Genomic DNA, 58,841 nt, shown 5'->3' on the forward strand with positions numbered 1-58,841 from the left:
TGGAAGACTGAAAATGACTTGTTAGAACAAAGGTTTTTAAGTTTGATGATGTTCCTGAGCATCCTGTGAAAAATGTTTTTTGAATCCTGAACCTTGCTGTGCCAGTCTCTCCAAAAGTGTTCACTTGCTTCTGAGTGGTGCCACGGATTGTATTGCCTGTGCAGCTGGAAAATATGGATGTGAATATACTGTTCCCAAAAGGATTGTGTGAGGGGAAAAGTCTAAATACTCTGTGACTTTACCAAAAAGAGCTGCCAGATGTGGCAGCTCCTTCCCAGCCTGTGCCTCTTGGTTTCAGCTGTGCAAGCAACCCAAACTTGTCCTCTGGGCATTGCAAAGTGTTAAAAGCAAAACCAGTGAGAGGAAGAGGCACTGGAAAGCCTGGGAGGAAGGTGCTCAAATGGAGCCCAGCACTTGCTGGACTTGTCTGCTGTCCCCCATTCTGGAAGGTGGAGGTGCTGGGGAGAGCTGGGATCCATCCACTGCCTGTGTCTCCACCAGCTCTGTGATGCCTGAAGGGGAAAGACCCTCCTGGAGGATTTATGTGTAGGAGTGGTGCCCTGGACATCTGAAGATCCTGACAAAAGTGGGACCCCCAGTTGGGGTGAAGCATTTCACTTCTCTTGAGCTTGGTGCAGCAGTGCCCTCCATATGGGTGTCCTTTGCTCCAAGGCCAGCTGTGGTGCTTCCCACCCAGCTCTGACTGCCTGTGCCCTGCAAATGCCTCTTCCTCCTCACTATCCCAAGCATTTCTCTTCTTAATCTCCCTCCTCATCTGCTCCTCTCACCCCCTTTGCTTTCCTTTGACTCACCACTGTTGCATTTGCACAGGCTGTGTCCTGCTCACACCTTGTGTGATTCTTCACCAGGTAAGCCTTAAAGTTCCTCTGTGTGAAACTCCAATCCACACACAAAGCTGTTCTGAAGCTTCATTAGCAAGGGGGGGGGGGGTAACCATCCTCTTGGGCAGATTGTGCTCACTCTGCCTGACAGGACACCGTCCTGTTTGTTTAAACTTGTTAAAGGGAATTGGAGGCTTCCTGTGCTTTCCGTGTGAAGTATTGGAAGAGTGTCCTTTCTCTGCAATGGTGTTTTCATACTCTATTGTGTCTGAGTGAATATTCCTTAACTTATATCCCAGGTCACTGCTCCTGCTCCAGCAGGAGCAGCTACTCAGCCAAAGATGTTTTGGGGAATTGTATCTTCACTTTACAAAAAATCAAAAATTGGATTTCAATTCCTACTTAATTGTTTTCTTCTTCCAACTACCCTTGGTGTCTGCTTTGGGGAGGGTTTCTTGGCAATTCTCTTTAGGACACAAGTAGGTGAATCCACCAGGAGTTCTGATAATGAGATGAGATCTGCATGCCCAACTTTATTCAGTCTGAAAAAAGCTGATGAAGTGCATTATTTCTGGGAAGATGAAGAGCTGTTCAGATCCTGTACTCTGCCAGAGGTAACAAGACACTGGTGGGAGAACCCAGGAGAGATTTGTGAACATGAACATGTTTTAATGCCAAGGTGAAGGCAATGTCCAAGCTGGGCAGGTCAGACTAGCCCTTCTGGAAGGTTACATGATACTTCAATATGTGGTCTGTTCAGATGGATTTGTACTTTATGTTCATTTTGGGGTTGTTACCAGCAGCAGATTCACATCAGTTTTCATACAACAAGTAAATATATTAATGTATGTAATGTGTAAGTACAGTTCCTCATGTATTGGATTTTCTTGGATTCTGGCTGATAAATAACTTCCTGATTCATTAACAGAGGGAAATGCAGAAGCTGTTAACATGCCTGGCTCACCCTGTATTTAATTGAAGCAGCACTTAGCCTTTTAGAAAAGTTGCTTGAACTGAATTGAACTAAAAGCAATTCTGAAAATATGTTATTATGGTATTAGTGTGGTTAGTTTAGCCCTGGCTTGGTGGGATACGTTTCCTGTAATTTGGTTTGCTGTAGATGTTCGGGTTCACACACTGGAGGTACATGTGTGTACCCAAACACCTAAATCGAAGTGCTGTTATGTGTAACATGTTACAGCTAAAACATTCTAATTTATTGTTTCTGCAGTTTAAGTCTCTGCACCATGTTAACCATGCCTTGCCTTTTTTTTTTCAATTGCAGCACCATCCAAGTTTCAAAAAGGAACATGTGGAAATTAAACACTCAGCTGCTTATTCATCCATCTGCACTTGCATGAAGCTCCAGTGTTTAAGATGCTTTTTTTTGGCCTTGACATTTCACATGTGTTGAAAACAAGGGCTTTCTGGAGCTTGGTAAAAGACAATAAACACAGATTTTGCTTAGAATTTATATGCTATTTTCCAGACTAACAGTTCAGAAATGTCAGATTTAGTCTGACTCCTGACCTTGCTGACAGCAGTTGCACACTCAGCGCTTTGATATGAAGACACTGGGATGGGTGCCAAAGGAAGGATTTAGAATCTTGGCTTTGGCTTGCAGTGCTGTAGATCAAAGTCTTACTTCATGCAAGAGAAATGGGGGGAGGGGGGAAGTTTAATTAACTACATCACAGATTTTTTTCTAAGTACATTTCACTCTTACCCTTTTGTGGTTCAACAGAGCTGAGACTGGAGCAGTTTCCTGCTCCGAGGGCACAGCACATGTCAGCAAAAGAATTTCTCTAGCAGGGTGTTCCTTCAAGGGAACACTGTCAGGAGAGCAGAAGTGCTTGGAAAGGAGGAAGGAATTTGCTGACATGAGTGAGGGTGGGGTGTCCAAGATACGGGATGCATGAAACCTTTTTCCAGCAATCATTTGTAATCAAAGGGGCAGTGAGTGATGCCCAATTTCCTCACAGCTCAGAGTGCTACTTCACTGATGTTAAGAACACAATCCAAGAGCAGCTGGAGAAAGAAGTAGTTGAATGTGGACAAGCAAAATATGACACCTGCTCCAGACCTGGTGCTAGTCTTAATTCATTACCTTATTTTGTAACTCACAAGGTTTTTTGGCCTTTTTCTTGATAAAGCTCCTTGCTTTGTGCTGGAGAAGTGCCCTTGATTCCCTGGCAACCTCTTCAGATCTCTGGAAAGCAGCCAAAGGGCTCTGTAAGTTCCTCCTCCAGCTCTGCTCATCACCATTCCCACCTCCCAGCTGTCAAAATTTGTTTCCTCCACGTGCCTTGGTATCTTCCCGTGCAAATCCACCCAGATAGGACAAACTTGTGCCAGCAGCTCTTCAGGTGTCCATAACTGAATTGCAAGAATAGGAGGGCATTGTTTAGAGAATTACAGAGTGGTTTGGGTTGGAAGGGACCTTAAAGATCTTCTACTTTCAACCCCCTGTCATGGAAAGGGACACCTTCTGCTAGACCAGGTTGTTCTGAGCCCCATCCAATGTGGCCTTGAACACTTCAGGGAAGTACCAGTCTGTGGTGCCATCTCTGTACACATCAATCCAATGAGCCTTTTGGTTTATGACAACTGGGGTTTTGTGTGTTGGAATTTTTATCTTTCAATTAGTGTTGTCTGTACTGTGCAAGAATAAAGAATTAATCTTTAAAGTGACCTCTGAAGACCAGGATAGAAAACGTGTCTGAGCATCAAATTCTGAGGAGCCAGATTTATGTATTTTCTGCCCTCTGTGTAAGAAACTTGCCCAAATGCTTCATTACATAAGTATTTTATGCTCATACAAAATAATTGCAGTGAGAGTGTTCCGAGAACACCTGACCTACAAAACCAGATTGCTGCAGTTCGTTTAGATAATCAAAGAAAAATTATGATGAGAGTTGTGCATTACTTCTTGATTATTTTTTCTAGTCTCTTTCTTGATATGCTTTTTGGCTGATGTTCTATTAATGCAAAGTTATTAACAATCTCAATATACTTATTAATAGAGGAAATTAATATTAGTATAAAAATAAATGCATGGTCACGTTTTTAAGGTTTGACATCCTTTTTCCATGCAAAATAAACCAGTGAATTAGAGCTCACATGGGAAGTCATTGGTATAGCTGATGAAGACGTGGATTTTATTTTTATTTTTGAAATAAAGATTAAATTAGAGTAAAACCATGTTTGCTTTTGCATTGTGTTACTTCTACAGTTCGGAAATTCCACTGGTGAGTGTGTGGCTGAATAACTGAAGTAAACCCTGCAGAGGTTGGAGTTTGGTCTAAGGAACATCAGGGTGCTACAGCTGCAAGTCACCTAAAAATCCAGTAATTGCCTGTGTCCTGCCTGTCCTGCAGGACGTTTGGGCAACTGGGGACAGGGCAGGGCAGCTGAGAGCAATCCCAGTGCTCCCACTGCTGAGCCCTCCCTCCCACTGTGGTTTGATGGACTGGGGAGCAGTTTCAGGAATGGCTTTTTGGCTTTCCAGGAAATCCTGCTGCAGTTCAGCTCAATGCTGTAGGATGCTGGGGTGTAGTTTTGGTGTGCAGGGCTGGACACACTCTCCAAACTGTGGGAGTTTGCCTTTTCAATCATTATCTTCTCCAAAAATAATTAGGATGTGTTATTGAGTCACTGGAGCCGATAGGTGCTTCCTTGGCACCGTATCACAGTGCAGTTACCATGGTTTTGGCTAACAGTAACATCAATCTCCTTGGGACCTAAGGCTATTTTTTCTACTTTTAAATCCTAGCAGACATTTCATGACTCTATTACAGCCTTTGCTCACAGACATGGCAATGCCAAACCTGTTTTTGCTTTGGGCAAACCACCTGCCAGTCTCTCTTCTCTGTGACCATCCTGATCCCAGCCCTTGTCTGGCTTCCACCCTGTTAGAGCCAGGTGCTCAGGAAACAGGGTAGTGGTGCAATCTCTGGCACAAGAGAAGTATGTCAAAAAGTAGTGAGGCATCTAAAATCCAAGCCATCAGTCTCTCCCACTCCTTGTTTACTGCTGGGCTTTAAGCAAAGCAATGGGGCTTGGTTTCTTCACTCTGTTTTTGCACACAAGCATGAATTCAGTACCGCTTTCACTCCCACATACCTTTCCTACATATCCCAGTCCAGGGGGCATTTATGAAGACAAAGCATTACCTCTTTCTCAGAGAAATGACACCATACAGACCCAGGGAGTGTTTTATTGTACACTCCATTTATTCTGAAGACTCCATAGGGGAAGATACCAAGGAATGTCACAGTCACATATTAGTCACCTACCAGTGACACCCCACCCATCAAACGGTACCAACACAAAATGAATAAAACAGGCCAAGTTGCCCAGTAAAAGCACCAGTAAGAGATGGGGGCTGCAGAATGCTGAGGTAAATCTGTCCAGTTGCTTCAAATGAAGTAACTTCTCTTTCAGCCCCTGTGCAAGCAAACAAGTGAATTGACAAGGCCCCTGGGACCTGTGAGACCGTTTGATCAAATCACTGAGGTTTTAGTGGTTTTAGGCAGTTAGAAATATCCTGTGATCCTACTGGGCATGAGCTAAGGGCAGTAGAAAGCTCCAGTCCAGGAAAAGCTGGTCAAATACCCCAAGCATGCCTAGACAGACATGCTTTCAGAAAAACACCTGTATGGAGACAGCCCTTCTCAGAAGCCACCTCTTGGGGGGAGATCTCATCCTGCTTGGTGTGAGATAGCCAGAAAAACAGTTAAAAGCTTTTAAATGTAATCACTCAGCTCTTTAAAACCACTCAAAAATTGGTGCCACATTCTTTAAAATGCTTTTCAAAGTGGGAGTTGTAGCCATAGAAGTGCTGTGCTGTAGTGTGGATGGTGCTGGGAACATGACATGGACTGTGTGGCACGGAGCTCCTGAGTCTGCAGAGTAAACACTGGCTTGTAATGCCAAAGCCATGGAAGAGTTTTGTAACACATAAGCCAAGTTAAAACTCGGGAGCTGTTTCTGGTCCTAAGGATTCAAAGTGAGTAATTTTGAAGCCAATGGGGAATGGTCTGTGCCTACAATCCTCTCAAACCCATTTTTTGGCCCAGACCTGAAAAACCTGACAGGTTGGCATTTACTATTAATTGCATCAGATCACAGGATTAATTTCACAAGTGCTTAAAGAATCTACAGTCCTTCCAGTTCATGATGATTTTTCACTTAAAAGTCTGGTGAGGTCACTCCTGTGTTGTTAGTTGGAAAGAGCAGGCATGAAGGTGCATTCCACATGCAGCCTTTATTCAGTCAACTTAATAAAGATCAAAGCTCAATATCCATGCAGTGGCCTGGTGGACACCTTGCAGATGTCCTCTTCATCAAGAATTGATTCCCCTGCTCATTCATCCCTAACACCTGAAACCTCTTGGCAGTTCAGTATAAATGAGTGTTTCAGACACAAAACCCCATCCTCATGTTGTGGAAAAAAAATCAGCTCCAGGTCACTTAAGACTATTGAGAAATTTTGGTTGTTCCTCTCCTCTTGGTAAAAGTGTTTCTCCACCAATCTTCGGGCCTTTTTTTTCCTGGAAAAATGAGCCATGGAGAAAAGAAGTTAAGCATGTGGTAGATGTCTCCCAAACACCTCTCTGACAGAAGCTGTGGTAGGGCTAAATAGTCTGATTAAATATTGACAGACACTCCAGGGACCTTGACATTCTGAATTCTTACAACTTTGTTCAAAAGCAAATTTCCTGGTTAAATGAAACAAAGCTTTGAGAACAGAAAGCAAGAGGAAGTCCACTAAAACATAGCCTGCAGGTATCTGTGTGTACCTGACAAAATGTAGAGCTACTTGGCCTTGCTGGGAGTGCATAAGGGCATGGAAGCAAAGCAGGGAACAAAAATACCAAGGGAAGCAGCCAGAGTGCTGAGGTGCCCAGAAAATGCTGTTCACACTTACCTTTAGCATCCCATCTCGCTCCCACTTGTACAGGCCACAGGTACTGAAAGAGGAAGATGGCAGGTGAGGACCACTGTGGTGTGTGTTTGTTGCACAGCACGAGGGGGTGCAAAACTAGCCCCACATTCTGGCCACACTACACATGATGAGGGGGTAACAAAAGTAGCCCCACACCCGGCCCATGCTGCCTAGCACAAGAGCTACTGTTCCTGGTTTAGGACATGGTTATGTGCCTCACAACACAGTACTTGTGAAGAGACAGTACAAAAGTCCCAGTCACTATTTCAAGAGGCTTATTTCTTACCTGCAGTGCTTTTTTGGGAGCCTGTCAAGGGAAATAGCTCTGCTTCCACAAGGACATTTGAAAAATCGTTTGATGGCATCATGCCAGTGGTAGTCATGCTTATCCTGCACACATGTCTCCAGAGGCTTGAAATAGGTGTAATTACACTGTCAGAGAAGAGAGAGAGAGCTGTGAGTGCTTCACCAGTGTGTGAGACCTGTTCTGTGGGCTGGCAACAGCTGAATGTTTAGAGGAAAGCACCCCTATCTTCTCCTATCCTGAGAAGCCCACCAGTCAGACCTTTCACAGGATTACAGAATGTGCTGAGTTGGAAAGGACCCACAAAGTTCATCCAGTCCAACTCCCAGCCCTGCACAGAACCATCCCCAAGAGTCACACCATGTGCCTGGCAGTATCATCCAAATGCCCCTTGAACTGTCAGGCTGTGACCAGCAACTTGGGGAGCCTTTTCGGTGCCCAACTACCCTCTGGGTGAAGAATCTTTTTCTAATATCCATCCTAAACCTCCCCTGACACAACTTCATGCCATTCCCTTGGGTCCTGTCACTGCTCACCATCCCAGGCTTTGTCACTGCTCCTTCTAATGCCATCCTCCCTTTGCCACCACCCTGTGGCCCTGCTCCCAGCACCTCATGGGGCACGCAGTGACCCTCTGTGCACTCCCAAAACAGGTAAGAAAGGTAGCAAAAGGGAAAGTTCAGCAGGGGCTGAAACTGGGAATGGGAGGTAATGCTTCCCTTCCTCTCAGCACATTTGGGACAGTCACAAAGATTCGCTCCTCTTCCTGATGGCAAAATCCCTGGAAATGCAGAGAGAGGATTCTCACCCAGTGTTAATATTTTCAAGGCACTTTGCTTATTGAGTTGTGTAATATGGGGAACTGAGTGTCCTGGTACAAAGCACTTCATGGAAGAAACAGAGAAATATTTTCAGTACACAAATGCCCAAGGAACCCACTGGCATAAACATCAAGTTGAGATGCTCAGCACAGCACTAAAACTTGCCTTGCCATGTCTCAGTCAGTGCTGCTCTCAGCAACAGGCATAAGGAACAAAACTGTCTCCATCCGATCCCTGTGCTGGACCACAGCCAAGAGAGTGACAGATGGGAGTCTGCAGGATATCCAGCATCATTTTGTACAATCCATGTTCCACTCCACTGCTGTTACCCTGGCTCCCCTTCACTCACCGTTTTACACGTCACAACTCGACATTTCACTGCTTTAATGTTCCTCATCTTCTCTTCCAGTTCTTCCTTTTTCACCAGTGGCTGAAAGTATTGCTCCTGCAGTTCAGCCTCAGCCTGGAGGGCACACAAAGAGGGTTATGGGGAGACAAAGAGGGGAGAAGTCACTCTGTAAATGGCATTAAGGCAAATTATTACCAGGCCTGCTTGACACAGACTGCAGTCTGGAAGCAGAGAAACACCAAATCTGTCTTGCTTCACATAATCCACATTGTACACATGCTTCACCAACACTGGAATGAGCTGCCTCTGAGATGTACTAGTGGGAGCTTAAAGTACAGAAACAAGCAGCTACCCATGAGGACAGTGCAGAGAGGATGGATGAAACTGCTTCTTAATGAATGGAACTGCTTCTTAGCCAAAATATTACTCCTCAGAAGACCTTAAATTGACTATGACTTCATACCGATACATGTCCAACACAAGAGTCTGTGCCACTGGAGGTGCTGTATCCCTGGGAACAGGCTCAGCAAAGACTCCCACAGGAGATTCCCAGCCTCAGAGATCTTCAGGGCAACTGCTGGGATTTTCCAGCTTCCACTACTGACCAGAGTCACAAATGAAGGTGGCAGCTGGCAGCTGGCTTTATGTGGCCAAGATAACAAGAAATGAGGGACAAAATAAGCATGTGACTAACTTAGTTTTAAACCAGAAGGATTTCTTTGATCCTCCACCAATCAGGAAACTTCCCTGATTTTTTCAAACACAGTAAAAAGAATCCCTGATGGCAACTTGACCATGGCTATAGGAATAGTACTTGTAGGCACTGTGCCCTGTGTGCTCAGAGACACCTAACTCTACTCATCGGGCCACTGATGCCTATGACATGTTTGGGTGTCTATTTCTCGCTGAAATCATTATAAGGAGATCAATCAGCTCCCTCATTCTGAGCCCCCAGTCACAGCTAGATTGAGGTCATACCTCTTTTAGGACATCTGTGTGCTTGGACTTGGCACTCAGGATTTTCTGGAACTCTTCTGATTCCAGATAGACCAGCTGCTCACGCCGCTTCTTTTGGGCAGGCTCCAGCTCATCCACATCTAGGGATACAAAAAGGCTTAGTCCTACAAAACAAGGTTCTGATCTCCATGCATGATCACTGCAGGAGATTTTAGAAGTCTTAGGTCTCTCAGGCAGATGTTCAGGTCAAACAGCAGCCTTTTACAGTTCAGGAACATGAAGCCAAGATCAAATATGGCTTCAGAAAAAAATAAAAGCATTTTTATTAACACTGTTGCATCTCCTCTCAAAGCACTGTACTAGGAATTTTCACATTACTCCCAGAGGAGCAATCAGTGTTGCCTCACTACTGATGGAGAAGCCTTAAAGGGAATTAAGCAATTCATCCAAGATCACACATTAAATCACCAGCAGGCGAACTCAAGTTCCCACAGAAAATTCAGATACCTTCCTGGATGGGATTTTTTCTTAGTTTTCCTTGGTACTGTCAGCCATCCATTACAGATGCTCAAGTGACAGAAGGGAACAGAGATGAGGATGGGGAGCATCAGAGACTACATCTCACACTCTCTCCACAGGGTTAGGAATTATTTAATCTTTATAACAAAGTCTTGAAGCTCTAATCAGACCTAACTTGGCCCCTCTTTAGCACAGCAATTAAGTCTTTAACCCAACAACCACTGCTCTGTTCAGGAGCACATTTTTCTATTCTCAAAGGTAACATTACATACCATTCTCTGCTTCTGCACCTTGTGGCTGAGCAACATTTTTCTCAACTCTTTCAATAATTTCCAGGACATCATCAACATCAGTCCGTTTCCTCTTGACACTGTTTGGGTCTGTTTTGGCAAGAATCTGTCCTTTTGCTCGCAGTCGGCGGATCGCAGCCAGCTGGAAAACAGTAAAGAGCAAGGAGAGTGTTGGTGACCTGTCAGGCTACCCTCTTCCTACTTCCAGGAGTAGCAGAGGAAGGCTGTGAGAATAGAGGAGACAAAATCTACTGGCCTGAGCATGGAGCTGGTTGGAGAGAGGCCCAACAAAATGCCCAGCTCTGCTGTACATCTAATTCATCACATCACCCAACCTCTCGTGACTTCCCAAACAATAAAATCACACCTCCAGGGGTGTTATCAGGCCTGGCATCTCTGTAGCTGTGCTTTACCTGCTTCACAAATCAGTAAGTTTTCCAGAGAAATCAAGTAACTTGAGATTTCTACATAAATTGATAATAATTTGGAATTAATAGAAAACCACATACAACTATTCCTTTTCATACTCCCAGAATGCTAAGATTTCTTCCACCTTGCTGGAAAAGTTTCTTTGACGAATATGTGAGCAGATTTTTGCCAAGGAAAGATGCAGTGTGTTCTAGTTAGAAAACAAAATTATCCAAACTCATGGCACAACATAGCTAAACCAGTTTAGTTCACTGTTGCTTACCTGGAAAACACCCACAATACACAGCACTAGCAATGCCAAAGAACAAACAGAGTTTAGCACTCCAGGGATTTTCAGCACAGATCCCTTCCCTAAGGGATTGACTAAAAGCCAGATGGTAACATGGACTTTGGCACTAATAGCTATCAGGAACCACAAGTTTTCTGCATGCTGGAATATAGGCCAGTGTGATCCCAAGTCTTCACTATCATCATATCTGACCAAAGACTCCTCTACTACCACAAACCAAATTTCCCTTAACCTCTCCTTCTTAAATACTAAGAGGATCCAAAGAGCTGGTACCTTTTTGGCTTCTGCCGTCTTGTCCAGCTTTGGTCCTGGAGGTGGAGACCTGTCGAAGAAGAGGATATCTTCTCCTTCTGAGAAGCCGGTGCCCAGCCTGGGCCTTTGAGGAGTTGACATTTTGGCAGCTTTGGGAAATTCTGCCCCAGGTACTGGGGAAGGGAGTGAAGTCTGACTGGAGGAGGATGGGAGAGCAGGACTGCTGGCTTTACTTGTGCTCTGGAGAAACCTTGTAAGACAAGAACAATTCATTCAATTAGGAACACAAGTCAAAGAGACAGAAAGGTTTAAGAAAAAATAGGAGGGGATACAGACTATTACTTTTCACTAATTGGCCTTTTATTGCTAAAAGAAACATACAGCAATTTAGGTGTTCAGAAGAGGAAATCAAGACTGGTAAAGAACTTGCTGGGTCACTGAAACAAGTCATCAGAAGGAGTGAATGACTAATTGCTTCCCAGAAAAAAATCAGAGAGGTATCACACCAAGCTGGAAAGTGGGAAGTGAAAGCACTTGGAAAAATGGGCTTCTTTGCAGAACAGGTAGTTTAGCAGGATGTTCTGTGCCACATAAGTGTTTAAGTTTACACAGGTTACAATGGAGGTTGAACAGCTCCATGGGGGAAAAAAATTCCTTCAGAACTATGGCAACAGACACATTTAGCTTGGAAAGCCCCTGAAATACTCACTGCTATAGGCTGGAAGAATATTTGGGGGAAATATCATCATGATTGTGCCTATTCTTCTTTGGGTTGTGTTTTAGCTCCTGTTGAGCCTTTTGAGGCCAATTGGCCACATCAATCTCAGCCTCATCCAGGGTGGCTCTTCTGAGGTTCCTCTTAGGTTTGTTAATAAGATATGCACAAAACACTTGGCAAATCTTAAGGTTCAGAAGACTCTTGCAAGGCAGCAATGACCAGAACCAGGTCTCCTGATTCCAGTTTCTTACTCTAATCAGCCTCTTCTCCCATCATGCTTTCCAGCTGCCATGTACTGTGCTGGAACATTTGGTTCTCCACTGAATACTGGGGTATTTATATTTAATGAAATTTCTATTAAATACAGTCATACTTAGGGTTACAATCACAGAATCCTTCCTATGAAAGCCTTACCGCCTCTGAATCTCTTCAGATCGCTTCTTTCTGGCCTCGAGCAATTTCTGTTTCTGTTGCTTGAGCAGTGCTGAAGCAGAGATAGATTGGAAATTGGCCCCTTTCTTCTTTTCAGCATCTGGGGAAAAATAAAATAAAAAGCCACTACTGTTTGTTCAGAGGGTGCAGAGTGATTGCAGAAGTGGTTTTCCTTTAGGCTAAAGGACAATACCTGCTTTAGTCCAGTGTTTGCAGAGGTTTCGTGCTCCAAAAGTTGGCTGTGCCAGCAGTTCCCTGAATTCCTCAGAACATTGCATGGTTCTCTTTGCTGCACCTGGAGTGGAAAGGGCAAAAATACAACAGATTTGGAGCCAGGAAGGGAAGCAGCCTTAGCTTTAGAGATGTAGTCATCTATGTTGAAAGAAACCCCTGTGGGCCAACCTGAGTGAGCACTTCCCAAAGCAAGGCCAACCTCTACATTGTATTTGGGTCCCTAAGGCCTTGTCTTCACAAAGCACATCACAAAAACATTTCTACCCCTTTCAGCAATTCTATCAATCAGTTCCTCATCAGCCTTGGTTGTCTGTGTTACTCCCACTGTTCCCATTTTTAGAATGCTTTAAAGTCCTGAAGCCTCCACACCTTACCCATAGAGAATTAAAAGCAGTTGAGAGCTGCTATGGACATACACTATGTTGTCTGAAATGGAGGCAACTGATGAAACTGCAAGATGTAAATAAGGCAGATCTAAGTGGCATCTAGAATCTTGAATAATCTGTCACCTGCTCTCCAATAAGCATAAAAAAGGTATAATATTAAGTGCTTTACAGAAACAAAACGCAGGTAAAGACTGATAACATCCCAAAGGCTATGGAAGGAACATGTTTTGAAGATCACAGAAGAAAAGGACTAGAAAGGGGGTGGGTTTTTCCCTGCATTGCAGACCTGACTGATTTATCCTCAGTATTCCTTGGATGCTTTCAAGGTTGACAGAAGTCATTTATTTTAATCAAATAAAATAAATCCTCTAGTTCAAAGTTCTTAAAACTTCCAATTCCCATTAATCTGGCAAAGATCTTCTGTCACTGTCCAAAGAGAGAACAGGGGACTTAATACATGGGCACTGATGAAAAAAGATGCATGGAGCTACACAGTTGCTTAGTTACATTTGCCTTGCAGCTGTGATCTCAGGAGGGAAGAGGGGTTTTGATCAACTGAGAAAGCAGCCAGCAAAGGGCTGTCTCTGCAGCAAAGTGACTGCCAGGTTCATTCAGTGCCTAGCAGGTCCTGGGACACAACAAGCTGGAAGTATCTAAAGGGTAAAGAGGCTACATGGCTAATTGGGTACCAATTTTCTGCCTGGTTTCCTGGACAATTTTATCAGCTCCTCTCACGACCAGGTTGGAGAGAGTGGTTTGAATCTTCCTTTTTGGCACTGCAGCTGCTGCACTAGAAAGAGAAAAGAAAACCAGAACATGAAGTGTTTTTCCATGCTTAGAGCAAGGACAGGAGCCTGAATTCTAGCCCAGTGCTCCAACAAAACTCCAGCTACCCTGAAGCGTCATCTGTCTGTCTTTGGGAAGGATGTGGACGTAAATCCAAATTACAGCACAATATTTAGGATCTCCCATTTCTCCCTGGGTTGAGATATGTATTTCCCACACACTGAGACAAAACTAATCATAGATCATAGCCAAGCTTTGCTCACAGTTAGTTCCAGGGATAGGAAAGGAGGTTGGAATTGCTTTATTTCTGTAGAGTCACATCAGGTATCAGTAGGCAGTGATAAGGGAATAAAAGCTGTGTTCAAGCACAGGGCTTGATCCAGCTGTGACTCATCTTTCCACAGCTGTCTGCAGGGGATTTGGATAAAGAACCTGGCCCCTCCATGCCAGTTATGAGATGCATACTGGTCTTGGTCACTCCTGCCTCTTCATTAACACATGGTGACACTCTATTATTTCAGCTAAGGAAGAAAGGAGGAAACACAGAATACACTGTGTCTGGGATTAAATGCAGTGAACTGTAACAAAATAGTTACACTGAAAAATACTTATCTAGGAGACTCAAATGCTTGAGATCTCACGATAAAATTAATTTCATCTACTGAAACCCAGCACTGCCTGGCTGCATATCACAGGATTAATTTAGGGGTAGAACACTCCTTACCACATCTTAGCAATTACTTACAATTTTCCTATCAAACAGCAGCTCTGTTACCCCATGGGGCCAAGAGGATTATGCCAAATGGAGGACAGTTATTTCTATTTGGTGCAGGTAGGTAAGGCAAAGGGTTCTCTAACTAAACAGAGCCCTAGAGATAGCTTCAGGCTCCCTTGTACACGGGAGGGGAATTCTGTTCAAAAACAAAGGGAAAAAAAGTGGTTTATCTTACACTGAGGCTGCATATGCTGCTGAAGAGACTCCTCCATAGTAAAACCCATCCTGACACAGCCTCTCCTTCAAAGTGGTATTTTTCCGACCAACTCTCCTGGGAATCCGACCCCCAGAGAAGGTGGACTGCAGATCTGCCCGCTTCGAGCTGAGCTTCTTGTACTGGGATTGCACATGATACTGACAATATTCACAGTCATTCTGAAAAGATATGGGAGAAACCTGTTACAGAACACCAGCATTTAGGGAACAACCCTGCTGCTGCTCAGCACCAGCACAGAATCAGCTCCTCTGGTTTTCATTTCTCACTTTCTCCACCACTTTAGTCAGTTACAAGTCAAAATCCAGAAACAAATCAAGAAGTCAGAGCATCAGTACAAAATCAGCAGCCAGATTTTCACCAAAAGCTTAAGGATGTTCTGACTACTGAGATACAGACCAGGTTCACAATCTGGGCACAAGGATCACCATTCTTCTTCCTGGCTTTGCAGGTGCCCATGTCCAGAGCTTCCCCCATGAGGAGGATCTTCTGGGGATGATCCACAGACAAACACACCTAAAAAGAAATCAGAACATGCCTTGAGGACAACTGGAAGAGCTTCTTTCTCCATAGGACAAGGGGGAATGGCTTAAGACTGAAAGAGAGTAGGTTTAGATTGGATATTAGAAGAAAGTTCTTTACTGTGATGGTGGGGAGACACTGGCACAGGTTATCCAGAGAAGCTGTAGATGCCCCATCCCTGGAAGTGTTCAAGACCAGGCTGGTGGCTCTGAGCAACTTGGTCTTGTGGAAGGTTCCTTCTCCATGGCAGAGGAGCTGAAACTAGATGATCTTTAAGGGCCCTTTCAAACCAGGCCATTCTCTGATTCTAGATGTCCCTGGTTTGGCTCTGGTCCAATTTGGTACCTCTGGTATTAACAATGCAGTTTTAAAATGCAAGTCTACTTTAAGAAAGCCATGTGTCCTATTCAGACAGAAAAGGCTTCATTAAAAAGAAAAAAAGCTAATTTCTTTCTCACAAAGAGATGAAAGACATTGGATTTCTATGTTCAGTGCCTTAGGAAACCAAGGACCAGCAAAGGCAGATCTAGTTGTGCTGTAAATGGTCTTGTACAGCCACTTGGCTGATGTCTCTGTGGCACCCACATTGGGCAGTGGATGGGAGGAAGAGCCGTACTAGAGCTCTCTGTCCCTCTCCACATGTCTAGATCCAATCAAAACTGACTCCTGTGCAAAAAAGAGTCCCTACTTTCCACAATCAAAGATACCAGGAATTGTGTCTGTAGCCAAGAAACACTTGAGAACTTAGTTTTAATGTAGCTCTAAATGTGAATGTTTTAGCTAAGAGACATTCTTGTCACTTAAACAGCCCTTCCATTAAATCTAGTGCCTTTCTGCTCACCAACAGGACTTTCTATTGCTTATTCATGCTAATTTAGGCAATTACACAGCTTAGTAGACAATTAATGAGATCCTTAATTTTTCTATTTGGAGAATTTAAAATGCAAAACACTACATGATCAGCTACTAGACTGAAATTCCCCTTGAATTTCAGTGGAAGCAGTTTCCATTTCAGTGCAATCAATACAGTATTAAAAATATATTAATTTATTAGCAAAATGAAGCCACCTGAAACATTTTGATACATAAAGAAAAGTAATTCGTCATGTTCTGCATTTATAAATAATTGATTAACAAGCAACCTACTATGTATCAGTGGACATACACTTACATAATACATAATTTATTTCATAAATCAAATATTACTTCTTCTCAGTCAGGATTTTGGCACCAGGAAACATTTTGCAATCATTTCTTATGCTCGAATTAGATGAGAGATGTAAGCTTCTCCACCTTTTTCAGCTTTGAGAGACCTCTAGGCTGAAGTAGGTGTTGCATTGAAGTAGCTAAATAAATTGAAATTAAATGAACATAGACTCCCTACATTTGTGGAAGAGCCAACTGCTACAGAGAGCAGAAAACTAGCTCCTAGTTTAGATGCTTAATAGGACTTCTTGAAGTTCAGTCTTCCAGGAGGCCAGGAGCAAATACACACCATGCAACTACCTGAATGCAATTCAAACTGTTGGGCAGACTGCTGCAATTTCAACCTTGAGGTATTATAAAGCTACTTCTGAGCCAGATATGAAAACGTTCAGCTATGGGGAAGTGAAAAATCCTCTCACCTCATCCGAGCCTTCTTTAGACTTCATAGGGTTGGCATTGAGCAGCCCAATGACTGTGCCTTGGTCTGTCTTCCAGTGCTCTTTGTGGACCTCACCAAACAGGAAGAGCGAGACACACTGACTGAGATCCCGTAGGTCGTTCAGCCGCCAGATACTGAAGGTTCTGCCCTGGAACAGACATTCTCTTTCCTTTGAGCTCTTGGTACAGGGACACTAACTGCATCTCTTCTTGCTGTTACTTTCAAAGAGTTATTCTAATTTCCCACCCTCCAAGGTTTGCCTTATTTGGCAACTCACAGTTTATAACCTCAGCAACTCCAGCTATGCCATGCTGCCAGCTCTGGGATTCTTCAAGGCCAAACCAGCACAATAATACTGCTACCACCAATCTTACTGATAAGCTGGACAGCACACTTGCTTGCTGAATAAAGAGGTTTTTACCCCACTGAACAGACAAAACCAAGGCATATCCAGATCTGTTTCACCAGTGACTTTCTACAGGACATGTACAGTCCATAGGGTACTGATGGAAACAGAAATGTGTTGGCACATTTAAAAAAAGTGGCTCTCTAGAAAGCCTGAGAATCACAGTACTTTTTTTCCACACTGGAATTTAACATAGAGCAAAGGATGAACATATTTAAGATGGATTTATGTTACGGTTACATAAGCCAATGCTACTGTCTGGGGCAGCTGAACCAGAAAAGTTAAGAACTTACCCTTAGGACTAAAAGCAGCATTACTGCATGAAACCAGACGAGCCATGATATTCAATACAGAAGCTTTTCATTAACTACATGGAGTTGGCTGATTAAGTTGAACACCTCATTAGTTCCCCACAAAAGACCACCAGCATTTCACTTGGACTGGGCAAGGGATACAACAAAGTTACTTACATTATTTGCACTTTGAGGAGTGACCTTTTTCACTATGACTCCAAACGTTACCCAGTCTATTTCCTCCAGATTTTCTACGGCAAGTTTGCTCTTCAGCTGGGACAGTCGGATGAGCTTCCTGTTGGCCATTTTCCTGTCCATTTCAGCCGAAGACACACGGGGTTTCCTAGATCAGGAGAAAGCAGGTAAAAGAGAACACATCCATTGGCATAAATGGACAATGGAAACCATCCAGCATTCTCCTGAGGAAAGTACATCTTGCTGCGAAATGCCTCTTTATTTCACCCTGAGGTCACTTGAAACAAAAGCCCTTCTTCAGAACACTATACAAATATCAGAAAACTACTCATTATGCTAGGTTTTGTCCAAATAGCTGCACTGCAACTCAGCCCCGAGCCTGCATTAGCTCTGCTCATTTCAGGAATGACCAAGTATGGCTGACTGAGCTGGGAATCCAGCATGTGTTGTGATGAGGGCAATGTGAGGATTCAGAGTCCTCTTGTGGCCACACTGAGTATGGGGTTGGCAAGCAGCTCCCGAGGCTTCTCCATGTGGAGCAACAACCTGCTCAACTGGAGCACAGCTGGGCTTTGCATATGCCCACTGCTCCTCTTCTCCACCACTGAGGATACCCCAGGGAAGACAGAGCTAATAAAATTATGGCTTTTTGGTTAGCAAAGAGCAAAGGTGAAAACAGAAACATGGTACTAAGCCAAAAGTCAATTCTGGTTAATTACTGATCAACCAGCCAGTGCTGAGGCTTTGTGTTATATCCCCTAGTGACAAGTGTCTAATCTGACATGGTTAAACCATGCACATTGTTTTTCTCTCCTATTGCTGCAAGGCTTGTCCCCAGTCAGCTCAGAGCTGGGGTGCTGACCTTAATCTCAGTCCCGAGAAGGTTTCCACAGACACTGGCTGAGTTGCTGCACTGGAGCTTGTAGGCATGGGAGAAGTCTTCTCTTTGGTCTTCTTACTGGGTGCGTTCCCTGCAGCAGACTTGAGAGGCTGGAAGGCCAGACTGAGGACTTGCTGTGGAGGAGGTGTCTTATTCTCTTCAGCAGAACAAAAAGAAAGGCATAACACACATTACAAAGAGCACAATAATTAACTGTAATAAGCTCTGTGCTGCTGTGAACAGACCACTACTGGTGTGCTGAATAATGTAAAACTATCCTGGATGTGTTCACACCACTGCTGGGAACTATAAGCTTTCAACAAAAGCCTGGTGTGTTCCAGTGAAAGGCAGACTGAGAATGGTACCTGCTGAGGATGCTTTTGATTTCTGGAGTCCTCGCCTGGCTGGTGGCAAAGGATTGCCCAGCTGGGCTGAGAAACATGGTGACTCTTGCAACTTCTGAACTTTCCTTTCCTTTAAGGGTACAGAGGGAGATTTACCTGGCCAAGAAAACAAAAAAAAAAGATAAGATCTCAGGAACTGGACTTAGACTCTAAAAATTGCTCCAAACTCTGAAATTCCTGAATAACAAGTCCCAGTCAGGGTCCTACATGGAAACCCTTCAGTTAGGTTGTCAGCATCTGAAACACAACAAATGGAAAAGTCTCAATGACTCTTCCCCATAATGACTTAAAATTTCAGATGTCACTGCAACCGCAAAGCTGGGGAAAGTAGAAACATCCCCCTGCTTTGCAATTTTCAAATGTAGTTTCATTACTACACCCAAAATGCTTCAGCAACAAACACAGCTGGATTTACCAAGTGTACCAACACCCACCAATAAGAAGAGACACTTCCAGAAGAGCCTGGAGCACTTAGTCATGAATACTGTCCAATGCAGAATTAATCCATGCTGCAGAGACCAAAACTGATTCAGTCTGTAGCTGCAGGAAACAACCCGTGTGGTAATACACCAGACCAACATTCCTCCTTGCTACTGAGTGCCCACTTCAGGATTATTTGGAGTCCTGCCTGTAAACTGCATGTTGGTAAGCCAACAAATCATAAATCCATTTAATTAGTCTCATTACCTAAGGTTTTCTTCTCAGGGCCTGAACTGGATTGCTGCCCAATTGCAGTCTTCTGCAACTGCTCCTGTAATGTCTTCATCTGTTCTTGCAATTTTCTCAGCTCAGCTAGGAAAGAAAGGAGGGAAAAAGGAGTAATGAAGACAGCAAGAAGCCATTGCAAATGGGAATTTATGAGATCCCTGCAATCTTGGCAGTTTTACTACATCAAGGGAACTTAGAAAACAAAGACTTAAGTCACAATACAGATTTACTTGATTCTACAGAGCTGACAGTGAAGGGAAACTTTTCCTTACAGCCTGGGGCTGGCTTCTCATATAAATATTTTACTTGATTGTGGTATGTTCCTTGCCATGTTGCATAAAGCTTTTCTATCAAGCATAAGACAATTTAATGGCTGATTATTGCACTCCTTACCACAAAAAAATGCTCTGATATAATCAAATATGTGGTCTGGGCATAGAAAAGCTCGGAGGCCAGCTCTGCTTCCGTAGGGAATGGTATGGCAGAACCTCCTGCCAATAGGCCCTGAGGGGGAAGGGACTGCTGTGCCCCGTCAAAGATGCCAGGATGACAGCCCTGAAGGCTGAAGCAATACTGCTTTTCATCAGACAAGGCAAAGGTACACAGGCAACCTTCCCCATCCTGCTCACCAGAGCTAGGTTAATCTCCCAGGCTTACTTAAATCCTCTGTCTTTCTTTTGAGAAAACAGGTTTGGTGAGTTTAATGATTGAGCACTGAAAATTGGACTTATCAGCTTTCTCAAAAACTTTCTGTACTCCTCCTCTGGGCATCATCCTAATCTAAGATGCAGCAGGCCCTACCTTCTGCCCATTAGCCCTCTAGAGACAAAGTGCATCCAACAAAACAGATCAAAGATGCTGTTACAGAAACCTTGCAGTTCTTCATTAGTTTTCTCCTTTGCCTGATTGGGAGCTGAACTGGGAACAGCTTTCTCTGCCTCCTCCTCTTCCAGCAGGTCATCTACATCTCCAAACAGCACAGCCAGGTTCTCCTTCTGCTCATCAGTCATGCTGTCCTCAGCACTGACCTCCTCAGTGTAGGACGCATCATCTTCTGCATCAAACAGCTCATCATACTCATCTGGTTCTCCTCCCTCATCCTCTGGAGCATCCTCCTCCTCAGGAAAATTCCTTTCCTCAGCTGCTTCACTTTCTTCCAGGAGGGAAGCCAACAGATCCAAGTCATCATCAGCTAAGGTAGAAATTAAACTCAGAGTTATTCCTGTCCAGTTAGAGGAAAGCTGCCAAGGAATAAAACATGCAAGACACTCCAATTATAAGCTAGTGACAACCAACACTAAAATGGAGCAGCAAGCTCAGAGTTGCATTTTTAAAAACCACTTCAGCTTTGGCTAAAGGAAGATAGAGCAGCTTCCTCCTGTCAGGTCAGGTGGAAATGTGTTTGTGGACACTCATCCTGTGCTACAGACTGGCCAGTCAGCAGAAAACTTGCCAGATACTCAGCACTGGCTTTTCTTCCTATGCAGCTCCTTGTACAGTAGCTGTTTCAAAGAAAAGCCTGGAACCTGTAAAGGTGTAGCCAAGAGACACCCACAAGGCTTTTGCCAATGGAACGGGGGAGAGGAAAGGCAGGCAGCAAAGTATATTCTCAGATTTACAGAGAGAGTAATCAGGCATTGAAATGGCCTGCCCAGAGAGGTGGTGGATTCACCATCCCTGGAGGTTTTTAAACTGAGATTGGCCGTGGCACTGAGTGCCATGATCTGGCAAAGGGACTGGAGTTGGACCAAGGGTTGGACTTGATGATCTCAGAGGTCTTTTCCAACCCAGTCGATTCTATGATTCTATGATATAACTTGCTCATGGAAGAACATGGAGAACAAAGAAATATGGACCAAAAGGGCAAATAATGGAAAAATGACCATCAAGTACAGAGAAATGGGACAGATAAGAGCAGAACTGAAATTCTAGGCAAACAAAGAAATTGATTCAGCCTTTGGTGCTGAGGAAAACACCAAACCAGGGAATGTCCTTTGCTAAAAGGCTGACCAAGTTTTCTGAACACTTGAACTTATTTCCTACTGATAAAAAGTACTTTTCTCCTTACCATCCATCATTTCACTAGTGTTTCTTCAGGAGACCCCCAAGGAAAAATATTCTGTTACAGGGAGAACAAAAGTGATACTGTTAAAGTACATACAGCTTATCTAGAAACATATATTGTGTTCAGGCTCCTTTTTTGATGATTTGCAAACCATCGGCTTGGTTTTGTTTACAGCTGCAGATGAGAACTCCACTACATTTAGAACCCTCACGTACACTTTGTACATCTGAAGTCTGACCCGTGCTGAATTCGCTGCAGCATAAGGGTACTGCTTTTAGAAAAAAGCCCGTAAGAGACACAAATTTTGAGAAATGCCAACCGTGGCCTCATAGGAATAACCATTTCCACCGCACCAGTCTTGCACTGTAATGCAATTAGCATTTAACTGCTCATTAAAATATTTAACACTTATTTTCTTAAAGTGTTATGTTCTACATTTCTTACAGCCCCTCCACTTCATGGACAAGTGCCCACAAAAAATAATCAGCACAGGAGGACATAAATGCCGAGGGAGGTTTAGATGAGAGAGATGGGAAACCCACTGAGGTTGGACGACTCACAAACCCAGATTCTAACTGTGCTTACAGATCCTCCCGCTGCAGAGACTTCTGCCGTGCCCGTAAACTCCACTTTTGACAGACATTCATGTCCAGTAAGGAACAAAGCTCCAGAGCTCGCACGAACACGGCCACTGATGCCCCCGGATCCCGCGCCTTTTCCCTCACAGTTCCTCGCCCCGCTCGGCCACCTCCCGCGCCCAGCGGAACCCAGACCTCCCCCCGGGGACCCCGATCCCCCTCGGCAGGGTCGATCCATGTCCCCAGGCCGGCTCTCTGTCCCTCTGTCCCCCCCGGACCGCTCACACAACCCCGCTCACCGCCGCGCGCGCTCCTCGGCACCCGCCAAAATTCCGAACAGACCACGCCCTCTCCTTTCCGCGCATGCGCACCGCACAGCCGCTAGTACTGGCAGAGGCCACGCCGCCCGGCGCCATCTTGGTTGTGGGCGAGGGGCGGGCAGGGTGAGGGTGCCCCGCGGCGTGCAGGATGACGTAGCGAGTGTGACGTCATACAACGCGTGACGTCAGCGTTGGGCGAACCCATTTAGCTGCAAAGAGCTGCCCGTGTGCGATAGGTTGAGCTGGCAAAATGACAACTGCCCAACACAGAGAGAGAGAAACCACCACCCCACAAAGGAAAGAGGAGGGAGTTAAAAAAAAAAGGAGAAAATAACCAAACTCTAAAATAGCAAACTTCTTATATTATACAAAAGAGATACACTTAAAAACAGGCTATGATATAACACATATTTATACAAATGTGAGAAAAAACAAACCAACAACAACCACTGAGTCGCCCACCCAAACAACACAGACCTCCACCACTCCAGCTCAAAAAACACTCCAACAAACTCTCCCCCAAGGATCCCCGGCAAGAAAGGAGAAAACCAACATCAAAGAAAAAAGGGTACTTCCCAAACCAAACAGCTGTGAAGTGGTGAATGAGGCCCAGCACACCCAGCAAGGGTGATAGCAGGTCTGTTCAGCACACAGCCATCAAGAGACTGACTAGGCACTAAATACCCTTTCTTTTATATTTGATTTTGATGTCAAAATGATATGAAATATCTCTTTGGTTGCTTAAGTGAGGTGATGTTTGTCCCTTCTAATCTATGTAGACTCTCTGGGCCTGCTGAAACTAAAGGCCTAGCTGAGGCCTAGCTCAAACTAAAGCCCAAACTACCACACTGTGGCTGGGCAGAGCAGCCTCGGGGAGTTGCCTGAACAAGTCACCTGAACTACCTAAATGTGTTAAACCGGCAGATTCAATCCTGGTTATTGTCACGTGCAGTGAACAGGATTGTGCAGTCTGGTTCCATATTCCTTTGGGACAACTGTAATTCTGTGAAAAATAATACTTCTGAGGATGTAGGAGCTCATCGCACTCGTCCATCTCCCCTTGCATCACTTGGGTGCAGAAAATGCAGGAAGAATTTCTTCACTTTGGGAAGAATTTCTTTACTGAAAGGGTGGCCAGACTTTGGAATGGGCTGCCCAGGGAAGCGCTGGAGTCACGCGCCCCAGAAATAAAACTTTCCTTTCTCTTAGTATCTCCTTTGTTTCACAGGTTATTGCCATCTTCTAAATTTAGGAAAAAGAGAACTTTCTCATAGAAGTGTATGTAACACTTAGTGCTATGGTTTAGTCAACAAGGTGGTTTCAGGCAAAGATTGAACTCAGCGGTCTTGGAGGACTTTTCCAACCTCAATGATTCTATGAAATTGTACCCAAATTGCCCCCAATCCATATGGATTTGAGCTCGGATCCCAAGGCTCTTGCACTAAATCCACCCTGGAGGATGATGTACAAAGAGAGCATGTCATTGGTATTCAAAGGCCTGCAGTACCTGTACCAGGTTAGGAAAAAGGAATTAAGCACAGTAATTCTGTGGTAGCTGAAGGAATCAGGAAGTTCTAGCAGACAAGAAAAAACTCAGAGAGATCCTGCACTGAGTAGCTGAAATGCTCTGCTGAATAGTTGTTTAGATTGGATGTTAGGGAGAAATTCTTTACTATGTGGGTGGGAAGGCACTGAACAGGTTGCCCGAGCAGCTCTGGGTGCCTTGTCCCTGGAAGTGTTCAAGGTCAGGTTGGATGGGGCTTTGATCATCCTGGTTCAGTGGAAGGTGTCCCTGCCCATGGAGCAAGATGATCTTTAAAGTCCCTTCCAGCCAAAGGCTATGATTCTTTAACTATTTAGTATTTAGTCACAAAGGGGATGGACTCTTAAACCTGTGCTAATGAGCATCTGCTGGCTGTGGTCACTTGTCAAGGTGGCTCATCTGCCCTCTGGACTGCAGGTAGTGATGACAACAGGAAAATAATCCTCCCTGTTGCAGAACAGGTCTCAGTGTATTGTGGTTTTATTCTTTGTAGTTCCTCCTGATTTGTATTATTAGACCCACTATATTATCTTTCTATGAAGACCTACTTCACTTAAAGCCCACGTTTTCCTGTTAGTATTCTTGTGCTGAGGTACTGTCTCTTTCTGGAACCTCTTAAAATGATTAACTGTGATTTGATGAATGCATAAGTAATTCCTCCTTTGGCCTTTCACATGGATTTTCTGTGTTTTCATTAAGGTGAATGCTCCTCAGATGAAATCAGCTCTATTACCATTCTATTAGTTTGCTTTTGGCCTAGTAGCATTTCCATCAGGTTTTGATCATTGCAGAATCCATAATTGTCACAAAGCTTGCAAAATAAAATTGGATTCAGGGTAAAAAAGCCCATAAATCCTGCTGTCACAAGGAACCAATTAAAAGCCAACAAGATACTTCATCTACTGGGAGCACTTGGAATTGATAAAGAAGGTTGCAAGGAGGCTGATGAATACCTTTTCCAAAAGGTTTCAGTCAGCTCTTGCTTTACCTGAAATTATGGATGAAGTTATATATGAGCTATAACAGAAAATAAGAATCCAGAGCCTACAAAAGATAATTAGAACAACAGTGACAACTAGTAAAATAAAAAACTCCTCATTTTAATTACAAGGGTAAAAAAGGGATTGTTTCTCTTGGTAGCTGAGAATTCAGAACATGACATGAAAAATACACTGAAGGCAGGTTTTCTTAGGCTCAAGGAACAGGTATTTTTGTTGTGTATATTTTAATAATAATGATCTACTGAGAGCAAAACATAGATTTTACACTACTGAGGCCTTTGTTTTGAATTAATCAGCTCTAGAATAGTTTCTATTTCAGGTCTGTGGCAAAATAATGACTAAAACATCAAGTCACTGAACTTTTTATTTCTAATTCCAGTATTGATTTGTTCAGCTTGTTTTCTCCTCTGTGATTTGCATCTTCACCCACAGCACAGTTTGGAAAAGCACTTATTTATGGAAGTGGGTTGAGAGGAGAATGTGTCACATACAAATTCTGAGCACTGGAACAGTTTACCCAGAGAGGTTGTGCACTCTCCTTCCCTGGAGATATCCAAAAGCCAGCTGGACACAATCCTGAGTACTGTGCTCTAGGATGACCCTGCTTGAGCAGGAAGGTTGGACTAGATGACCCCCAGAGGTCCCTTTGTAGCACACCAGTGGCAATTGCTTTCTCCATTTCTGGGGTATGTGGAAAACAGAAATACCAGATTTTAGGACTGAAACTACTGTTAAGAAGTAATTGAGTGATATTAAAAATAAAACATTGAGCTTTCACGTTCAGGTTGTGTGACCATCCCATCCTGCTCCTCTGCACACCCAGCTCACAATTTTGGCACTCAGAAGGAAGTGGACTTGCCTCTCAGTGACCCCAACAGACCTACAGCAGAACAGGATGGAACACATTTAACTACTGGATTGTAATGAGTCCAGGCATATTTGCTTACAGAAATTCAGTTTGAATAGTGGAGGAAAACAATAAAACCTTCTCTAAACCAAGGCTGGCAGCTCAGTCTGAAAACATGTGGGGGCTTCCCTCCAGCTGGGAAGTGCGAAGTGACCAACACCATGCATGTGATGGGGGCACCGTTTTGGCTGGAGCTTTTCATTCATCTCTTACTTCCCTTCCCTGCCAGTTTCCAAGAATGCAAATGTGAGCTATTTGCAAAAGACACAAAACTTTTCTGCATGTCTGGATTGTGCATGGATCCCAGCAGTTTGCATGATTTGTTTCCTGATGTTCATGCTGGTTTGTAAATATTTTCCTCCCTTATGAAATGTCAAGTTAAGAACTGGGGCTTTTTGTCAAGATAAAAATGATCAGAACTAATCCACTACAGCTCTTTCTACATGAGCTTTTCAGGTATTTGCAGTTTAACTACTGGATTGTAATGAGTCCAGGTATATTTGCTTCCAGAAATTCAGTTTTGAACAGTGAAGCAAAAAGACAAAAATTTTTGCAATTCTCCATTTGCAATCCTGTTCTGGCCTCCAAAGTATTCACAGGCATAGATAATTTTATAATTGTTATAGATTTATTTTGAGATGTGAAAATCCATTATAATTTTTAAAATTAGGATACATCCATCTCAGCGCTTTCTACCATAATACTGTACAGGTTCAAATTCTTTTATTATAATAAACAAAAATCAAGACACCACCTTAAAAATGAAGAGTTCTATTAAACCAAGTGACTTGAGTACACCAGGAGCTACATGTATCAGATCTAACTGATCTATTTTAAACCATACCCACATCTGGCTAAAGCAAGAAGTTACATAAGCCATCAAAAATTTAACATCAGATTAGTATGGTCACAAGGACAGCAATAAAACTGCCATCTGGAGAAAAGAGCTCGATGAATACAGCACTACGCCATTTTGCTGAAAGCTTCTCAAACAGCTTTTCATGTATTAGTTTCCTGGTATATAGTATAAGAGAGATGAAGCATTTACAGGCTAACAGTTCTTTTGGTTGATCAGCAAATATCCCATCTCTCTTCTGACTTCAGCGAGTCAGCCCTGTTCTGCAGGGTAGCCATAGAGCAGAGCACTTCAGGGGAATGTTCCTGAAAGGTTTCACAGTGGCAGACACACTGCGAGTTCTGTAGCAATCCATGTTGTTAACCTATGAAAACTCTTTCCCTAAAGCAGATTACAACAAGATTAGTGACTACAGGCCAGGGGAAGGGTTTGACCCTTTTCCCACTGAATTTATGAGAAAAAACCTGAAAACCTCCTTCACAGGATGTACAATTGAGTATTATTTGAACAAGAAGGAAAAAATGCCAAAGTGTTTGGCAGGTAAAATTCCGTAAGATGAAGAACTGGAGGGCATGACTCAATTAATGCAGTCCATAACATGAATCTGCAGTGTGTCCAAATCAGGTAGAATTTCTTCACATTTGGGACATGAATACATTGAGATATTCCGTTGCTCTGGCCAGTCTTGACTACTAGTTCCTGCAAGTAGAGAAGACAAGTGATTACCTGTTACATTCCCTCATTTTGCTCTCTGCAGCTACCCAGCTGCTAGAACAGTCACAGGGAAGCTGCTGCCACCAAGCAGAGCTGGTTTAAACTGAACACGGCAGGGCCCAGCCCTGTGAGCTGCAGAAAGTGTTCCCAGTACCTCTTTGGACAAGGCGAGGTGAATGTTCCCGATCTGGCACTCTGGCTCCGTGGCGACTCTGCATCTCCGCCAAAGAGTTTCTGTGGACAATAAGTAAGTCAAAGGCTCTAAGTCAAGGGCTCTGAAAACAGACTCATGTCAACTGGTCATGCATTCAGTTCACAACTGCTGCTCAGAAACAGGACCTAGAAATGCTGCTGCTTTGTGAAATCATGCCAGGGTCCTGCTGAAATCAGGGTCATACAACTGACACCAGCAGGATGTGGACACACCACACACCCAGGGATCTAGGGCACACTCCTCTGAAAAACTCCAAGGACTCCCAGCTATTCAGGGCAAACTGCAAATCTCGAAGTAGAAAAGCAAGTTATACCAAAAAAAGGGCTCAGTGTACACTTACTGTGAAATGTAACTTGATTCAAGTACCACAGTACTTGAATTTGTATATTCACTTACCACTGCCACCTAGAGAAGCAGCAGGTATCCCTGGCACACAAGCAGCAAGATTAGCTGCAGATTCACTGCTAAAACTGAGGCCAGAACTCAAGCAACTCCCATGAATCAGCAGGGAGAATTTACCAAGCACAAATGATCCAAAGTGAAAACCTGCTAAGGCACCCAACTCACACACCTTACAGAGATTCTACTACAAAATTAAAATAAGAAGTCAGAAAATTCATTTTTCTTCTCTTTTAAAATTCAAATTAAGCAAGAAATATCTGCAAAGTTATTTGCTTTTCTACTGAGATGCTATCAAGACAGTGTTGGTCAACTCCAGTATACACAGTAACAGGACAGTCCAAAGGTACCACAGCCAAAGTCTGTTCTCACCGGCCAAGATCTTCAAGGTTTTGCTGCTGCTCTTTTAGCAGGTATGCCAGCTGGACAGCCAACTGCTCCTTCTCCTCATGGATCTTCTCTCTTGCTGCCCTCTCAGCATGGAAATCAGAACAATAAACCTCCATCTGATGAGAGAAATGAAATCATGCTGAGAATTTGTAACTTTGACTGAACCATATTCATATATTATGTCAAAATGACAAATCTGTATCACAGCCTGCATCTACTCAAGACACACATGGCAAAGCCAAGACCTGCACTACTCACAAGGTGAAGAAAACTCCTGTGGTTTCTGGATTCTGTACAAGACACTTCAAGTGTCTTACCTGGGACACTGCTATTACCTCTGCTGTACAGAGGGAGAAATGAGGCACAGAAAAGCAGTGAGGAGGCAACTTGATCAATTGCACTGACAAATCTGTGGCACAGACAGTGAAACAGGGCCAAGATGCCAGTTCTGTGCCTTAAATGTGAGGCAACCTCTTCTTACTCACTGTTAACACATGCTGGTTTGAGTAAAATCATCCTAAAACATAGGCAGTGATTCTTAAGCCAGTGGTTCTAAATACACATCTATTCCCAAATTCTGTTTGTTGTGCCAGACTCCAGCATACAGTTCCTCCTACAGTGCCTGAGGATATGGTAGTAAAGGTTCTGCAGGGATATGCAAGGCAAGCCAAGTAAGGCAATTATGCTTTGGATTTGAGGAAATGTATTCAGTATTCCAGAGTGAGCCATTAAATACCTCTTGTTTTCTCAACAATGGGTGAGGGAAGTAGCCAGTTTCTGAAGAAGAGCTGATACCTGAGCACGGAGCACTGACATAGTTTCAAGGTCCTCGTCTTGCTTAGCAATTCGCTGCTTCATTTCATCTATCTGGAGCTGCTTTGCAGCAAGGGCTTGTTCTGCTAACTCCACCTTTGCTTTCAGTTGGTCCACCACAGCTTTATCCACTCTGTTCAGCTGCAAAGAAGAACTGTGATTATGAGAAGATCTTGCCTGAAGTGAAAGTTTGATTCTTACTCCTCCTGCCTCTGGGTTATCAAAGGAACTTGGACTAAGACAGCAGTGGTGGCTGACACTTTATCTTAAAAGATTAGTTATGAACTTTCAAATTGCATTGTATCAAGTTAAAAGAGAACTCCCTAATGGACACTACAAAGCATGTTTTCCTTGTTTCCAAAATTATACAGAAAAATCTGGTACTTCTATGGAGCTTCAGTTATGAACAAGACCCCACTGTGGCAGGCATTCTATTAAACAATACAAAAATGTTTAAGAGCTCTACCTTCCTACATCTACAGACGATGCTGCAGGAACACTGATGTGCCTTTGTCTATCACTGCTAAGGACTGGACTCTATACTGCACTACAAATTAGACTTTACCTGGAAAGCACCATGGAAGTACTGATGTGTGGATAAAGTTTTCCGTAACTGACAGCATAGGATCTGTGCTTATCAGAGCAGTTTTACTATGCTGCATGTTATTATGTTGAAGGGAAGGCAATTGTTTCCTGCCCAAAGCTGATCCTAGATAGATTCTCCCATTCTTCCTGCTCCCCTCTAATAAATTACAGTTTCTTCCTGTGATGAGTTTACCTCTTTGAGTTTCATTTCATCAATCTTTTTCAGTGCTTCAGTGAGTTCAGGAAGGAGTTTGCTATATGACTCCTGCAGGCTGTTGTATCTTGCCCTGTTTATGACAAGAAAAGATGTGAAAGTTTGAAACACTCAATTCTTCGAAATGTAAATAATATCAGAACTTAGAAAAAAAACACCCCAGCAACTTGCAAATCAATCTGCATTTCTGGTTACAAAAAATCATGCTCCGTGTCTCAACATCTCTCCTCCAATGAGTTGTGTGCTGCTCTATCCATGGATTTAGTGAGAACGTAATGACCTTACTGATCGTCTGCATTTCATATTGAAGAATCCATCACTCTGTATTTTTAAATCAAGCTCACAAATTCTGTTCAAAATGTAACCAAGTCTTGACTCAGAGACTTAAGGAGATTTCATCAGGAGAAGTACCAGAGACAGACTCCAAAGATAACGAGCAGCTTCTCCAGCAGATGAAGTCATGTCCTTCAGGAAGTTCAGCCTCTCTGAACAGCTTGGACTGACACTTTCACACTCCTTACATGGACTGCACATGAAAGGGAGCGGGGAGCCAAGGCAAACAGCAAGTCTCTTTACCTCAGCTTCACTGCACACGTGCCTCTCTAGTGCAAACATACTGTAGGGACTACAGACCTCTTTATTAATGTCACTTTCCCAGCACTGTCAACACCTGGCTTGTCCCTGCCCTCCAAGATGTGTCCCCACTTACCTCTGCCAGTGAATGGCACAGCTGTTGTCACTCCTCTGCTTCCTCTACTCGTATTATACTCTGCTCTATTCTACCTTTGACTTTATGATTGAAGGAAAATACAAGCCAGAGCTGACAGCTCAAGGATTCCTAAGTGAGGGGTTCAGTAGATGAGAGACTACAATCTTCTAGTTCATAGCCCATAAACATAACATGGTTTCAAAGGCTGCAGAACACAATAGTAGTATTTCAGATTCAATTCCTCTTTGGCCAGGCCTCCTTGAACCTTCCTTCCTCACTGGCAATACCTCTGAGGAATTCCTCCCTGGAATACAAAACCAAGTCCTACTCACTTTTCTTCTTTCGTCTTGGCTTGCTCCAGCTTGACCTCTGCCTGCATGCTCTCCACCTGCAGTTCCAGCTTCTTGACACTGTATATTAACTGCTGCTTCTCCTCCAATTCTGATGCAGCAGCCAAGCTTTTTCTTTCCAGTACTTGGCACCTGACAGAACAAGGAAAAAAGGCTGATCTCTCCTATTCACCTTTTACTGATGGGTTTGGCACACTGGGCATACAGCAAAAACAATTCTTGAGTGGTTCACTTTAAAGGCTTGTTTTGATGGAGAACATGGAAATACAAAAAACCAATCTACACACAATCAACAGAAAACAAAGCTATTGAAACCAACACTTACTTTCTCACTGTTACAAATCTTAAAAAACTGGAATTTGACAGAAAACTAGGTAACTAAAGTGAGGGTCTTGTAACCACTTCTATTACTGGTCTTTAAAAGTCCAGAGAGTTCATGTGAAAAAAGTCATATTGGCTTATTCCCCAAAGGCTAGAACAGGGATTGGTTATGTGAAGTGGAAAACAGGAAAGATTTGTCTTTACATCACGAAAGGTTAAAAACCAAATCATAAATTTCAAGGCACTGAGGTTCTATTTGTAGAACTAGGTTGGCAGCTCAGATTTTCTGACAATTGCTGCACTTCTGTGCTTTTATCTCCACTTACAAAGAAGGAGCAATCTTTTACAGTATTTCTATGAAACAGACATTTAAATTGATATTTGTAGAGCTGGTGAGTTTCCCAAGGTGGGTGTCATCTTACAAATATGTACTGGGTGCCACGACAGAATTTTTGTTCTTCTGAACCTTACTTTTCTTGAAGCTTTTTCTGAATCAGTTCTGCTTCTTTTAACTTCTCATGGGCTTCCTGAAGCTCTTTAAACAGAGCACAAACTTGCAAGTTCAGGGTTTCTACTTCACTGCCAACCTTTCAGAGAAAAAATAAAGAACAGTGCATATGAACAATTCAAGATAGCAAAGTTGCAGGCTAAAAGATCTAAGCAGGAAATTAACAATCTTTCTTTAGAGAAAACAGCCTAAGTCAGTCTGCACCATTACACCCTATACTCAGTAATAAGGCCCCATCTACAAGGCTTCACAATTATTCCTACATAGGCAGAATCCCCTTTTGACTTAACCCTTTCATAAATTCCAGGTAACTCAAAGACAACAAGCAGCCTCCCAGGGAGGGCAGAGTGGTAACTGCAGGGGTGCTTTCAAATGACTCATCTCATAAGACCTGGTTGAGATTAATGTCCAGCTGCTATTTGGCAGAGGATGAGCCCTTGCCTCTTCTCTCCCAGCCACTCCTCACTCTCCAAACAGAGATAAAACAGGTTTGAAAAACTTCTTTCTCTCGCAGCATGTCTTCAAATGCAGACCGCTCAAAAATAGTCCACACTGCACCCCCCTCCACATAGTTCCCTTTAAGATCTCCATTTTACAACAGGGGCAGGTAACATGAGCTGTGCTGACAACAGCCTCTGCATAATTCCAGCAGTGCACACAGAATCAGCTGCCATCACAAGCATGTGACTGCTGACTTCAGTATTAGCACTTCCATGAGGAGCATCTGGCTCAGGCTGTAACTCAGGCAAAGCTGAGATAACACTGGAGAGAACTAACCAAGACATCATCTGCTTTCCCTAGAAAGGGCATCTCGTGGCCTGGCTGCAAACTGGTCTTTAACCAATCCAGCCCTGCCCTAATATACTTGTTCTAGCGCCTTCAGAAGAGGACAGGTCTCCAGCAGATCCCACAGCATATTTCCCAGTACCATACCCCCTAAGATAACCCACACTACCTGACATACAAACACTCTTAGCTGCCTGTATTATGCAGTTGCACTGAACCAGAATGGATCTCTATGGCTATGGGACACTGCACGCTCACCTCACACACACAGAGGTTACAGCTGCAGGTACATACAGTCTGACTATGGAGCTCAAACCCAATCCCAACATCCTTTAAACACCAGGACTGAGTTTTTGCCTGAAATCGTGTCTCAATCCAAGACAGTTACGCCCCACCATTGTAATACATTCCACTAAAACCAGAGAAACCTAAACCAGGAGCCATATGAGCTCCATATTTAAAGTCTGTTTTGCAGTACACTGCCACTGGATTCTGATCCAAAAGTTGACCTAGGCAGTAGCGAGGAAATTCATCCAGTCTAGAAGATTTCTGGAGCTAGAAGTGTCTGCATCTCTCTCTCTGTTTACTGGGCATGACCATGGCAATGAGGTCTAGCTGCAGTTATGCCATGCCTCCCTAATTCTTGGTCATCAAACTCACTCCTTTCTAGTCACTGGTGTAATTTGGAACCACCTCTAAGACAAGCATTGGAAAGTTAAAAGTTCACTTCCATTCCTTGTGCAGGATAATTGTCCCTTGCAATGGAAGGAAACCTAGTGGAAACCTAGGCCCTGAGATTGCTGACCTCAACAGGTCAATTCTATGTTGTTAAATCTTGCCTCAGGAGGACAGGTACTTACAGCCTCTGAACTCTCTTCTTCCTGTTCAGTTTGTGTCCCACTCTCCAGGCAGTTGCTGGTTTCTTTCTCCAGCTTTGACAGTCTGGAAAACAGAAGGCATCCATAATTATGGATTTGGTCTATGTTTAAGGTGAGGTTGTGACTATTCAAGGATTTCAGACAAGTGATGTACTCTCTTTCTACCATCACAGCCAGAGATGTGAGGCAGAATGGAAAGCACAGACATGCAGGAGAGCCTGCACAACCATGGGGGTTCTTGGAGAACACAGGACACTGGGCATGGACAGTTAAATAAAATGGATGTTTAAGTCTGCAGGTGTGGAGAAGGACACTGACATTCAGTCCAAAGGGATCGATCTTTGGTACAGTCCAAAACTGCCAACCCTTTGGAAATGGGTCAGTCTGTTTGCTGAATCCAGTGATTAATACTGCCTTTGTTTTCCTGTGATACTTTCAGAGGCTGAGGTTTCTAAGAATCATTTGATTATGGTTCATTACCTCTTCTAGGAAGACCACATAGAAGCAATTACTGTGACACCAATGTTTCATCGTAGATAATGTCCAGGAAGTCTTACTCTGTCTCTGTGAAGTGGGGATCTGGAACAGCTACTGCTTGGGCAATTTGCCACATCTGAGCAGTCGGGCCTATTTATACTGATATAACTGAGCTGAGACAGACCCTTGTATAGATCTCTCTGTGGAAACTCTCAATCTTAACAAGTTTGGAATTAAACTTGTTTTAGACATTTCTGAGGAGCCTTTGCAAGCTCACACACTGCTAAATGTAGCCTGCTGGTATCATGAAGAGGATTGTGATCCGTGTTTTAGACATAGCAATTTGCTTAAGGCTCCACATAGAGATGATTCATACAAAACCAAGAAACTATGGAGAAGTGAGTGGAGGGCACATTCTTAACTAGTCATCATATAATTCTGATATAACCCAGGGAAAGTTCAAACCCAAGAGGAAATGGGTAACTTTTCTTTATCTGTGGAGCTATAGGAAATAAACCATGGAAATTCTTTTGCTTATGGAAGAGAACCTGTAGTTTATCCCTATAAGGACTACCACAATATTAAGTTATTTCTATTGAGTGCTCAGAAAATTCCCCATCCAAGTTACACTGGTATTTAAGATTGTCTCTGATCAGCCAGAGACTTGGCAACTGCAGCAGGCTTGAAAGAAAGCAGTTCCAAATGTTACAGTGCACCTACTTCATACCTTTCTCTGTGATCCTGCAGCTCCTTCTCAAGTTCTTCCCTCTTCTGAGTTTCATTTCTAAGGGAGCACAGCACCTGGCTCACAGTTAGCTCCTCAGACTCCAAATTCTTGGATTCATCTGTAGATTGGCTCCTGCTTCAAACCAAATCAGATGTAAATAACAACAGCTACAACTTTGCCAGAGTATTCCCTTATTCTTGGGATCCAGTCTGAGATGCCACCATTTCACAGAGTGATGAAAACCAATGCTCTGAGAAAAGAGCTCATTCCCAAAAACCAAGACCACTAGACACAGCCTGTGTGTACAAAGGACTCAGACAGTCCACTTCCAGCTGAGGGAACAATTTCGTACTTAAGCCAGGAAAGCAAAAGCAGTCATGACAATATAGACCCCAATGCACTTATTCTGACTTATTTTGCAGCCCTTTCTGTAAAATTCTGCTGTCCATTCGTAACATTTTTTTCCCAATAAAACATGGAACATTTCTTATCTCTGTCTCGCTCTTTTTCAGGAAAAGAAAGTATCTTCCACTAAAAGTGGTCATCACAAATCACTTTCTTTCTCTGAAAAAATCTCTAATATTTCACCTGCCTCATATCCTATAGGTCTTTTCAAAATGACATTATGCTACTGTAAAGTGAACCAAAACACAAAACTCTGGAAAATAGGATAAGTGATAAAAAAATTATAAACCTCCATTTTTATGTCTATCTGGACAGAAAATCAAAATTCCCCAACTGTATAGTAAGATAGGCAGGATATACACTCTGCACATTTCAGAAGCTCAGCTGTAAAACAGCATGTGTTTAACACTCTGCTTTGTAGTTCACAACAAAAAGCAAAGCAGAGTCTTCTGCGTGCTCCTGAGAGCTGGAAATCTTTGGTGTGCAAAATTCAATACCCCAAAGACCGTGTTCAGCCAGGATATTTTAAGTAAATAACTTTTATCAGGGGATTTTTAGTGCAGTTCTACTCTTACAGAAATAAACCCATCCTGAGTGGATCACATTTCTTTGAAGGTGTTAACAGCACCAGTCTAAGGTTTCAGTGCTGGACAAAGACACGTGGTGACACTGGAAATATTTTAAGAGGTACGTATACCCCCTGTTCTTGTAGATATGGGCGAGATCCTCATCCAAAGGTAAGCAAGTCCCACAGGGAATGTCTTCTCATAATAAGTGTTCTCACAAGCCACCACTAACAAGCAGCTGAATACTAGCAGCCTGGTCTGTGGTCAGCAACTCTCTCAGTTTCATCCATGACTGTAACATTTGGAGTTTTTTCTCCCTCCTCAACTTCTTAACTGCATGTTGAGGGCCAAATTTCTATGTCATTATATTAAACCTGTTCTCCCCTGCAGTGATGTTGGGAGTGACAACTTGTACATGGAGCACAGCTTTCTGGCCTGCTCTGTCCTCAGCATTTTCCCATATCCTTCCCTTTCAAAAGCAAAGGCACAAAGTAAGTAAGTGAGTTCAGCCAAAACCATCTAGCTGCCAAACTGGGCAGTATCCAAACTGGAAAGTTTAACAGTATCATATGTCTATGTCCACAAGGAGTAAAGGTTCAGCCAAGGGCAAGAAAGTCCCTTGTTTCCTGGAGCTGATGTAAAGATGAAATTTTGAGAGGTAACCTAAACAGAATGCTGGTATCCTAAGCCCAGTAACCTGAAAAGTGAGGACTATATTATCGCACTGTCTGCCCCACTGTGATACACTTCATACCAACCACACACAAACAGGACAGACAGGTACAGATCTGAAAGACTACAAGACCTCTGACTCTAATAATTGGGGAGAGGACAGATACTCTATTAGATGGTCTCTGAAGGCTAGGAGGGAGTGAGTCCCTGCAGCCTCTACCTTTATCTTTTCTGTTTGGCCTCCCTAAAAAGTCTTGAGGAGTTGGCAAGTCAGCATGTCCATAAATGTCGGGCCAGAATATGCACTCCCTCTTGTCAGCTAATGAAGATTGGAAGGAAAAATGTCAGGGTTAGGGGTCTTTCCAACATGGTAGGAAGACAGAGCTACTGCAATCGAGGGATGCAAAGCCACAGAAAAACAGGATATTCTAGTACATTTCCTCATAGAAAGAAGTTCCCTCACACTGACAACAAAACACATTGGAGAAGTCTGAATCACACACATCACACAAGAACCTACGTACATGTAGGAAGAAACATCACTGGTCATTTCACCACTCTTCTCTTGATGTTCCTTTGCAGTTCTATTTATTTCTCCTTCCTGGGAAAGAAAAAACACTTATTAGCTTGGTATTTGGACTAAGCAGGACAGAATTTTATTTATTTAAGGATGGAAGAAAACCAGGGAAAACTACTATCATAGCAATATGGATAAATAAAACCCAAAACTCCCACAGATCATCTTCATGTTTGGAAATTCCTAACTTAAAATACTTCACATGCCTTTCCCTGTTATCTCTTCTGATCAGAGAACAGTAACAACCATGAGATTTGTCCTTCTCCTTTTATCAGCAACTTCCATGGCCACTCTCCCTTATAAAGATGACTGGGCACCACACAGCCAACATCACTGTAGGTGATTTAAATGTAAGCCTAAAAACCACTCTCCTGCCTCCTAAAAGTGAAACAAAGACAAAATAATGTGGCTTAAAATTTAACTATGTTGCTGCTAGCTTTTGAATTTGCTGAGACTTTGCAAAATGCATTGTAACGTAATTGTTTGCAAGTAGGGCCAGCCCAAGCAGTGGGCAGTTAAGATAGAAAGAGGACTAGAGCTAACTTGAGCATGTGCAACCAAGATAATAATAGGACTTGCTTGAATGGACAAGCAGCTCGAAGGACATAAGAAGTCCTTTCTAACACAGAGTGGGGGGAAACAGAACCTGGATGGGGGTGGTGAAGAATAGTAAACAACATAAGACATAAACAACAAAATGTATAATTCCATGACATAAACCTGCAGACTGCCTGTAATAGATGGTATTTAGAGCTAACTGCATAAAAGGGCTGAATTATTGTATACCTGGTGGACACAAAATTGGGGGCATTGGCCCCCTGCATGACCCCAGCCGTGGCCAGGCCATAATAAAATGGTGCTTTACTATCAATATCTAGATTTTCTTTAAATCAAAAGAACCACTCTTCTTTCACACTATAAACCTCACTCCTTGACCTTTGTAGCCCAAAGGAGAATCCTTCTAGCAAAGAAAAGGAAAATGCATCCCTGAAGGTTTCCTGTGGTCTTAAGTTTTCTCTGACAACTTCAAACAAATTTTAATTAAATTCTCTTAATTTCTTGTTGCATATCTACTTTCTGGAAAGGGGATGTGGGGGATATAGGAATAGCAGAGGTTTGCATTTTCACATTTCACCGTTTGCCTGTGCAGATTTTTCAAATACAAGAATAGTAGAAAAAATACATTTTTCTGTCTCTAGGGAACAATGCAGTTTTGTACTTGGTTTTCTTTGACTGTATTTCTGCTTATCTGTCAGCAGAAAGTGAGCTCCATTCTCAAAAGAAAATGCCTCCTGTCTATGCACAGGTGTTCCCCCTTAACAAAACATAGCATTGATATTCCCAGAAATTCCAACTAAGACAAGACTTTTAATTTTTAATTAGTCTGAAGTCATCTGGCAGACCATTTTGTTTTTTTCCAGAGCATATTTCTAGTGCAATAGAGTCTACCTATGAAATTAATTTAATTTGATCATTAAAGTAGAAGGACAAAAATAAATTCCATGTCCTTTACCCCACTACATCTTGTAACACACAAGTGCTCGACAGCAGGTAAGCTAAGAAACCAAAGAATCATGGAACCAATTGGTACCTGGCTGCAGGTTACTGTGTTCTTTTTATTCCCTTTACTTACATTCATCCCAATCTCCACAAAGGAATCCTCTGCTGAGATGTTCAGCTTGACCTGCAGCTCTGAAACGATGGTGAGCAGATCTGCCTTCTCAGCCTGGAGCCGCTGCACCTGGGCCTTCAGGTGCCTCACTTCCTTCTCAAGAGCCATGGAGCCCTCCTGGGATAAACAAACTCTGTATCAGCCAACCAAAAGGGAACAACAGGCAAGCAGCACAAAGTCTGAGCAAAATGGTGTTCTTTGTTGAGGCTTGCCTGGAAAAGCCTATTGTGCACATGTTTTGGTTGCACATGTTTTGGTTCTCCAGACAGCAATAAGTCTAAACTGTGAAACGAAGTTAATCCAACACTGGGCATCATGTTGCTGCTGGAAAACATGGGACTGGTTCTGCAAATGCACAGACAATTAGGATGTCACGTCTTCCTTGAATCAATGCTTTTTGCTACCACACAGGGTATCAGCCAACATACAGCATTACTGTCCAGAATTGTTCTATTTTTATATCCATATCCCTATTACTCTTTCCCCAAATCTAACCAAGATTCAGGGAGAACAGACCTGTGGGCAAAGAGCTTTTCTCACACACCCCCTTTTCAGCCTTTCCCCACTATACAACTTCTCTGTACCCTTTCTCTCCCTGAGTCCCTGACCTTCACCCAAAGTCCTAGATCCCCTCCACGAAGTCTCTGTTCCTCAGAGATTCTCCCCAAACTTAATTGCTCTGTCTTGTCATGACTTTCTTCCTCATCCCTTCCCCAGGATCCTCAAAACTCTCTTAAGCCTCTGCACAACCAGAAAATCTCTTTTTTTTTTTTTCTTTCTTTAAAATGCCTCTCCCCATTATGAAACTTTCCCTGTGAGTATTTGCTTCCTCGTTTTTTAATCTGAGCCTTCCATTTTCTGGTAATGCCTTTATTACCCCACAAAGCATCGGTGTAAATTCTGGTCAGTTCCTGGAGTCTGAATTACATTCTCATCCATGATTATACCAAATCTCTAAACTCTCTATTGCTGACAGTGTCTCTCAGCCTACACCCTGACTTGTTGCTGTCTCTGATTTTGTGCTTATGCTGTAAGAGGATTCAATCAAGAGTCAGCCCCAGTGAAGGAGAGAGATGTTACATTATTCAAGCAGGTTGGAAAACTCTGGCTTTTAGCATTCAAAGAAAGAAGTTCTACAACAGGTAATAGGAGAATAAATCCTCTACTTCCCCTTAAAAATATTCCAGATTTATGAAATCCTGAGTTTACCCGACAATCCTGAAACACAACTTTCAGCCTGTGAGGGTTGTGCAAGTAATACTTACACAATCATTATTTAAACATGACCCTTTGTAACTTCTGAGCTAATTGGCCAATTTCGATTTACATGCTGACACATTTATTACAGAGCTCTATAAAACTGAGGAGAGAAAAAGAAAGTCTACTAGTGACTGTTGAGAAAAAGGAATACACTCATCCTCCATCAGGCAACACAGAATCCACGTGGCTCCTGGAGGTACCACAGACCAGGATGCATCAGTTTGTCTCTGCACGGAACTTCTTGTTAAATAACTTTTCACATGACAATGTGGGACACAAAGCAGGTTTTGTTTAAATAGGCTGTGCCCACAGATGCCTTCAGCACCACCTGCAAAATGTTGCCTGGCTACAACACAACTACCTGCAACATTAGAAATGATGTGTTACAGGGCCAAAGGTAGGACAGAGGAGGAAGCTCAGTCAGACTCAAATGGGGCAGCAAAAGCAAAGATCTAATCTGACCTCAGTAAAAGAGCCTTCATAGACTGATATAATAAAAATAGACGGCATATCATTTTTTTGTTTGTTTACTTGTCAACTTCTCTCTGGAAACACAGATAAAAAGGCAATTAAATGATCATGAGAGCGACAGATAATCTAACAAACAAAAGGAGTGATAAAGTCAAGAGATATCCAAGAGTAAACAAAATAAAGAATGAAAAATTACCAAGAAATGCTAATTTCTTATTTCTTATGTCAAGGATGTTAATTATTATTATTAAATGTTAGTGAAAATGTAAATTATCTCAGGTGTGGCATAATCTTCTGTTACTACACACTGAGAGGCTTCAGTTTATAAAAGAAGTTAAAACTATGGATAAAAATGGAGATGTTAACAGATCTCCAAACCTCCCAGAGTGAAGAATCATAGAAGGGAGTGAATGCTCCAGACTTTCTATTCAAAAGCATGTCAACCCAACCAATTCCTTATTTACCATTTCAGCTCCTTCTTCTCTTTCCTTTAAGTTCTTAAGTTGTTGCTGTAGCTGTTCATTTTCAATGCACTTGGCCTGCAAGCACTCCTTTGCCTCCTTAAACTTTAGCTCATAAAATTCTCGTTCTTCTTTCTGCTTCTCCCTCCAGATGGAAAGTTCCTCGTATCGGTCCTTCATAGCTTGGTTATGCAACTTCATGGCTTCTAAATGGTAGCCAGAGACAAGACACTGATTCACATTAATAGTCTGTCCATGAAACAGCAGATTTCCACTACACTGAGCTCAGCATTCTTCAGTATCAAATGGGTTGGCAATGACTGGGTGTGAAATGTGACCCTCCTCCTTGCATACCTTGAATACCAAACCAAAACTAAATGTCCCATAGTCTGTTAGTACTATAATAAATAGAATTAAATCCTCTGCTGAAGTCACATATCCACACCCTCTGAACTCTTGACATTTTCCTAGACCAAGAAGGACAAGTCAGAAGCATTGTTCCCAAGAGGGACTCAGTATTTGCTGCATGTGTTATTTACATGATCAACCCAAATGAAGCTGCTGAACCAAGCTTCTGAAACTACTGAGACTTGGCAGGGAAAACAGGCATCCTAGGCTGGTAAATTACTGCATGGAAACAGATGCTATCAAATCAAATGTCTCCAATATGCCCAACTTGAACATTTGGTTAAGATTTGATTGCAAGCATTGAAAAAATATTCCAAACAACTTAGAACCAAGTCAGTTCCTAGTATGTAAAAAAGTCAGTGTGTAACATGAGTCTTACTGTTGCAAAAGGCTTACAAGATTTTTAGGCAGAGTTAATGCAATTATTTCAGATTTGCTTTTTTTAAAAGCAAACAACCCAAAGCCATTAGCTTAAAAATCGTTTATATTTTCCAGTAACTTCCATTATGATGTCATATTACAAATTGCCCATGAATCCTTCAGGTTATGTAAATAGTCTGGAGAATGATCTGCAAGTTATGAGTTACAGCAGCCGTAAATATGTCCCAGAACATTATCTTACATGATATAGGACCTTTTAGCAAAATACCAGAGGTACTTCTAGAAACAACTTTCCTGCTAGAGACCCATGAGACAGAGAACATGGACCAGGTCTGAAAATGACTCAGGTGGGACTTAAACACTAATGTAAAATCAGAACACAGGAGATATGTGACTTCATGCTCTGCTGCCACATAAACAGTGAGATATCTCTGTCTTTTACACAGAAAATTCTCAGATCCCTTGGGTTTTGTTCTAACCATTTAAAGGTAAAAAATATCTCACACCTAAATTCCTGGGATCCAGAAAGAAATCTATCTCATCTGAAAGACTCAAATGAATAGGAATTTTCCAGGAAAGCTATTAGTTCCTCCCAGATAGACCCCACCACAGCCACCACTGCATTTTCAAGCACAGAAAGTGCAGTACCCACACCTCCTGGTGCAGCTATGGCAAAATGATGGTCTGTGATGGAGCCAATAGTCCTACAATACAAATCAAAAAAGTTTTTAGAGGTTGATAAGCAAAAAGCGTATCATAGATTTTTCAGCTCAACTCCTGAAATACACAGCACTGCACTGCTTATATATAAAATTCTAAAGTAAGTAAGTCACCCTTACATTGGGCTGTTCTCCCCCAGTCTTCCACACTGATTCAATTTGATGTGTCCTATCAAACATCTTACATGTCCTATCAAACTGGCCCTGCCACTTGCAGAGTCCTTTATACAGTGAATGCTACTCAGGTATAAAGTGTTGCCCAGCAAGGGCAAATGAAGACAGAATTCAGACTCAGGGCAAAAAAAACGAACAAAAAAACCTTCATCAGAAGAGACTTGGGGTTTTTGCATTTCAAGGTCAGCTCACATGTGCATTCACCTTTTAACTCATTGTTCTCAGTGATTAGTTCTTTCATTTGCTGCACCATCTCTTCTGCGGTGTAGGTGCCAAGGGCAGGGGCAGCCCCACGGTCCACTCCGTTTTCCATTTTACTCTTGGGATGCTCTCCATTTTCAGCAGGATGGCCTTTCAACTTGCTAGACATCTTTGAAGCTGATACTACAAGGTTTGCAAAGAGGAAACTCTCGATTTCTTGCCCAGTTATAAAGAACACATAATCATACATTCATTTTGGTATGACAAGCAGGCCTCATATCTTGTCACAGCACACAGGCACCTTCAATCCTTCTGACCCCGTACACTAGAGTTCCCATGAGTCTCTATAAACCATTAATCCCTCACTGGGCTAAAACATGACCCCCAAGACTTCTCGGGCTAACCATCCCTTTCTCAGGAGCCCATTCCCCTGGGAATGAAACGAGACCTGCTGTCTTACCCTTTCCCTCCCCAGCCCCTACAGAGGCCCGGCCGGCACCAGCCCATTTCCGATGGTGTTTAACTTTCATTTTCGCTTCCTCGTCCCTTGTTCCCCTTCTCCGGCAAATCCCGACGGAGTTCCTGGAAGGCTGCGGCGCCCGCACCCGCCGCTGTCCAGCACAGCCCTCCCTCCGTCCCCGGGCCGGCCCGGCCTCCGGGAGCCGCAGGCCGATGTTTCCCCGCTTGCCCGCCCTTCCTTTCTCCCTCCTTCCCTCCCTTCCCGCAGGCCACCCCCGATCCGCCGAGTCATCGGGCAGGGCAGGCCAGGCCGCCGTGCCCCCGCTCCGGGCCGGGCCCGGGGAGCCCTCTGGCCGCTCACCCCTCACGGCGCGCCCATGGCGGTGGCTCAGCTGACTGAGTGCCTGATGCCCGGCCGCCCCGCCGTCCCCGCCTCCTCCTCCTCCTCCTCCTCCTGCGCCTCCTCTTTTGCCGCCGCGGGGAATTCCCAGCCCCGCGCCTCCCAGCTCCCGGGCACGCACCGTTCCCTTCTGGCACACCCATCCCGGGATCCGCCGGCGCCGCGGGAACGGGAGCGAAGGCGCTGCCGGAGCAGCGGGGCCGTGTGGGGAGCGCTGCGGGTCAAGTCCTGCGGGAGGAGGAAGGCTGGGGGAGATGACGGAGCGGGCAGCGGCTGCAAGAGGGATGCTGAATCACAAAATCGTGGCATCATTTAGGTTGGGAAAAGCCCTCTGAGATCATCGAGCCCAACCTACGACCAAACACCAGCGTGTCAACCAGACCAGGGCACTGAGTGCCATGTCCTGTCTAAAACATCTCCAGAGATGGTGATTCCATCACCGCCTTGGGCAGCCAATTCCAATGTCTAATCACCCTTTCTGTGGAGAAATTCCTCCTTGATGTCCAACCTAAACCTCCCCTGGTGCAACCTGAGGCCATTTTCTCTGAACCTGTCGCTGGTTGTCTGGGAGAAGAGACCCATCTCCACCTGGCACCCTCCTCTAGGGAGCTGTAGAGAGCGACAAGGTCCTCCCTGAGCCTCCTTTTCTTCAGGCTAAACATCCCCAGCTCCCCCAGCCGCTCCTCACAGGACTTGTGCTCTACACCCTTCCCCCCCCAGCTCCATTGCCCTCCTCTGGACACATCCCAGCATCTCAGTGTCGTTCCTGAACTGAGGGGCTCAGAACTGGACACAGCACTGGAGGTGTGACCTCACCAGTGCCGAGTACAGAGGGAGGAATGTCTTGTCCTGGCAGGAAGCCTGAAAGACAGGATTAAGAGGCAGGTGTTAAGTGAATGAAAGCGAACGTTAGTGCCCAGGGCATTTTAGTGATTATTGCCACAGGATTGAATCAATTAGGATGGGGTTTGCCAGCCTCTGGGTATGTTAATACCTGTCCTACAACATGGCTGAATGCGGGGTTTGGCCCTGGAAGCTCTTAAATGCCAGATTCCAGGGATGGGGCTGTCTGGGACAGTTCATCCTGCACAGTCCCAGAGCTTTATGACTGTCCTGATCAGGATGCAGGGCAGGGAGTGCTTCACACTGCCTGTTCTTAAGTAGTAACCCCAACTATGATGGTTTGGTTCCTTTGTTTACAATGGGAAAAATGCCATTGTAGCTAAAATGTCGGTTTTTCATGGGGAAAATACCAATCTTTCATTAAATAACCCCATGACTTGCAAATAAACTCTTTTGATTTGAAAATGCTGTTTTGCTATCTCCCAGAAGTAGTGAACTGTGCTGTTTAATGAACCTATGCCTTTCCATGGACTGGTCTTCTCAGCTGCCCTCCAAGCATCACATCCAGGGACTCCCCAGCACGAGGAAGAGAAATGCACACTGGATGTTGGATGCTGGCAGGGAGCAGCCCTTTTACAGCTGAGGAACTTCAGCATTCAAACTTCAAGAAGGGTGCAGCTTACAAATCTCCCTAGAAATAAAACCAGAAAACCTTAGGGACCACCTACATGGTAAAGAACAGGTCTGATAGCAGATTTATGCATGCTGAGGCCATAATCCATGTGCTTTCTTCTTACACTGCTAATGAACAGAATCTGTCTCTTTGTAGGTACACTGGGATCTTCTCTGCTTGAGGGAGGGTGATCATGGATTTATTGTCATCTCCAATCACTGCATCCATGGCTGGATGTTAGACAGGAGTGCATGAGAGTTAGAGGGGGCAATAAAGGTATCTTCTGTGAGAATGAAAACCAGAATTATTAGCAGTTTCTCATGGCTTTTTATTTGAGCTTTGAGCTCAGTTCTTGCAGACAGCAGGACTTGACTGCATGTGCAGCAAAGAAAACTGAGTTTTACTTGTCAGAGGAGTTTAAAGAAGCATTTGCTATTTTATTACACTTCTGATAACTGTTGGTTCCCACAGTAATCCCATGTCTGATTTTAGTACCCAGAATTAATTTTTGGGAACAGATCTTATTTAAACAGCAAATAGCCAAGTTTTGGGGGAGCACTTTATCATTTCAATGTGTGCTCCACTGCCAGTAAGATGTAAGTTTTATATATCTCACAATTCTTTGAAGAGATACAAATGCAAGAACAGTCCTTGCTTGCAGTTGTAAAATGGAGGCGGGTTGCCTGGAATCAGAAGGGATGTATCTGATTCTAGTTGGAATGAAACACTTTGCTTTTTAAAAGCCAAAGAAAAATTAGAGTCCTCGTAGATAGGTAAAAGAGAGAAATAATCAAAGAGGCCTTGTAATAACTAAAAAACAAAGAAGACAATTCATTTACATAAAAGGAAAAATTGCTTCTGTCTAAGGAAGATTAAAGTGTTTGCACAAAACTCCTGTTGCACATCAGCATTGTGGGAATACATTAAATAATTATTTGGGCTCATCTATTTTATTCAGATACTTTTTTCATCTTTTTTGTCCATTCTGCAGGTTATGGGTGACACAAAGGAGTGGAGTGTGTAGGCTCTATGAAGGAAGGAGGTGTATTGTGACTCCCCTCATGAGTGGTCTGAACCTGAACTGCTGGGCTGAAATAGGGGTAGCTCATCTGTCTTTGCTGTACTGAACAGATGGTAAATATTTGAAGGTAAGAAGTATAGAAGTGTCCAGCTTTTCCCAGACCACTCCATAACATTTGTTTGTGAAAATAGACATCGGTTGGCTCTGAGTCTGAGGGCTCAGATTCAATCAAGTTCCTGAAGAAGTTCCCATGTGGCAGCTGAGCCATGGAAACAGTCTTTGTGTACACCCTTACTCCCTAGCAAATGTGGGATAATTTAGTTTAGCTCAGTCTGAAGTGATGGAGGATTCTGCTGGATTATCTTCACGTGGCTCTGGGCTAACAGCTTGGATACTGTTTCTACAGTTGTCCAGGAGCTGAATGCTAAGAGTCAACCAAAGCTGCTGCAAAGGCTTGAACTTGGGAAAGCTTTGATACAAAAAACATATCTCTATGAATATCTCTGCGTATATACATACCAGGCTTATGTTTTATCCATCTATCTCTCATGCATTATGTGGAACTCATACTGCCCCTGACTTAGGTTGGCTTTACTCTTCCTGTCTTTCCAGTCTCCCCATTGCCCCCTTGCTCCTGACTGTTGCTGTAGTAGCTGCAGGACACTCAATTTTTTGGCCAGGATCCCATAGATAATGTACAGATGTAGCCCAAAGACTGACTTCTCTCTCAGGACACTTGGAATATACACAATACCAGTCTGCATCGCTTCCTCTGAGCAGCTCAAGTAACTAAAGAGGCTTTGCTTTATTCTGCCACAGAGGTATCTGCAGGTCTGTGGAAGAACTACTAACCTTGATTAACACCTGGGCCTCTTGCCAGCAGTGCAGTGTTTGCTGTGACTTCGAATTTGCTGATTAAGCTTAATTTCCAATTGACAGGTAATTTGAAAACACCATAAAGATATGTTCTTTGCAGACTTTGAGCAGATTAAGTGGGGGAGAGGGGGTGTTATGAAGCACATCCCACTTCTGCAGTCAGCAGGACTGTGTAATGAATGTCACCCTAACCTAGAGAGAAGTAAAATAATGAAATGCATTCATTTCTTCCAACAATTAAGTGCTATCATGTCCTAGAGAGGGCTCTGAACCAGCTGGTAAAACTTACATTAAGCAGTGTCAGTCCTTAGATTATCATTTACAGTAAAACAGCTACAAAGAGCATTAAAGTCAGATATATGATCTGAATGTTTATCTGCCATTGACAGATGGGATAATATGTTAAATCAGGGATCATCATGGATTTTTGATTATCAGTCCAGTATTGAACCTCTTGCTATTGATACTGTTATTACCTTCAAAGGAAAAATAAAATCTGACGTCCAAGAAACCAAGAGATGACAGAAATAAAGCAGTAGAAAAAAATGTGCCCCAAAGTCCTGTTTTCAGTCTGATAACCCTGCTGTGGGCAGGAGATATGAAGCAAAGGCAGTGCCAAAGAATGTGTCTAAATAACTTCTTTTGGCCCATTCTGTGCAGTTTAATCCAGTGTGGCATGTACTGCCTTCCCTTCTGCATACAGCCGAATGGATAACTTCTTTTACAACTGCAATTATGTAACGCTCCTGTAGAATGACAGAAGATTGAAGAAGCTCTAGCACAACTTTCAGAGGTTATAATTTGGGGCCTGCTGGTACACACAGAAATTGTAATGTCACAGTTTTATTTTTCAGGTTTTCCCTTCCTCAAGTGAGTTGCGGTTTGATTGTGCCAAGTTGCTGGAATTCACCAGCAGCTCTGATTTCTTTCTTGAAACAAACTCATTCTGTCACCAGTCAAAAATATTACCTGTAGTCTTTTTTCTAATAAATTTAGTGATTTGAGTGAAACTGTCAAAAATATCCTCACTTATCCTCAGTCTAGCAAGAGCAGAAAAGAGCCATGAGAATTACTCCACACTATTTCCTCTAGGAACATGGCCCTGCATTAGGAGCTCTGATGACAAAGTAATTTTCTGCCTGTCAGTAAGGTGCTTTAGAGTTTTTGCACAGAATAAGAGCAAAATGTTAACCACAAGTCTGGTGTTTTTGTGATTCTGCTCTGTCAGTGCAGGGGAGATGAACTGACTCATGACTGCAGAATAAGTGCCACTCACGGCACTACAGGGTCCTTGTTTGGGCTGTCTTCTCCCTTTGTGACCACTCAGCAGATACTGGTGTTGACTCAGGATGCAGTACATTTCACTCAACAGCTGCCATGCCAAAAATAAGATGGATAAATGTGCAGAAAAGCTAAAAGCCAAACTGACAACCGTCCTTGTTTTGTCTCTCCAATAGATGGCACCAATTCCCTTTCCAGATCATCGTCGCTTGACCAGGTCAGGAGCTCCAGAATACCACAAAAGTTTAAAAACACAGGCGTCCTTGCCCTTTTCTTTTGCTCTTTCTGAGTGTGAAATTTGCACTAAGAAGGCAGCAGACTGAGAAAATGTCTGAAGCCCTTGGAATGTGGCACTGCTGCCAAGTACAGCCGTGCCAGGAAAACAGAGGCAGATCAACGAGCAAACGTGACTCAGGGCTCGGAGATGAGGCGGGTGGGGGAGATTTGCTTTTGCCTAAGGATGGTCAAAAGTTAAAGTGGGACTATTTTAGGATATTATTGAGAAGGAATTTGGAAAGCCATGGAGAGAGGAGAATGGAACATGAGAATTCTAGGTCAGATGAGGAAGTGTTGGACAGCCAAGGAGCAATGACAATGCACCTTGTGAAGGGAGAGCAGTGGTCTATCCAGCACAGTGTGCTCCTTTTGGAAAAGTGACTTCTTAATTTTTATATAAATCTGCAAGGGGAAATTAAACCAGAGTGGAGCTGAGGAAACCTCTATTCTGAAATTACAGCGACAAGAATCTCTCGCAGATAAGACTGTTTTCTTTATCCTGAAATGCACCCGTGTTCATCATTAAAAGAGAGCAGAGTCTGCAGCTCTGTATCACCATATGGGCCACGGGGAGAGATGAGCCAGGCTCCCATCAGGCAGCATAACATAAAGGAAACATTGCTTCCTGCTGCAGAGAGATGGTCCAAGCAAAACATGTTTGTGTGGAAACATAACATTATTTTAAAAGGTATGACTCTCAACTAAAACCTGGAGGCAAATGGGTTCTTCATTAATTTTACTTAAATCCCATTTTTAAATCCCTTTCTAATAACTTCAGTCATACACAGCCCTTATTTTGTTTTTACCTCAAATGTCTTGGAATGATTTTTGGTTGAAGGACTCTTTGACTCCACAAGCTGCTTTCCTACGAAGTGTGGAAAACACCACCCTGGTGGGTTGTGTAAGGGCACTCATCACTATTTCCCGTTTTACACAGTCTGGAGGAGAGAAGTACTCCTATCCTAGTGAACTGGGCTGCACTGGAATTTTTGATGGGACCACTAAGAGCACGATTCCAAAACATTCTGGAGGTTTTGACAGTACAGAGTTTCCCAATAAGAGACCCCAGATCACACTCCTTGTAGAAGTTAGCTGAGTTTATTTCTGGAACATCTTCTGCCTCTACAAGTCATGAACCCCCAACAGTACTCCAGAGGACGTGGGACCATACCCTCATCTTGCTCTTGAGATATTCTGGCTGTCATGGGGTGGAAATGAAGCTTGTAAGCACATCTCACAAATTGCAGTATTTCTCTGATCACTTAGGGGTCATTCTCATGTTGCAGCCTTGGCTTACCTCTGTGATGCCTGTAGGAATACCCCAGTGTATCTGGGAATGCACCTCCTGCAAGGAGGCTTGGAGTGCAGTCTGTATAGTGTTAAAGCCTGTATAAGACAGCACTGCGGTTTAAAGAAGTGCAGGTAGAGACACAGAGACATCCAGATCAGAGTGAACCAGACCAGAGACTTTTAACCTAAATCAATTTTTATGTAAAACAGTTTCCCTTGTGCCAGTTTGCCCCATGCTCACATAACTTTGGTAAAAGACTGCGGATAAGTATCCTTTGGACCTGCTTGAAGAGGTCCAGAGGAAGACCATGAAAATTAACAGAGGGCTGGAGAACCTCTCCTGTGAAGAAAGACTGGAAGAGTTGGCGTTGCTCAGCCTGGAGAAAAGACTTTGGGGAGACCTTATTGTGTCCTTAAAAGTGGCTTATAAGAGAGGAAAAGACTTTTTACCAGTGTCTGTAGTGACAGCATAAAGTGCAACAGTTTTAAACTGAAAGAGGGTAGGTTTAAGTTGCACATAAGAGTATTTTTTTTTTGCAAGGAGGGTGGTGAAACACTGACAGTAGATTGACCAGAAAAGCTGTGGATGCTCCATTCCTGAAAGTGTTCAAGGCTAGGCTGGGTGGGGCTTTGAGAAGCCTGACCCAGTGGAAGGTGCCCCTGCCCATGGCACTAGGAGAGTAGTGAATACTGGGGAGAATTTGGTTTGCAACAAAAAGTAGAGAAGTAAAATTTTTCTGAGGCTGTTCAAGGCGGTAAACACAGACTTGGAATTCTGGCAGAAATCAGACTACTGTTCAGACAGCTGAGGGCGCTCAGCACTTCTTAAGTGAGAGTGGTGGTTTGCAGGTTTCGGCCTTAAGATACAGCACTGAAATGCACTGATGCTCGTATCAAAGATAGTGCTGCTGGTGAGCAAAACCTGGGCAGGGGCTCAGGCTCCAACATTGCCTTCAGCTGAAAAATAAAAGACCCAGAGCCGGTTAAAGATCTGCTTGTGTGCCTCAGTACAAGCATAAATTTAATGGCTTAATTTTAATGGCACCTTGAAAGAACTCTTTGATCACAGATTTCCCCTTCTGAAGCAGCAGGATTTTATTTATTTATTACAATTTCAAACATCTTCATAAAAGTAGAACTGGAGGAAGATGTTAGGCTAATATACATGGATATTTATATTCTGATCATGCAGTTTTCTCTCATTCTGCTTTTATCCTTTTTTGGGGGATCTGCTTCATGGCATGACACACCTTTGCCAGAATCACCACCTATATCTGACCTGAAATTCCCAAGAAATGACCTCTGTTGTGGTGGGATCTGCATTGAGGCCATATCTGTTCAGTTCTGAAGAAAAGACACACTGACTTCATTTCACCCAGACCATGAGGCATGATTGTTTTTAGGGATTCTTAACATAAATCAGATTTTTCTGGTTCCTCATTTACCTTCTGTCAATTTTTGTAGCTTATTAAAACTTCTTAAAATCCTTCTGTGATTTTTGTTTATTCACCACTTTTTATTAGAAAATCCTTAATGCCTTAGTGCTTCTGAAGCTCCCTAGGACATGAAATAATGCTTCTGATTTGTTAACTGTTATTATTATCACTAGTAGTTTGAATAAAAATTAGTGTATTTTGCTGAAAGACACTTAATACCTATGCTTATTTTATTAAAGTCAAGTAATTACTGCAACTAAAGTCTTGCCTAGTTGGATACCTCATGTTTTTGAGAACAAGGATTAATCTAGTTATTGTGACAATGATTTCTGTAATTGTTTCAGGTCTAAAGGGACATCTTGGCTTAGAAAGTTAAGGATTTTCATGTCAGTCAATTGCCATGTTTTTCATCCGCAGAAACCTTGATTTGCATTTTCAAGAAATTAAATTAAAGCACCTGTGACTTGCAAGGCCTTTTGACACTGGGCATTTAGCTCATCTGTCTCAGGTACATGTGTGTATGGTGAATTTACCCTGTGCCCCCGTGGAAATAAATTGTCTTAATTCAAGGTTCATGTGTGACAATGTGGCTGAAATAGTGGCTCTTAGCTTGAGCCTCATGGCATGGGCTGGCTCATCTGCCTTGTTCAGGTGCCCTGGCACTTAAGACTACATGGTGTCATGGAACAAATGCATTCTTTTTGTCTTCTGTGACCACCCAGCCAGGCTGCAGCTGGCATGGGCCCTCCAGGCTGGATTTCCCTTTCATCCCTGAGCTCCTTGGTTTCTCACTGAAGACTTAAGCTTAGTGCTCTTAGTGCTGCAGAGTTCTCTTGACTAAGAAAACATCATTTCTCAGTACTCATAATCTGGGATTCCCAACCTGTTTCAGCATTTCCAGCAAGATTAAAAAAGGCTTCAGCAACACATAAATTCTTCATGGCACAGCCAGGCAGCACAGGAACTATCTGTTTTCTCCATAGAAGGAAAGACCTGAGTATTAAAGGGAGAGACATTGGTGCATATGAAAATCAAGTCCAGCTTCCTGATGAGGTGCAGATTGATATGCAGGTGTCAAATTCTTGAATATGTGTTTCTGCTAAAGGGTAATTCAAACTGGATTTCTCAAGGGGTAGCCTGTGGATATTCCCAGTAGCAGGTGATCCCTCTAAGACATCTCCTGCTTGGTATATTGCCTATCTTTGGCCTTCAGGTGCCCCAGGCAGCATCATAACTATCAGACTCAGAGGGCTCTTTGAAGGGGATGCACTTCTGGGCAGTTCAGTATCTCACAAGTGTGACCCACGAGGACTGTGGGATGCAAGAACACAAGACAGAGGCATTTTATCCCTTCTGCCAACCCTTCTGACTCCCTCCACAACTTTGATATTCTCTTTTCCGCCAGGACCAGATGCAGGTGGGGTTGATGGCTGGAGGCTCTGTAACCAGACATCAACAGCCACTCCACTGAAGCCAAACTGCACTTTCTGAATCAGACAAGCTAATGCCAAGCCAGGGAGGGGATGGATGCCACAAACAGCCACCACTCTAAATCCTTTCAGAAATGACAGCCAGCCAAGGAACAAAGCAGATGAGGGAGCAGACCTTACAATCAGGTTTACACTTTGATCAATTATTATCATAGCTGCAATAAACCAGTTACAGAGATGAGAACAAACTGGTGTTAAATAAAGCCAACTATAAAAATTGTGGGTTTAGACATGCTGAGTTCTGTGAGGACAGAGAGACAACCTATTAAGAGATCTTGTTAACACCTAGGTTGTAGCCTCAGAGCTGTTGCTTGCCTTGTATGTGTTTTATTTCTTTCCTTGCTCTCTTGTCTAAAGGAATATTGTTTACTTTGGGTAGATTATTGGAGAACATAGTGTAAGGAGGTTAAACACTTGTGGTTACTTCTGTTTTCTCATCTCCCTCAAGGTGAATAGAGTTGCACAGAGCAAGATGCAGACCCAATGGGAACCCAGGCAGTTCCTTTGCAGTAATTGCTGTCAAAGGATCATAGAATATCCTGAGTAGGAAGGGAACCACAAGGATCATCAAGTCCAGCTCCTGACCCTGCACAGGACAACCCCAAGAATCATGCCATGTGCTTGAGAGTGTTGTCCAAGCACTTCTTGAACTCTGTCAGGCTTGGTGCTGTGACCACTTCCCTGGGGAGCCTGTTCAGTGCCCGACCACCCTCTCGGTATGGTGCCCACCCTTTCACTTGCAGCCATCTCTTTTAATCTCTTTCTTTTTTCCCCCTGGCTGCCTGGCTTTTCTGGCTGGCCATTGATTTAGAGGGTACAAAGGAGAAGGGATACTTGGCCTCAACTGTACGCACTGAAGAGAAAGAAAAGTCAGTCTTGTGCTTGATTGCATTACATCACAGCTTCTGTCTAATAATTTATGCAAGAGACAACAAAAAGGGAAGGAAATGTAAAGATTTTTACGGACTTGCTCTCCCTGAAGGGTTTGGATACTCAATTAAAATATTATTAGTTGGACAAATTATTTTTACCTTATTCATTTTTTAGCATTGCATGGTCTGAGTAGGGCTCAAAACACAAAGTTTCTGTCTCATTTAATTGGTTTAGCCTATTCTTCTCCAGGAAAGGAACAAAATCTGAATCAAGCCCCATGTCAAATATCACTAAGGCCTGGCACCATTCCCAACAGGGTTTCTATTCAAGAAATTGTTTCTACTTGCAGCTTTTTCTGTAGTGTATCACTATAGGATCCAGGTTCCTCTGATATCATGGCAAAACCCTATAGATTTATCACAGACAGTTGTTAAGTTCTTTAAAGATTTTTCCTTGGCCTGATAAGTTTCCTTCTGCAGCCATTCTCTCTGTTTATAGGCTGTGCTCTGGGTGGGGATTTAGTACAAATCTCTTTAAAAGCCCCAGTAGTTCTTCCTCGAGGCCACATGTGGGCTGTAACACAGCTGCTGCTGCAGTCCCAGCTGGACATGGTGGGTTTTGGCAGCATGAGTGTGTTCCAGAGTAGAGAGATCATGTGGGATGGTGCTTTAGGGTCCTGGAGGATTTTTATGTAGGAAGTGTGAGCTAGGGAGTAGCTTAGGGCTGGGGTGGAAGAGCTCAGCAAGCTAAACTTCTAAAGGGGTATTTTTTCTTCTTTTTTCTTTGAAAGCAAAGGGTCACCTAAGATTTCAGACTGTCTGAAGCTGCAGCCAGTAAAGTACATTTTGGGATGGAGTGTGGGAAGATTGTGTTGGAGAGTGAGAGTTGGGCTAACTTACTACTTGGTTTTTGTCGCTTGTTTGGCCTATAAGCATGTTAATGTGGTGTCGCAGTCTTGGTCTCTTTCGGGAAGGGACCAGACCAGCGACGGGGTTCGCAGACTGCCTGCTGAGCTGTCGTTCACGGCTATCCCTTGACCCAAGGTACGGTTTGCCTCGCGAGCTGAGAACAAACACCAAGGAGCCAAGGGTGGTCTGACCTGATCCGAAGATCTAGGCTGATCCAACTTTACTGGGGGGAAACAGGGGTTTATATAACTTGGGATAGGGAAGGTTCTGGAAAAGGGGTGGAGCTGAGGCGGAGCATGCAAATCCACCTCAGCCCATAGGGTAGGCAAACTAGGGGGGAGTAAACTTGGGCGTGGACTGGTGACAGGCAGGGCCAGGGCTGCCCCCTAGGGGGAGCTGGCCAATGGTAGCTGTTCTCTTGTTGCTAGGCACGTGCCTGCCTGGGGGAAGGTTCTGGAACCGGGAGAGCAGTAGACATCTTTAATTTAATAAAAACTGGGGATAAAACTGGGGATTTAGAAAGTCCGTGTTATAATGTCATTGTCCGGGTTCTTCGGGGTCTTCCTGGACCTTCCACACGTCGAACTCCGTTCGGCGATCCCTCGTCCTCCTCCATTCCTCCATGTCCATATAGTCCCCATCTCCAACAATGTGGCATCTATATATCAGATCTCAAAGAACTTCTAAGATTGCAGCTAGCTCCTGTTTGCCCAAAGACATTACCCCAAAACACCTCATCCTTGAACCTGGGAAATGAAGAATAATGTTGAGTGTAAATAACTAGAGGAATTTGGTAGAGAAAAAGTAACTTCTGTGGGAATGACTTTTCACAGGTTAATGTACTCCATGGGCCACTTGGATTTCAGGTGACTGAACCATGTTGGAAGCAGCTGCTGTTTCCTCCTTGTTTCTGTACTTGCCACTTCCATTTTTTAGCACTTGTTCACCACTAAGCTCAGAGAGGCAAAATCAATAGTGCTCAAACATTAATAACTGAGCAAAGCGGGCAGCCAGCTGAGTAAACCCTATCTCACTTGAAATCAGAGCAGTTACTTCCAGCTTGAGCTAATATATCTAGCATTAGGTGCAGACTGAGGTGGAAAATGCGACAAAAACACCAAAATAAAAAAGCCAGACAGCTGGCTCCCCCCTGTGCTGTGCTGTCATGATTCTTATCAAAGGAGAGGCAGAAGTGAATAAGGATTGCTCTACTGAATCATTCTGTATCAGGATGCAATCAGGCAGAATGGTTTGAAAGCATCTTTAGTTTGTAGGAATGAACTCTCCAGGGGTCTGAGTGCTATTTCCAGGTTTCATCCTAAAGCTCGAATGATGCACTTATTGAGACCTGATCATATAAAATACATGAAGAAAACAGTCTGACAAATAGTTTTAACTTGGGGAGTGAAAAAGGGGAGAATAAACATTCTACTGGAAGTATTTCTGAAGGACATTTGGATACTCTCACAATGCTGGGTGAGAACCCCACTAGAATGTGATGCTCCACAGCACCCCCTCACTGAAATGCTGCCCTCTCTGGAAAAGACTGCAGTAAACTTCTAATACCCCTGGTGAAATTACACAGTGCTTAAGGGACAGGGTCTCCTGTAAGTCACTGAGCAGCAGGATAGCACATCAGATTGTCACACTATCCTGGTGGCTTCTGCAGTTTATGATGAAAGTTGCCCATGAGGTGCCTTCTTTGCAAGTACTGGGTTTGGGAATCTCTAGATCAAATCTGCTTGTAAATATTCAGAATAGGGGGCTGTCTTGGGTTTTAGTGGGGCAGACTGTCTATTGATGGACTTGTCAGTAAAGTCATAAATCATATCTGAGACAGCAGGATATAGCTGGCAAAGGAATCCAGTGAGGATTAATGCCAAGATGTCAGCAGTCCAGGAGATACATGATAGCATCACTGCGGAGCCAACAAACACAAAATACCTTGTAAAGTTTTTCTTCTTTTCATGGGATCTCCAGGGTTCCTTCTGCAATGTGTCCAGGAGAAGTGCTCTGAATCCTAAGCAGAGTGAGGAGGAAGACAGCCTGATTTAAGGGCTTTTAAATGCTACTGAGGGCTGGGAGCATCCCCAAGGACAACACTCTGGGATGATACTGAACACTCACTGATTCAGGGCTTTTAGATGCTGTGTTAAGGACAAGCCATGTGATGCACTGAAGAAGTTATCCCATAGAGAATTGGATACCATTTCTGTAAGGAGTAAGAATTGTGTGCCACTCCTGTAAGGGATAAGAATCAAGGAAATCTTATGTACTGGTGTATGGGGAAATCCCACTACTGTGTATCAAAGGTTCCTTGAAAGGGAAGACACAAGCTCCAGTTGTGGACCCAGTTTGTAGTTTGTAGTTTGGATTAAGCCTGTCAGAGTGAGTCTCCTAAAAGCTCAGCTAGTGCTGCATTTCAGCAGCATGGGCTTTGCAGCCTTTCTCCTGAACAGCAGAAGAAGATGGAAGCTTTTCATTTTCATGACATGCAATGTGCTTTTTAATTATTTATTTTCAAAGGCATGCAACACAAAAAGGCTTGCAGCATGAAGAGGTCGTGATATTCAGAGGCAAACGAAACCAAAGCTTTACTAGACAAGGCCCCTCTGTATCTCCTCTCCCAGCTCTATCTTTCCCCTTTGGCTTTCTGTGCAGCAGTTGGCACTATGTGTGAATCCAGAAAAGCCTTGCAGAGCCAGGGTAAACCCAGGAGGCAATTCATTCATCTTGAAACAGCACAGCCTAAACAGTCACCAGTGCCTGCAGTGCCTATACAGAGAGTTTAGGTAATTGTGCTGCCAACCTGCCATCAGGACTGGGGTTTTATGAATAAGTTTTTGCAGTAAGCAGCAAATATTCTCTTTAAATGTGTCAATGAAGGAGTAATTGCATGGCTTTCAGCTGCAGCAAGTGCTTCTGGTTTTGTAGGTGCTGCCATCACCCTTTGAGACCAATGTGACTCTGGCCATTAGGCTGGATGAAAAGCTCCAACCATGAACAGGAAGGCCTGAAGAAAGAAAGAAGAGTAGGGGCTTGTTGGTCCCTGATAATCCACTTGGATGTGTGCAGCCTGGAGGTGTACAGCTGGAATGAAAAATAAGACCATATAACATGATTCAGCTGATCCCAAACAAAGGTTAGGGGTGAGGAATTCCTACGTGAGCAGAGGGAAGCTTCTCAGGGAATTTCCCCTGGCTGCCTTTCAAAGTTCTGGCTGCTGCGTTGTGATCTGTGAGGCATTTGTTTGGTTTGGCTTTTATTTTCTTTTTCTTCTTCTTTTTTTCTTTTTCTTCCTTTTTTTTTCTTTTTCTTTCTTTCTTTTTTTTTTTCCTCTCAGTTCTTGTCTGTTTTGTTTCTGGAAGAATGACATCCTGGCCCCTCACATTTCTGGAGGCAACATACACATTCCTTGCAGCTCTGTATTACCAAGAAGGCAGAAAATGTTCTTCATAATTACACATGATTTGATCATTCCAGCATTTCCACCTCTTCCCAGAAGTTTTATTATCATAATTAATTTCTTTGGCATCGGCTTACAGCTCTAGGCATTTTCCCAAACCTTTAAACACACAGTTAGCATTTCTGAACATTTCACTGCTGTATTTCTTTTCATCAATTTGCTAGTTATAAATTCTTTGCTAACATGAATATAAATATAAATTCTTTGCTCTCCTATAACATAACCTTTATTGATGGTAGCCCCCATTACTGTAGGACCATGATACTCCAGAATCTCTGCTTCACCACACCTCTGTAATCAAAGAAATGGTGTCTTCCCTAGTTACAAATAGGAATCTGGGGTATAGTGGGACTAAGGCTCATATTTTTAAGCATTTATTTGGTCACTTGCCCAAAATATCACAGTGGCAAGAAAGAGAATTACATTCTGCTGTCCTGACTCCAAGTCCCTACCTGCTGGCCAGCTTGGTGTTACTGTCTTTCAGTGCATTTCTATTTCCTTTCAGAAAATGTTCTGCATTTTCCAGTCTATGCAGGGCTCACCACTTTCTCAAATGTCTTTAAGGAAAGGTGAACTAAGAGGGAAGTGATTTTAAGAACTAAGGATTCCTCTTGGGAAATTATCTTCTAC

General features: G+C 43.3%; 2 protein-coding genes across 3 annotated transcripts; both read right to left on the reverse strand.

Moving 5' to 3' along the window:
* Window positions 1-5,059: 5,059 nt before the first annotated feature.
* On the reverse strand, window positions 5,060-22,574 carry MCM10 (minichromosome maintenance 10 replication initiation factor). The gene is made up of 20 exons (XM_071550109.1): window positions 22,540-22,574; window positions 21,666-21,716; window positions 20,469-20,789; window positions 19,577-19,681; window positions 18,851-18,985; window positions 18,468-18,642; window positions 17,588-17,753; window positions 16,692-16,859; window positions 14,944-15,060; window positions 14,506-14,705; window positions 13,459-13,559; window positions 12,343-12,444; window positions 12,132-12,249; window positions 11,021-11,249; window positions 10,012-10,171; window positions 9,242-9,360; window positions 8,264-8,377; window positions 7,076-7,221; window positions 6,772-6,814; window positions 5,060-6,394 (listed from the first exon to the last, which is right to left on the reverse strand). Exons 2-20 carry the CDS (start codon window positions 21,673-21,675, stop codon window positions 6,311-6,313), a joined length of 2,613 nt encoding a protein of 870 aa, XP_071406210.1. The 5' UTR covers window positions 21,676-21,716; window positions 22,540-22,574; the 3' UTR covers window positions 5,060-6,310.
* Window positions 22,575-25,182: 2,608 nt separating this feature from the next.
* Window positions 25,183-43,815, reverse strand: OPTN (optineurin). 2 transcript variants are annotated; one of them, XM_071552797.1, is made up of 14 exons: window positions 43,740-43,815; window positions 42,923-43,102; window positions 41,040-41,242; window positions 38,806-38,961; window positions 37,120-37,196; window positions 34,953-35,084; window positions 33,731-33,812; window positions 32,048-32,163; window positions 31,238-31,387; window positions 30,176-30,269; window positions 29,380-29,538; window positions 28,567-28,700; window positions 27,736-27,815; window positions 25,183-27,566 (listed from the first exon to the last, which is right to left on the reverse strand). In XM_071552797.1, exons 2-14 carry the CDS (start codon window positions 43,086-43,088, stop codon window positions 27,445-27,447), a joined length of 1,671 nt encoding a protein of 556 aa, XP_071408898.1. In that variant the 5' UTR covers window positions 43,089-43,102; window positions 43,740-43,815; the 3' UTR covers window positions 25,183-27,444. The 2 variants fall into 2 exon arrangements, with proteins under 2 accessions (XP_071408898.1, XP_071408897.1); XM_071552796.1 differs by having other exon boundaries at window positions 34,953-35,087.
* Between the last annotated feature and the right edge of the window lie 15,026 nt (window positions 43,816-58,841).

Source organism: Pithys albifrons, chromosome 3 (genome assembly GCF_047495875.1).
Source record: "Pithys albifrons albifrons isolate INPA30051 chromosome 3, PitAlb_v1, whole genome shotgun sequence".
In the NCBI taxonomy this organism is placed as follows: domain Eukaryota; kingdom Metazoa; phylum Chordata; class Aves; order Passeriformes; family Thamnophilidae; genus Pithys; species Pithys albifrons.

What these genes read in the sequence shown, in the direction of transcription:
- MCM10 (XM_071550109.1), bottom strand. An exon ending in CAAACACTGGACTAAAGCAG is followed by an intron (nt 12,250 to 12,342) that starts GTATTGTCCTTT and finishes ATTTTTCCCCAG; the next exon opens with ATGCTGAAAAGAAGAAAGGG. An exon ending in ACACAGATGTCCTAAAAGAG is followed by an intron (nt 8,378 to 9,241) that starts GTATGACCTCAA and finishes TGTGCCCTCCAG; the next exon opens with GCTGAGGCTGAACTGCAGGA.
- OPTN (XM_071552796.1), bottom strand. Translation starts at nt 43,088, where the DNA reads ATGTCTAGCAAGTTGAAAGGCCATCCTGCTGAAAATGGAGAGCATCCC. An exon ending in TTGTGGAGATTGGGATGAAT is followed by an intron (nt 37,197 to 38,805) that starts GTAAGTAAAGGG and finishes TTTCTTTCCCAG; the next exon opens with GAAGGAGAAATAAATAGAAC. An exon ending in AAGAAGAGAGTTCAGAGGCT is followed by an intron (nt 32,164 to 33,730) that starts GTAAGTACCTGT and finishes TTTCTCTGAAAG; the next exon opens with GTTGGCAGTGAAGTAGAAAC.